The 72,089-nt window shown below is 39.7% G+C and overlaps 5 protein-coding genes across 5 annotated transcripts; 4 read left to right on the top strand and 1 right to left on the bottom strand.

Moving 5' to 3' along the window:
* Nucleotides 1–3,773: 3,773 nt before the first annotated feature.
* Nucleotides 3,774–12,369, top strand: LOC128736244 (leucine-rich repeat-containing G-protein coupled receptor 4-like). The gene is made up of 3 exons (XM_053830724.1): nucleotides 3,774–3,859; nucleotides 3,922–5,649; nucleotides 12,294–12,369. Exons 1-3 carry the CDS (start codon nucleotides 3,846–3,848, stop codon nucleotides 12,367–12,369), a joined length of 1,818 nt encoding a protein of 605 aa, XP_053686699.1. The 5' UTR covers nucleotides 3,774–3,845.
* A 4,094-nt stretch (nucleotides 12,370–16,463) lies between these two features.
* On the top strand, nucleotides 16,464–29,703 carry LOC128734692 (BTB/POZ domain-containing protein Tiwaz). Its single transcript, XM_053829000.1, has 4 exons — nucleotides 16,464–16,515; nucleotides 16,582–16,915; nucleotides 28,989–29,194; nucleotides 29,273–29,703. Exons 1-4 carry the CDS (start codon nucleotides 16,464–16,466, stop codon nucleotides 29,701–29,703), a joined length of 1,023 nt encoding a protein of 340 aa, XP_053684975.1.
* On the bottom strand, nucleotides 29,478–32,016 carry LOC128734691 (polyserase-2-like). Its single transcript, XM_053828999.1, has 4 exons — nucleotides 31,898–32,016; nucleotides 30,828–31,839; nucleotides 30,593–30,768; nucleotides 29,478–30,532 (listed from the first exon to the last, which is right to left on the bottom strand). Exons 1-4 carry the CDS (start codon nucleotides 31,968–31,970, stop codon nucleotides 30,060–30,062), a joined length of 1,734 nt encoding a protein of 577 aa, XP_053684974.1. The 5' UTR covers nucleotides 31,971–32,016; the 3' UTR covers nucleotides 29,478–30,059.
* Nucleotides 32,017–46,000: 13,984 nt separating this feature from the next.
* On the top strand, nucleotides 46,001–47,981 carry LOC128737573 (serine protease 53). Its single transcript, XM_053832245.1, has 3 exons — nucleotides 46,001–46,099; nucleotides 46,261–47,272; nucleotides 47,329–47,981. The coding sequence occupies exons 1-3, from the start codon at nucleotides 46,003–46,005 to the stop codon at nucleotides 47,936–47,938; spliced, it is 1,719 nt and encodes a 572-aa protein (XP_053688220.1). The 5' UTR covers nucleotides 46,001–46,002; the 3' UTR covers nucleotides 47,939–47,981.
* Nucleotides 47,982–56,084: 8,103 nt separating this feature from the next.
* LOC128736937 (acrosin-like) lies at nucleotides 56,085–58,160 on the top strand. The gene is made up of 3 exons (XM_053831450.1): nucleotides 56,085–56,224; nucleotides 56,387–57,413; nucleotides 57,468–58,160. The coding sequence occupies exons 1-3, from the start codon at nucleotides 56,125–56,127 to the stop codon at nucleotides 58,075–58,077; spliced, it is 1,737 nt and encodes a 578-aa protein (XP_053687425.1). The 5' UTR covers nucleotides 56,085–56,124; the 3' UTR covers nucleotides 58,078–58,160.
* The last annotated feature ends 13,929 nt before the right edge of the window (nucleotides 58,161–72,089 follow it).

Below are 72,089 nucleotides of genomic sequence, written 5' to 3'. Positions count from 1 at the left end.
AATTGGTCCATAGTGCTCACTTTATATTCGCTCTGCTTGACCAGCATGTACGACCATATATAAAAGTCCAGGAGATTAAGATCAGGGGAGCTGGGAGGTTACAAAGTCTTATCGAGAAAATCAATCAAATTCTCCCGACACCACACTTGGACAATATTCGCCGTGTGGGCCGATGCGCCGTCCTGCTGAAAGACGTAATGATCTTTTCCGTAGAGGTCAGACAAGTTCCGGAGCCTCAACCATCTCCAGAACCTCGGGCTTACAGTACGCGGCGTTGATTTTCACGTTTTTCTCGATAAGCACCAGTGGAAGCTTCCCACGCTTGAAAACGGCCACCCAAACCTCATCAGAAAACTCGAACTCCTGACCACCGTACCGCGAAAGTATCAGTTTTGCTCTGTCCAGCCTCTTCTTCGCTGTAGCCTCCGTTACCCTGTGAACCTTGCGTTTCTTGTACGGCTTGCATCCCAGGTCCTTCTCCATGATGGTATGGGCAGTCTCGATCAACACATCCAGGTCAACAGCGGTCATCCGGATCGAGCAGTTCATTTTTCGACGAACCCGCTCCTTCACCGCCTTGATGGCTGCTAGCGTCCTCGCCAAACGCGGCCGCCCGGATCTAGCATGGTCCTTGGCCGAGTCCGTCTCCCGGTACCGACGGATGGTGTTATAGATGAAATTCCGATACACCCAGGTGGATTTCAACCGCCGAAATAAGTCGCCGGGTCGCTCACCTCTTGCAAACAACTTTACTACGACGTTGCGGTACTCCTTAATCGCGCGGTAAACAAATAACAACGGACATCAAGTCGACACCTTGCGCGTCGGTTAGCCTATATATAAGGCTAAAGCTGACACCAATACCAATACACAGAATGTACCTGATGCGCGCTTACACAACGATGAAAAGTTGTATTCGAACTTATTGAACACCCTGTATATGCTGGCGGGCGGGACTGAGCGCGACAGGGCCCGCTTAGGCAGTACCGTGGTAATCGATGGGTACGAGCATGAGCTAGTTGACGATACGAACCCGTCAACTCGTCTGACGAACCCGATACGAACCCGTCAACTCACTGACAACAGAGGACAATACCAGCAGTGAGATTGAAAGGCGTATTATCAGCGGAAGTCGGGCCTACTACGGACTCTACTAACACTTGCGGTCGAACAATCTGAGCCTCCGTACAAAGTGAACTTTGTACAAAATTTAGAGCGGTTGTTCTGCTAGAAGAGGACCTGTGAGCACTTAGAGTTTTCGAGCGGTGGGTACTAAAATTCATCTTTGGTAGTGTGCAAAAGAACCGTGTATGGAGCCGACGTAAGTAAGTAAGTACACCTCCATTCGTTTATCGCCGTCCAATCCACCACGCGATCCTGCATTCTGCCCATCAGTACAAAACCTGTCTCAGGATCGTTGGTCGCTTCACCGCTATGATAAAATTGGGCTTTGCCGCCACGAATCCTCCACGCCTTTTCGACAAATCTTCTGCAGTGCCATGATTCCGATCTTTCCGGATTCTAACTGCTCGACCAGCGACCCCCCTTCGCAACCCACGAAATGCTCCGATCTGCAGTTCTAGGTACCAAGCGTCTATTCTATGTCATTATTTCGTCACCTTTGCCCATGCTGAATGTTTCGAGTCGAATTTTCTTGATTTTTATAATTGTATGAATATGTCAAATATGGCTAAAAAGTATTCCAAGAAACTTATCCGAATACATCTACGCTCAAAATCATTCTATTGGCTAATAGACGTAACATCACGTTGTGTGCCGGATTCATACTTTAAAAATTTTGGTAGGAGAAATACTTTTTCCGGCAGTCAAATCACCCAGCAAACACCAACTCGTATATCAATGTACAAAAATTATCGTTATTGACTTTTAATAAGTTCAAATCGTAAATATAACCCAATGAAATGCACACAAATTCATATTCTGTCGTATTTGACGATAACAAGTGATTGACCTACGACTTCCAGTACAAAATTGTATAGCATTATAGAACTAATCGCTTTGAGTCGGATTTTATCGCATACAAAGACTTATAAAGTTTAATTGTTAATGTATATTTTGTAGTACGTATATGGCCTCCAAATTAGTTCGCATATGCTAGTTTTGTGCATCAGATACGATTTTTCAGGGTATATATAACTCATTTGTTACTCTGATATGCATACGAAAATGTTTACTTGGCATTCATTTCTCCTTGTTTGCAAGGTTTCTTCGAAGAGATATGAATGGATATTTTCTTGTCGCTTTGCATCAATGCTATTGACGTTATGTATCAAATAGACACAATTTACACTGACCTTAAAGTAGTTTTTGACCGTGTTGATCATCAGTTATTGTTGGCTAAAATCAATCGCATGGTTGCTTCGACACATTTCGTTGGATGGTTGAAATCCTACCTAGTGGGTTATGTCAGTCGTACAGTTTTAATAATAATTCTGAAGTACCACTGGGAAGTAACCTGGGGCCGTTCCTATTCTCAATCTTTTTAATAATATCTGCTTGCTGTAAAGTAAAGTAGTAGCTTGCTCATACCAGATGCTTGTAAACATGTGTTTTCTGATCTGTATCATCGTGGTTTCACGAATCGTGGTGAAGAATGCAGGGAATTTCAACAGCTAGTAAAATTGTTTGAGGATTCGTGCGGTTAAAAGCAACTCGAGATTAGTGTACAGAAATGTTGTTTTATATCCTTCACGCGCAAAAAACTATTACTATTGAGTGGTTTTCGTGAAATCGGCGGATGCTCCCTCTAAGGAATTAAAGTGGTAAAAGACCTTGGAGTTTTGCTAGACTCACAGTCCTCGTTCAGAGATCAATACACGAGCCTCATTGCCGAAGCTAAAAGAAACGCAGTGAATTCAACAAAGGGTACCCACTTGACTTTTTAGAATCTACTACAAGTTTAAAGAAAAGAATGAAGAGTTTGAATCCGGCCAATTAGGTAGTATATATTTATAAATAGTTGTAAGATTTATTCATGTAGTCAAAATAGTCAGAGGAATTAATAAACAAATAATGATAATAAAACGTCAGGAAAGGCGAGAAAATGGTCTTGACCGTCTGTGTACAGAATAGTCCCACTGTGTATCGCACTCGAATGCTTTTATATTTGTTATATAAAACTATATATAAATATATATAGTTATATAAATTATTTCAAATATCTATTTCTATGTTATGTTTATAATTGTATTGCATAACCTGCAAAATCAAATGTATCGTACATTTAATAGTCATTAGCGTTTTGAATTATTCAAACAATTTGCCTAAAATATTTAAATATTTCTTAGAAATGTTCTGAATAAAATTCAGGGAGTATTCTGAACTGATCAGTAGGTCTCCCCAAAACTAATTTTATAGACGTCTAAAAAAGCAAGTGCCCAACCGATTAAGTCCGCCGAACAGTACAATCCCAATTCACTGTAGTAAAAAATGCACATAAATGCACATCGTAAATCAATTTATGAATTTATTCATAATTTTTCTGGACCGAATGGATATACATTTTCCAGTCGTTGTTGATTCACCACTTTTACGGAAGATCGGTTAACATCACGTGTGATTTCAGTTCCGTCGCTGGACACTCTGGGTAGTCTCTTACACAATATTTACATCGTCGAGTAGTTGCATATGATGCAAAAACCATATCAATTCGCAACAAAGGGCTAACTGATAAGCGCAGATGCAGGAGTCTAGACGATGTTTTACATTTGCTACATTTATGTTTTTACTGCAGTCAAACTTCCTACTTCAGTATTCATCGGACCGGACTAGCAGATTGTCACAACTCATTATCAGCGGAGGCGAACCAGCTTGTGATAGTAGCTATGTTTCCCACTAGGTAATTAGTAAGTTAGAGTCGATCAAGATCACATTCAAACAGATATTTTTCATCATTGCCAGATTCAGTTTGCTGGTTACCGCATTTCTATTCGCCAGTGGTACCTCAACGGTAATCCACGATTGCAATTACTTTCACAACGGTGTGTACAACATTCGATATTGTGCCTTTAGCAATGTCATCGTCATGCACGACGCAGAGGAAATCGTTTTCCGATCCGAATATCCCAGGCCGTATTTCTTCGAATTCAACAGTTCGAAATTGACGGAAATTCCTAGAATTCTATTCACATCCTTCCCGGAAATGCAGAATCTAGATGTTGTAAAAAGTCAGATCGAAAACATCAATAAATATACGTTCGAACATGCCAAAGATCTGCGATATCTGAACTTGTCCAGCAATCAACTGACTGTTCTGAATAACTTTGCATTCAAAGGCTGTGATAAGCTGGTGCGGTTGGATGTGTCCAACAATCGAATTACCGACGTTAAATCGAACGCACTGAGTGATGCCTCCAAACTAGATCACTTGGATTTGTCCGGCAACTTACTGGAAGTTCTAGATGAGAATCTGTTTTCAAAACTCAATCTTCTAACCTATCTATCCATGGCAAACAACAAGTTGAAAACGTTACCTGATCACCTTCTGGATAATTGTACAATGATTGCGTATCTCGACCTTAGAGACAATCAAATCCAGACTATAGCGGATAGTTTTATGAAAGGCCTGACCTACCTTAGAACGCTAATCGTTCATAACAACAAGCTAACGTCGCTGACAATACCGCAGCAATTAACAAAGTTACTTGCTACAAGAAACCGTCTCTCCTCAATTTACGCAGTGGAACCAGACAAATCACAACTCTACGTCCTCAGTTTGTCCAAAAATCAGCTAACCGGTATCAGCAACATCACCATGCTGGAATCGCTGGGTGTGTTGGACATTTCATTCAATCCAATTGGACCTCTTAATCTGACCACATTTTTGAAACTAAGAAAGCTGGTGGACCTAAACCTGGAAGCCACCCAGTTAAACCGCCTGGAGTATGGACTCTTCACACAGCAGTCAAAGTTACGGCGACTGGACATTTCCTACAATTTTCTACGCAAGATTGATCTCACCGTATTAACTTCTACACCCGCTTTGGAAAAACTCTTCATAGACGGAAATGGTTTGCTGGAAATCAATTTCGACCACATTCCGAAGCTGTTTCCGAACCTCACCTATCTGGGACTGTTTGCTAACGCATGGAATTGCTCCTACTTGTCTAGTTTGGTACAGTTTTGCAACCACAACGGTATCGAGGTGAGCTCAACAAAATCCTACGGCGAAATGCTCTACATGACCAATGTTCAGGGAATTTATTGCGCCGGTTCCGACCATGATCGGGTTTATTTCCAACCGAGTACGGCCGTTCAGCATGAAGATGAAAATCTAAATCAGGATAAAGACCTACAGCTGGAGTTGATTGCGGGAAACATCAGTTCGACGGACTTTGAATATAAACTAATGGTGGATGTGCTGGAGATGATTCGAACGGTGAATGCCACCAACAGTAATAAGTTGGAAGAGGTACGGAGAATTGCGTTGGGTTCCGGAGGTGGCTGTACGGCTGCAATCCATTCAACCGGCTACCAAGTGTTTATTATGCTGATACTTACGTTCATTTTGGTGATCAACGTAGGATTTTTGCTGTACGTGCACTACAATGCCAATGCGAGGCGTGCGATCGACCGGATGATCATCTTTAGACGAGGGGAAACGGCTTCCGTTCAGACGCAGTTGGAAGAGTTTTGATTTTGAACATTTTTTTCCAGTGTACATTTGAGTAAACAAATAATAAAATTACTCGAAATAAAACGATTCGTTTTAAAATCATGATCTTGAAGCATATTGGCATAATTGGTTGGAATAGGTTTAGCAAAGTTGTGACACTGGCAACTGTTAGTTGTGTATCACTACCATACTGACCTCATTGGATGTTATCGCAGATCAACATCACACGCATACATTCTTTCAGATGTTTGCGATCACGAACACTTTTAAGCAGTAGTAACTCCCTTGTGATAAAAGGAGACATTATTAGCCATCTACTTAGCCCAGTCTTGAGCTCTGTCTTGAAAATTAATTTACTAGCTTCATAGTTCATTGCTTCAACTCGCTGACCTCCTTTATTCACTTAATGTCATTGAAGCAAGACTCAGGCTTGACGACCAGATGTTTAATGTTTTTATTAGTTATATGTTGTGTTTTTATAGTTTTATAGTGGCTTTATTTCTAATTTCAAACTTCCGCAAGGACAAGCTGCAGCTCCTGCTATAATCAAATTTATAGGTATGAAGTTGAGATTTGCTTTTTTTTAAACAAACTGAGCAAAAACATGTTCATACCACTATAACCATATCACCATATTGTTGCGTCATAGAATTGAAAGATGTTAATGCAAATTTACAATCGCCAAAGAAATAAAAATTCGTATAATGCAAGCTTGTACCATAAAATTTGATGCGCATATGAAATTTTGTGCAGAAACCACCCAGCTAGCATCGACTCGCATATCAATGTACGAAAACTATCGTAAATATTTCTTAACAAATTCGAAATCGTAACTAAAACTGGTTAAAGTGGGCCCAAGTTGATTTTCAATCGTATATAATGATAATAACTGACATACATGCAATTTTCAGCACTAAATCGTATAGCATTATGAAGCTTGTCGTGCTTAATCGGACATTATCGTATATAAATACTTATATAGTTGTAACGCTTATAATTATTCTTTATCACGTGTATCGCCTCCAAAATAGTACGGGCTTGTCAATTTTCCGCTTCAAATACGATTTATTAGCATGTATATATGTACGTAATGCTGACTTTTATCTTTTATATACGTATGAAAATACTAGCTGGTCAGGCACTATTTCATCTAGATTGTTATCTATTTTTTTCATTTATAATGAAATATAGTTAATTGTTGTTAAATCCACCATTACACATTTTCTTATTTTGACGTAGGACTACGTCTCTAAGGAAAGTAGCTGGTACAGAGGGTAATTCCAAAAAATAAAAAAATGCGAGCGTCACGAAAAGAGTGAAGGGTTGTGAACTCTAATAGCTCTACCAATTATGAATAGATTTTGATGGTTTGAATACCAATCGACTCATAATAGATGTGGCAATTATGTGGTTTGTATTACAATTTTCATTTTCGATCACTAAATAGTGAAAAAAAATGAAAAGTTTCAAGGTCAAATTTACCCATACAATTTCTTCGTGATTACCTTGCTTCACAGGCAGCGATGACAGTTAAGTTAAGACAGTTAATCTGTTTAGTGTGATTTTCTTTTCCTAAACAAAGTACCAAAACCCCCCGTCTCAACAGGTCGAAGATTCTTAATAACGTTTAAATCTATACCAATTTGATATCTGTGCTTGGGAAGTTCACCAGAGTGCAAAATCCACCCCTTTTCTGCAGTCAATTTTATCTTTAAACATTGAATCTAGTCCAATTTTATGTCCTGAAAGTGAAACGTTATAGGAAAGTGAGCGGCCATCCTTCCGTTTTGCCAGATTGCATCGGAACTGTTGTCTTGCACGGAAACAGGGACTGTGCATGTGACGTGACGCAGCAATTCTCAAACTGAGGAAGATCAGTGACTGTCTTATCCGAAAATAACTATGCAAGGCAGTCAACATTTTCATACGTATAATTAGATTGCAAATAAGAGTTACGTACTGATAAGTAGCCACAAAATCGTATTCGACGCGCAAAGGCCGCTTATCCGTACTATTTTGGAAGCGATATACGCACTGAAGAATAATTTTGAACGATACACTTATATAGGTATTTCAATAAGATAAGATCCGATTAAGCGCGACCACCTGCATGCAGCTATTCGACTTTGTGCTGAAAATCGTATGTTTGTCAGTTACTAGCATTATAAATGATAGAATATCAACTTGTGCGCGCTTTATTAGGCTTTATTTACGAATCCGAATTTGTTTAGAGATATTTACGATAGTTTTCGTTCATTGATATACGAGTTGGTGCTGGCTGAGAACAGCTGCAGAGAGTCGACAGTGACTAGTAAGATGCAGAGCAGTGATGTTAAAAACTCGAAATCTCAAAACTCATCGAAAATCAAAATCAACTGTGAATCATATCAACTTGATCCTATACAGAAAAAACTCACGCGTTTTCATAGCAAGAAGCACAAAACTCACACATATTTCTTCCCACTTGATCACATTCTGCTTTGCTTCAACTGCTACCCGGAGCTATACACCTATACATACAAATTCGTTGTTGAACAGCATAAGCATTCTCTCGTGCGATACGTAACTGTGACTAAGCGTAAGAGAATGAATCTCTAATAGCGTTTTTGTTTTTTAACCTGGATTAGTGCCAACTCGACCACTGAATAAACAAACATTTTCGGGAGATTAAAAAAACGTTTTCAGGTTGTCAGTGTATTGCTCATGGCAGGGCTGAAACTGTAAAAATACCCAGAGCGAGCCTGTCGTCTAAAAAGTTCAACCCAGAGCGAAACTAAGTTCAACCTGAGTGAAAAAACAAACGTTTTGACAGCCGTTCGATTGGAATTAGAGCGAACCGGAGTTGGACCTAAGAAAAAACAAAAACGCTATAAATAAATCGTAAAGTTAAACTAAAACACACGTTTAAACTACATGTTTATCTAATTCTTATTAGGCTTTTTACTTTCTAGTTAAGAAAATGTCGATTCCCGCGAAGGAAAAACGTAAATTCTGCCAATTTGTTTGCCATCTTCATTCATGAATGTGTGCCAGCTTTTTTCGCAGCTGATGTTTTCTCTGGCGGTTAATTCTCTTTCGCTCTCTGGTTCGTTGTATGAAATGCCAGCTGTGGAAGAAGTAAGCAAAATGCTCACAGTTGAATTTGGTTCACATCGCATAGCAACAGAGATACCGCATATAATAGCGAGAGAAATTCATATGTGAGTTCGGCGCTTCTGATCAAAGTTGAAATTTCTTGTGATTGAAATCTCATTGAGTTTTTTGCTGCTATGAATTTTTCAACACTGTGGCAGAGGACGTTAGTTGATTGATATTTTAGCTGGCTGTCCACATGATAGCTATAAGACAATTATACCTCAAATCAATCTATCCCAATGAATGATGCTATCAATAATTTTGGAAATTGGAAATTGACGAAAGCGAATCAGTGTTGTAAATGATAAACAAGAATAGTTAGCTTTTCGGTTTAATCGTAGTTGTGAGCAAGCTCCTTAAGTAAGCTAACTTCGTCGACTGTGTTTTCCCAAGAGAAAATGGGCAAGACAGAAAGTTTGTAAAACAGAGCTTGGGCAAGACAAATAGTTGGCAAGACAGAAAGTTGGAGAGACAGGAAGTTGGGAAAACAAAAAGTTGGTAAGATAAAACGTTTGTCAAACAGGGAATGACAGAGGTTGGAAAACTCGCAAAATGAATAGATACGCCGAGCATCGGCAAACGGTTTTATCATGATAAAACAGCTACGCGAGTGGTTCAATTCGCTTAAACAATGAGCAACATACACTCACGCTTCGTAGCATCGCTGAATATACGAATATCGTGAGTAACGCAAAAGTGCGAATTACCGCTTTCTGCTGCTTGTAAAGCCACTAACACTGCTGTAAACTATTCCCTTTTCGTGGTAATATTATTTTGAATACTTTCCGACGTCCCAGGGCATTCTATATCCGAAAAATCGAACACACTCAATGTTCAATATTCAATTTTTGAACGAATTCTGATGTTCACATTAAGGTTCTGTTCGTGATAAAATCCAAAGCTGATGCGTGCATTATCGTCGAGACAGGCGAATAGTGTATGTTCATGAGGGATGTTCATCGATTCAAACGATCACTTTTTCGCGAATTCTCCAACCACTGGGGAATGGGCAAGAAGGAGAGTTGGCACGACAGAAAGTTGGCAAGGCAGGAAGTTGGCAAAATACAAAACTGAGAAGACACAAAAGTGGCAAAACCGAAAGTTGACAAGTTGACAGTTGACAGAAAGTTTGTAAAACAGAGAATGGGCAAGTTTGTACAATAGAGTGTCCCAAAATAGCACTATGTCAAAAAACCCGGGGGCTCACCCCTCAACTGATAGCTTAGGGTGTCACAACAAAACTTTTATATGACGTCAACTTTGGTTGACGCGATTTAGGGGTCGCACATTTCAGTTTTATGAAAAAATGGCATTTTTCAGGAGTAGATCCAAAAAAATATTTTTAGAAATGTTAAAGTAGCTGAAAGAAGGTACCCTACTATTTTTTTCACAATCATTGAGATCTGATACATTCATAAAAAAGTTATGGTGGCATGTCTGGAGTCATATTTGGTTACAAAAATTTATTGAATTCGGCAAAAATTTAAAATTTTCGAAATTCTATTTAAATAAACGTCAAAACAGGGTATCGAACGGTGTCTCAGAGTAATGAGGCTACACTGTATTGATAGGAAATTTTATGACGAACAACTTTGCCGAAGAAAGTATGGACGTATGTTCAAATCTCGCTGAGGTATCCACGTTTTTCTGAACGCGGAACAAAACATATTTTCGCAATTTTTAAATTTTAGCAGTTCCACGTGAAAAAGGTAAATGATAAAACTTGAACTATTTATTCTAATCATCACTTACGTTTTTGGTAAGAGGAAATATGCACCTTCCAAAGAATTTGACACCATTTAGACTCAAGAATCACTTTAAAAAAGGGCTTATTTATTTTTTAGGTATTATGTTTGAAAAATCGTATCTCCCGAAACTGGGTTTGCTCCAAAATGATGCCTAAGAGTGAGTTGTCGAAAATTGAGTTTTAGACATGAAAAAATAAACACTGAAAAAAATTCCACTATGTTCTAAAATCAGGAATAAATGTAAAATTAAGATATACAGGAAATGGTAACTTCGAAGTTTTTTTTTGGAGAAATAGTGGTGATTTGATGCATTTTGAGACTTTTTCTGAAATGGTGTAATATTTATCAAAGGATTTTGTAGAACAACGGCTTTTATGAATATTTTGTAACCTGAGATTATTATTATATTTCTTATTATTATTCTTTTATTTCTCTTTATGCATATATGTAATTTGAATTTGAAGAACAACTTCTTATGCACCGTGTTCAAAATAATAATTAGCTTCTAAATGCAGCCGTATTTAAGATATTTAAAGAAAAGTTGAATATATTTTATTTTATTTTAAACTTTTCCTTTTCATTTGTTATCCGTGTTATATTACCAAGCTATGAAATTGTTAGCTAGAATAAGTATTACCCTTCAATTTATCCGCATTCATCTTGCTTATTCTACCATCTACTGATTGTACAAAAATGGTTAAAAAAAATTTCAGTGTTTATTTTTCTCAGGTTTAAAAATCAATTTTCTACAACTCTCGCTTAGGCATCATTTTGGAGCAACCCTAGTTTCGGGAGATACGATTTTTCAAACATAGTACCTAATAAAATAAATACGTCCTTTTTAAAAGTGATTCTTGAGCCTAAGTGGTGTTAAATTCTGTGGAAGGTGCACATTTTTTTCATTCCATCAAACACGTAAATAACGTTTAGAATAAATAGTTTTATCATTTACCTTTTTCAGGTGGAACTACTAAAATTTAAAAATTGCGAAAATATGTTTCGATCCGCCTTCAGAAAAACTTGGATACCTCATCGAGATTTGAACATACGTCCATACTTTCTTCGGCAAAGTTGTTGGTCATAAAATTTCCTATCAATACAGTGTAGCCTCATTACTTTGAGACACCATTCGATACCCAGTTTTGACGTTTATTTAAATAGAATTTCGAAAATTTTAAATTTTTGCCGAATTCAATAAATTTTTGTAACCAAATATGACTCCAGATACGCCACCATAACTTTTTTATGAATGTATCAGATCTCAATGATTGTGAAAAAAATAGTAGGGTACCTTGTTTTACCTACTGTAACATTGCTAAAAATATTTTTTTGAATCTACTCCTGAAAAATGCCATTTTTTTCATAAAACTCCAATGTGCGACCCCTAAATCGCGGCAACCAATGTTGACGTCATATAAAAGTTTTGTTGTGACACCCTAAGCTGTTATTTCAGGGGCGAGCCCCCGGGTTTTCTGACATAGTGCTATTTTTGGACACTCTATTGTACAAGTTTGTAAAACACAATTTATAAAACAGAGAACAGAGAATTGCCAAGAGTGTTTGCAAGACAGAAAATTGGCAAGACTGGAAGTTGGGAATACAGAAAGTTGGTAAGACAGAATGTATGTAAGACAGAAAGTTTGTAAAACAGAAAGTTTGTAAAACAGAAAATGGGCAAGACAGAGAGATGGTAAGACTGAAAGCTTGTAAAACAGAGAATTGGCAAGTTTGCACAAGTTTGTTGAATTTTGTAAAACAGACAACTGGTAAGACAGAGAGTTGGCAAGACAGAAAATTTTGCAAAACAGAAAGTTGGCAAAACAGAAGTTAGACAAGATAGAAAGTTTGTAAAACAGAAAATGGGCAAGTTTCTGCAAGTTTGTACAACTGAGTTTGTTCAAGTTTGTAAAACAGAGAATTGGCAGGACAGAGAGTTGGCAAGACAGGTAGATGGGAAAAAAGAAAGTTGGTAAAACAGGAGTTAGGCAAGATAGAAATTATGCAAATTATATGAAAACAATTCACATTCATAAGTATTTGTATACGATGAAATCCGACTCAACATGATTAGTTCCATAATGTTATACAATTCTGTGACGAAAATCGTATGTGAATCAGTTATTATCATTGTGTACGAATAAATGTAAAAAATAGAACGCTTTATTAAGCTTTATGTATGATTTCGAGTTTGTTTAGCGATATTTAAGATGATTTTCACACATTATTATACGATTTGTGGTTTGCTGGGCAAAACAGAAAGTTTGTAAAACAGTGAATGGGCTAGTTTGTACAAGTTTGTAAAAAAGAGTTTGTTCAAGTTTGTAAAACAGAGTTTGTAAAACAGAGAATTGACAAGGTAGAGAGTTTGCAAGACAGAAAATTGCCAAGAGTAGAAGTTGGGAAAACTGAAAGTTGGTAAGACAGAAAGTTGGTAAGACAGAAAGTTTGTAAAACAGAAAATGGGCAAGACAGAAAGATGGCAAGGCATAAAGCTTGTAAAACAGAGAAATGGCAAGTTTGCACAAGTTTGTTGAATTTTGTAAAACAGAGAACTGGTAAGACAGAGAGTTGGCAAGATGGCAAAACAGAAAGTTGATTAAACAGGAGGTTGGCTAGACAGAAAATTTGTGAAACAGAGAATTGGCAAGACAGAGAGTTGGCAAGCCAGGAAGTTGGAAAAACAGACATTTGACAAAACAGAGAGATGACACGACACAAAATTGGCAAGATAGAAACTTGCGAAAATTTGCAAGACAGAAAGGCGTAAAGCAGGAAATTGGCTAGATAGAAAGTCGGTAAAACGGAAGCGTGAATCGCCTTAAACTGCTGAACTTAATCTTGTTTTAACTTTTTCTCTTTCTGACAATGAACGGTCCTAGTCATCAAAGCGGGTTCTGGAAAGAAAATCACTTTATGGAAATCTAATTTACTGAGATGGATATTAACCATGTTGTTGTATGTTTGTTTAGTAAACTTCATTGTGTATTACAAAGCTGTCAGGGATGAATATCAGTGTCATGTCTGCTGCAGTAGGTATTCAGCATTAGCGCCAGGAAGGGACTGCAGCTAGGGCATATTGCCAGCACAGACGACAAACCCAAAATTTAGACAGCGTTATTAAATAATTCCTAACATTTTTATTCTTAATATTAAAGGAAGTAAATAGTTGTAATTGATTTTCAGCGCAAAAATTAACATATTTTCGTAGTTGATGTTAATCTTGGGAATCCCGATTGAGATGTATCTATTTGTTTTTAAGAGGGGCACATTATGCTACATTACCCAAATTTTTAAGAATTATCTTTTAACACACTAAAATCAAAGAAGCCAGAAACCTCATTGAAACAACTACATCAGTTTTCCACAATGTTGTTTATTTCCTTGATGATAAAGTATGCCAATCTGTGAAAGAATGTTTATTGATGCTTCATTGCTAGACAAGTACTGAGAAATAGTTGAGCAAATTTCTTTTTTTTTTTTTTTTGACGTAGGATTACGTCTTTCGATCCCACCGCTGTCACCACAATGTAGCTACCCCACGGACGTGCTATGGCTTTAATGTTATTTGTAACCAATGACCCTTTTAAAGGCCACAAGCAAGTTGAAGTATGATTTTTGAAACATGTCAAGCTACGCATAATCATAAAGCAAAGCAAAGCCTAGGTGCTACATTCCGTTATCGAAACTTGACCTTCTGTTTTTATACGACAGATTTCGCAGCAAGCTGTTAAAGTACAGGACAATTGCAGGGCCAGTTGCTACGATCCTATTGACTCTACCAGCCTCTCCCAGCCGAGATTCGAACATATGATGACTGGCTTATTAGACCAGCGTCATACCTCGAAGCCAACTGGGAGGCTAGACGAGAGAGGGAGGAACGCATAATCATATTTAATGCAATAATCTGTAAGCTGCTCATTCATTACTATTTCAACGTTTATTATGCCCACAAATGATTGTTAAAAGAAATCTCTATGTCTCAATGGTTACTGGCGTTGTACTTACGAACCCCCGTCCACGTATTTTCAAAGCCACCATTGCATTCAATGAAGAATTGAATCTGAATATTTCGCTCTCCTCTTTTAAATATTCACTCAAACAATGACACGCACAGATTCTTATGAACATACTTATGCCAGAAATGCAGTTTACATTAGTCTTTGATCTAATGATCTGATATAGTCCTACGCCACCCTTTCGTACAACCCTTAGGGCTGTATACCTTGTAGTTTTTTTCAATGACGGCAGAAAATTGAAAAAATATTTCGATTTCACAATTTTCTCTAAGAAAATATTGCAAATTCATAAACATTCCTTTGAAGTTCAGTGTGTCATCTCGCCAATGTTCGTTTCATTTTTTTTTTTTCATATTAAAACCCTCTGTTGTAAAATGATGTGGGGTCCTGCAGTACCGTTCCAGCAACAGTTTTGCATCAGCTTTTTTTCTCTATATCCCGTCCGAATTACGACGGTTCGCATACCCTCGTGAGAGCACCCGTCAACAGACTGTGTGGTACTTTATGCACATGCCCCCACGTCAACATCACTCGGTGTGCAAAAAAGCCTTCCCGAAACACACTCTCATTAAAACACATTTTTCGCGTCACGAGTTTGAGCCAGCTGCCCGGCGGCGATCTATTTGGTACGAGATGCCTCGAGGGGGTGCAATTAATCTTAAAAATAAAACCGAAAAAAAGGAAAAAATCATGACACCAACACAACCTTCCTGCCGCTCCGCGAACGTTCCCGCGGTCGGTCCTCCACCGATCGTCCACCGGGTCGGTCGGGGGGAAACCCAACCGCCCACAGCTTCGGGCAGCAGCGGCAGCGTCATGTATACGGTGCTTTCCACCGCCAACCGTCGTCGCGTCCGTCCGGGTGAAACATTTCGCGGACAACCGTTCTCGGCGAAGATGTTGACTGCGCTCGAGGATACCGCGAGAGTTTGTACTCCACGCTCCATCGCTGTGCCGTTTTGGTTTCCTTGCCACGTTTTCTCCGACGGTGGTTAAAAGAAAAATGCGGTGAGTCACAATTGTCCTAGTGCATTGCGTGGTTAGTTTCTTGCTTTCATGAAAATTTAACTTGTATTTTTAATTAATGACTATTGAAGTTCCAAAATAAATCTCATTGAACTTATATCGCTTATTGTTCAATTGATGTTTTCGATTTAGAATGAATATTCCATTCAAAACATTGACATACTTGGTTTCCAGGGCCAGGCATGCTTCACTTTGTAACACGAGAGTTTACACGAGAGTGTGCTCGATTTTTTTTTGTGGTTCAGATTGCTGACCCGCCACCGGCGTAAAAGCAGTGCGTACCTACACTAAGATTGTAACTCATGATGCACGGCAAAAGAGCGAGACTTTCTACACACTTTCCGGCGTAGGTATGTATGTGCCACAGAAGGATGTAAAAATATTACAAATTAGGTTGCCCAAAGTTATTTTCATAATTTAATAAAATGCAAAAGAACATATCGCCATCGCGGAGCGTGTGGCTTTTTCGTGTACGCTTAAATTTAGGTCTTTCGCTCATTTTGTTACGGTATCTTATCAGATCGTTCTCCATCAAGGTGTAAGTTCGAAGAAATGAAAAATTATTTATGCAGTCGAAAACGCGCACGATGAAGGGCAGTATAAGTGATATTAATTGCCAATTGTGACGACTTGACAACAACTACGTGACAGTCAGACAGCCGTGTGGAACAATAATAAATTCCATAAACTTATGTTGGGGACACTTTTCCCTTGGACTCTGAGTTCGAAAATAATGGTTATTGATGTTTTTTCTCGCAGATATACACATAATTGCAAATTGTTAGCTCAGTTTTCAATAAGCAACCGAATTGCAGCTCGATGCCACAGGCAGTGAATCACTTTCAACTAACAACACCTTTTAAACTTTCTTTCCGCCCACGCAGGCGAAAATGTAACAGTGATATGGAGCGAGAACGAGATCGTGATCGTGACCGGGATCGACCAGAGCGTGGCAGTGGTGGTGGTGGAGGCGCTGGTGCCGGAGGAGGAGGAGGTGGCGGTGGTGGTGGAGGAGGAGGAGGTGGTGGCGGTGGTGCTGCGGGGGACCGAGATGTGAAGCACTCGCTGGAGCCACGGGATCTGTCGGCAACGAGGCTCTTTTCCGCAACGCAAATCAAAATTAGCACTTCACCCACCACGTCGCCGACCATATCGAACTCGTCATCGCCGACGCCGACACCGCCGATACCGGCCGTCTCGCCAGCCGTGACAGGCGTGGGAAGCGGCTATCACCATTCCAATCACAAACAAATCACGGGAATTCCGTGCGTGGCGGCCGCGTCCAAGTACACTGCTCCGGTGCACATCGACGTCGGCGGCACGATCTACACTAGTTCGTTGGAGACCTTGACGAAGTAAGTAGGAAACAAATGCAGCTTAAATTCTCTAAGTATTATATCTATTACTAAATCGCCCTCATTTTAATTTTTATTATGAAAATACTAGATTAATAAGTCGTGCAACAATACAAATGTTTCTAAAATGTAATTTATTTCACTATTCAAGGGTACGAATAATGCATTTTACAATCATTTGTGAAATTGATTTATTAAAATATGTTAAAACGGGCAAAATTATAAGCTGAGCTAGTTTTGAACTGAATCAACATACATCAATCAAACATTTTAGAAGGATTACAACCTTCAATCAATTAAAACCTATGAATCTACAAAGGAAGCCTATATCTTTAATACAAACAACATCCTCCGTTTCAGTAAAACAAACGCTAACACTTCGCTCACAACTTTGCGAATGCATCCCTTGCTTCTTACAATCAAATGTTTGCAATTTGTGGCTCTCCAGACACATGTTTTTGTAAAAAAAGGCTGAATTTTGAATTTTGCTTTTAGAATTTTTTTTATCCATATAGATACAGAACGCAACAAACAATCAATCGTCTTTTGCCTGGATAACACGCTTCAAACTTTCTTAACTTTCACACCCTTGTCAATAAATACAAGAGGAAGTTTCCCTTTCTTTGAAATGCCTCCCCATACCATGACCATTGATGAATTTTGGTATCGTGATACATTCCGCTTGTGCTTTGGAACGTCCATGATCGAAACCGACCACAACCGATCATTTTGAGCATGATGCGGTGTTTGAAGAACAAATAACATCTCATCAGAATAGATCACTTCTGAAACAGCGTGCCAACAGAGCAGCAGTTTAGATCTTTCCTGCCGTTTTTGTTTTGTTGTTTCCGTTAATCCATGGATTTTACCTTTTTAGAATACTCTCATATCCAGATCCATTTTCAAAATTCGATGAAGAGTTTTCCTTTTGATATTCAGCTGAACTGCCATTTTCTGTGCGGACCGGTCGCAACTGCGACGAATTCGCTCTTGAACAATCTTTTTGATCTCTGCAGTTCTAACACTTCGTTTTCTTCCGTTTTTACGGTCTTCTACAGATCCCGTCTCGAAAAATCTTTTTAGTGTATAGTACAAAAATCCTCATTTTATGCCGTGATGTTTGAGGTCACGAAAAATAGTACCGCATGTAGCACCGTTTAGCAATTTATTTTTTTATCAACGACCGTAACTCAAACTCTGGTACGTGCACACCGAACGATACACAATACGAAAACGAAACTACGTCAATTAAGACTTAAGTGATGATGCCACACACACATGGTCTTAGTTTTATTGTATTAATTGTATATGCCGCTGCAAGCATAAAATGATTTTTGTTCGAATATATATGTGTCACACTGTACACCAAGGAGCTCAAAATCTCGTAGAAATCTTCGATTGGGCGACGGTGAGACAGATTTTGAGAAACGGGATCAAAATTTTCTTCAACATTCATTCTAGTACACATCTTGATTGATGGCCAAACCAGAGGGCTTGAACCATGGCTTAAATAAAATACCTCTCTCGGAAAAGGCAATGTTCAGCATCACTTTCTGTTCAAACTTATGTTTAAACTTATATTTTATGTTCGGAGATGCAGTAGAACTATCCATGGAATAGTATCAATCATTTCCGGAACTGTGCGTTTTCGAAAGAGGGAAGTAACTTTCATCGTCCAAAACAAAGCATTTTCCGGAATAATTTTCTATCAACCAGCGGCATTGGGATTTCAGCGTCGAAATCTGTCCCTCAGTGTATTCCGGGGCTCTTGTCTTCTTTCAGCAGTTTGTTCAATATTTTGCAGGTGTACTGGTGGGAACAGTTGAACTTTTTTGCAGCATGCCGTTGACTTACGGAATCCTTGCTGTTGACGGCACAAGAAAGCGAACGAAGTCCTTCAGCGTCCATAATTTTGGCTGGTCTTCCACTACCTTGCTTGCGAGTAGTTGTTGGGGATCTTAGGATATGGTAAATATTCGAAGCCGCAACATTTTTACCTTTGTTATATTACCTTTGTTATACTATAACAAAGGTTTAAAAATTGGTCGAAAAACACGAAATTGATCCGAGGCCAAATCGCATATACCAATCGATAGGGTTCGACAATTTGAGCAATGTGTGTGTGTGTGTGTGTGTGTGTGTGTGTGTGTGTGTGTGTGTGTGTGTGTGTGTGTGTGTGTGTGTGTGTGTGTGTGTGTGTGTGTGTGTGTGTGTGTGTGTGTGTGTGTGTGTGTGTGTGTGTGTGTGTGTGTGTGTGTGTGTGTGTGTGTGTGTGTGTGTGTGTGTGTGTGTGTGTGTGTGTGTGTGTGTGTGTGTGTGTATATGTGTGTGTATATGTGTGTGTATGTAATGATTTTTTCTATCGCCTGTTTCTCAGAGATGGCTGAACCGAATCGTTCGCTATTAGTTTTGTTTGAAAGGTATTATTATCTAGTAAATCACTATTGAGTTGTTTCGTGATACGACGTTTCGTTTAAAAGTTACTAGTAAAAATGTAAAAACTACGTGACATGGGTTTCTCCGAAACCACATGACCGATTTCAACGATCTTAGTATCAAATGAAAGCTCTTGTTAAAGCTAAATTTTTCAGCAATTTTTATTGAAAACAAACAAGCAGTTTAAAAGTTATGCTTAAAAAACCTGTTTTAACAAGGTAATAATTATCGCCTGTTTCTTAGAGATGGCCAAACCGATATATGCGCTATTAGTCACGTTTGAAAGGTAATATATCCTAATAGATCACTATTGAATGATTTTTTGGTTGGACGTTTAATTTGAAATTTATGAGCAACCGTATATACCAGACCAAAATTAACAATAATTTATAATGGTTTTAACTAAGATGATTAACCTAATTTCAATTATTTTAATATCAAACGAGAAGTTTTGACACTACGAATATATGTGCAAAACTTCATAAGCATTGGTTTTACCGGCCAAAAGATATTAACCCTCGAACACTTTAGGTTTATCGAACCTTTGGAAGAGTTTCTAGAAATTGAATACTCTATCGTCTGGTGGAATGTAAATTTTGGTTAAACCCTCTAAAAGTGAAATAAAAAAATTATTTTTCTTCAGTGTCAATATAACACATTGATGTGTTCTGCAAAGTTATAGAGCATATTATTACAAGAAATTTTGCTAAAGACAATAACCTTCTATCTCTGCAGCGAAGATAGAAAAATCTTATTTATTGTATATGAATTTGTAAAATCAGTTGTTCTATTTTTGCTCTTTTTGTAATTGTTGTATGACTTTTTCATATACTACAAAATTGTACAAATAGTAAAAATACACAACTTTGCTGAAAACAGTATACCTCTATGTTCGCTTGTTTAGGAACTGTAGAACTTTGATTATAAAAATACCTTAATTTTGACTCCGAATTACTCGACTACCAGCAGACGGATACATTTTAAACATTTTACATTTGCTGATAGTTTTGCTGCATTCAGACACTATTTTTCCATATGAAGAAACAAGAGAAAATTCTAGATGGGACCAAATTCTGGTACACCTCACGCGCTGATTGCTTCGTTTCTGTGATGGCGGTTTATGCTGATCTATTTTCCCAACAATTTAAATTATTAATGCATTGAATAATTATAACATTCTGCTCATAATAAGCCTATTGAAGAATATACGTTAGTTAAATAACGATTTGTAACTTTATAACAATATGGCGTTAGAAAACCTACACGTGTTGTACAAAATACAGCAGCATGAGTAATCGAAGGTTAATAAAAATTGCTGAAAATTATTCAAGAAACCTCTATTGATGTGAATCAAATAGAATTACATTACAGGAAATTATGTATAGTTCAAACACCTATAAACTAGACCTTTAATAAGAAATGTATATGTTAAAGAATAAGATTTCCTCTTAATTCAACATAATTTTATTTGCACTTACTCAGATTAATAACAACTTACTTATCCTTACTCAGCAATTTCATGAAAAAAGGATCTTTCAAAATTTAAAAGTGTTCCTGTTTTGTTCAAATTTTGTAAAGTTATTCAATTTTCAAAAATTTTATGTAAACCAACGCACTACGCAACGTTAACCATTAGATGAATTATGTTCCGAAGACGTGTCGATTTCTATCTCAAATAGCAAGTCAGACCGTATAACAAAGGTTCCTTTCACCGCTAGGTGGATTAAATCGGGTTTTGCTATTAAAATGTTTACCGTATACTTTATGCCGAGATTTTTGTGCAATTCGTAGGAGTGTACAACGTGCTCACGAAATGCTTCTTGTTTTGGCGCCATTTTGAACAAAAATTGACAACCATAAACAAAACAAAAAATACTGACAGAAAGAGGAGAGAAAGAGTTAACACTCTCATTTCAAAATTTCAGTTATCACCTTTTCTTTATCTTCGTACCTGAAAAAAGATCATCATTTGAAATTATTGAAGTTTATATTTCAACTAAATGAACGATGAATTCACAAGATTAATATTAGAACAAACAAATGAATGACTCAACTATTAAATAGACTGAAACATTGTACCTTGGTTTTATCTGTGAAAGTTTGGATTAACGGTGGCTAATGAAAAATTGCCATATGGCCGAAAGTTTGACCTTGCGCTTTGTTGGCGGTTTTTGCGAAGGCTTATGGAATATTGACATCTCTTGAGGATGTTCCTTGGAGAAAATTCATCTTTTTTTTGAAACGATGGTTCTACAATTGATGAAGGGACGGTAGGGGAAAGAAATGAAAATTTTTTTGGTGAAGGATGGGAAGAGCGGAAAGGAAGGGGGTGGGGGGATTTGGTAGCTATGCTTGACAAGTGTTATTTTGACTCCTACCTTTTGTCCAATGCTGGAAGGTGCATGAGTCGAACCAAGCTGTAATCTGAGATTATAACCGGATTCGAACCCACAACACCCGCCAGGGCATGTGGTTCGCTGGTAGTTGTACCTTTGAACCATAGAGGCGCTGGACTTTTCATCACCTCAATTTCACCCCGACATTAACTTACTGAATAACTCAAATATTTGTTTATTTTAACACATTTTTCGAGCAGAATGTATCTTTTCCTTAATGCATCGTAGGTACTCCGTTACGATAGTCAATTTCTATGACTTTTATTGACAGATAACAAGGGTGAGAAGCATAACATCATATAACAGAAGTGAAAGATCGAACAACGCTGTGATTAAAACTGCTAACAGAGTATCTTTCGATTTTGTCTTTCTTTTGGAAGGTTTTAGCATAGAAAAGAATAACAGCAATATAAGCAGAATAGACACTCGTGAGCGGTTGTAGCGTCTTTCTACACAGCCCGTTTACGAGACAAGCTCGTCATTAGCTCGTGAACGGGAACGACACTCTGGACTGTATGGATACAGATTTTGCTTTACTTCTTATTTTGACGTAGGACTACGTCTTTGTTTACTATACTGGGACTGGGTAGCTCTTTGTGAAAACGAAAATAGAAGTGTAACATTTGAATGAAAGATTTCAAATGGTAATAACTATTAAACTACTGAACTAAACTAAACACAAATTTCTTCAAAACTCGAGAACTAATCAAACAAATGGAACCAAATTTGGCATGTGGGTGTTTTTGGAGGCATGAATTTATTTTATGATGGTTTGAGACTCCTCACCTCCGTGGTAGGAGGATAAGCACTCTCATACAAATAAAACAGAAATTTTTGCGAATGTGCCATATATTCTGCTATGTAACAAGCGGTAAGCTGTGAAAGTAAACTAGTAAAACCTTCTCAGAGCAAGAGATAATGAATTGACGCCGCTAACATACGTGCCTGTTGCCATTCATGTTAAAGAGAAGGACTTTAACTTACTTTTAACATACTTTTAACTATTTTTAGTCAAAATTTCTGTTATATTTACTCACGCGGTAAAAAGTTACTAACTAATCAGCGTGTCCAGCTTTTTCGAATACAGTTTTCAAAATACCCACAACTCAAAAGCGAAAGGTTGGATCAATAAGGTATATACGGATACGTTGTAGGAAATTAAATGTAGTTATTAGAAGTTATTATTTTATAGGAACAGTGGAGCAACTGGAGTAACATATGAATAAGCCGTGTTCAACATAAAAAATTATAATAAATTTAACTTTTTTCTCGAAAACGGCTACATTTAGAAAAATAATTTTGATGACCAATTTTGTTGTAAATGACATAAAGAATTGTTATTTGTATTACAAATTCATATATTACTTGAAAAATTCCAAGTTGGAAAAAATCTAGAAAGCCGTTGTTCTACGAAGTCCGTCCATGAAAGTTGCTCCAACTCAGGAGAACTTTTAAAAGGTTGGAAATTACTTCTATTTTTTCCAATATTTTTTAGTGCATTTTTTTTATGTTCAGAAATGAATTTTCTACAACTTTTGTTAAGACATGATTATTGTAAAATCGATAGTTTTCGAGATACAATCTTTCAAACATAATATACATGAAAATAAATACGCCCTTTTTAAAAATGAGTCTCGAACCAAGATGGCGCCAAAACCTGTGGAAGGTGCATATTTTTTCATATTAAACACGTTCGTAAAGTTTCATCCAAATCATAGAGGTTCATTTCAGATTTCAGCTTTTTTTGGACGATGGATATCGACTGCTCTTTGTTAGAACGAGCGTGTGTAAAGGTATCCAACACCTCCAACACATCCAATGTTTGCAATCGGTAGCAGTCATCGATAGATTTCACTGCGATCTGCGACATAGATCTTTAGGTAACCGGTATATACCAGTGCGTATCTGGATCAAACAGAATAGCGATGTCTTTGAAGTACAAGGCGAACATCAAAGGTCCCAGGTTACTGCCTTGTGGGACACCAAAAGTATTACTGAATGCACGAGAAATTGTGAAATCCACTTTGAAACCTAACGTGCGGTTTGAAAGATATGAGCTCAGCCATGAAGTTAGTCTATCAGATACGCCCAGTTTAGAGAGCTTGTGCAAGAGTATTCGATGGTCTACTATATCGAAAGCAGACTTAATATCTGTGTATACCTAATATATATGTGTATCTGTATATAGCGTCAGTTTGAGCTCCAGCTTCTATCTGTGAGATGCAGGTACTAGTGAAATCCATCAAGTTAGCCACCACAGAACGACCCGTCCATTTACAATACAATTTTTGGTGCTGTTCGGTTTTCTCGGCTTTTAAAATACATGTAGGATTTTTTCCACAGCGTTGGAAGCTCCCGTTGGTCAAACGACTTGGTAAATAAACGACTGAGCGGCACGGCAAGAGCAGTAGCGCAACGACAGAAAATAATGACCGAAACATCATCGGGACCAGTAGAGTAGGAGTTCTTCAATTTCTTGGCTCCAGCAATGACCATATCGGGAGCGATGCCAAAAATTTCTAGATCAACAGCGTCATCAGGGTTACACGACGCAACTATTTCGGCATCAGACTGTATGGTACAGCCACTGGCGAACACAGAAAAAAATACATCAACAAACAATTTGCAAGATTCAGCAACGGTTGATGATTCCTTTCCGTCCAAGATCACACTAAAAGGAATGGTAGATCCTTTGCGCTTCCTCTTAGAGTTTACGAATGTCCAGAAGCTTTTTGGATTAGGACGGAAACCGAATTGTAAAGATAACTATTTAGCCCATAGAATTACTGTCACATGCCACGATGAAAGTCGTGAAGTAAAAAATCAGAGAGGTTGTGTACAAGACACGACCGCATATATAGGTTACGCAGGACTACGCAAGTCTCTTTGTGGTAATAGTAGCATGTATTCATGCTTGTAATCATTCGATTCTTCACGTATACATGCTATATGCAAAATATATACATGCTACATGCGTTGTATGTAACGTTTATCAAAGTAGTAACATTGCATACGTTCAATTCTCAAAAGATTGTGCATTTGAAAACAATTTAACAAAATCAAGAACACTAACTATTACTTTCCTGCTACCTTACTGAAATTAAAGATTGTTTTTATTATCCATGGTTTCCCACGTTGAAGGAATATTACCAATTCAATCCTATTTTATCAACAGCACATCTTTTCACTACACTTCTAATGAAACGGCAAGCATGCGTATTTATACAAAGTCGTATTATAACCGAACACTACAGCTATAGCACATTTTTCCAACACAGATATCAAATTCGCCGAGGTTTAATCGTCTCGCAGTAAAGAATTTGCGATCTGTTGGGACAATGAGCTTGTGTCATTTTTTCTGGTACACTTCCCTAACACAGACATCAGATTGGACTATGTTTAATCGTGTTCGTAAGAAATCTGTTGGCTCGAGGGGGCATTGTCACTCTCTCTGGCGTACTTCCCAAGCAAAGACATCAAAATGGTCCACGTGTAACCACGGTGTTAAGAAATGTTGTTGAAATGACGAAACTTCGTCACTTGTTTTGGCTTACTTCCCAAGCACAGATATCATATTGGTATAGGTTTAGATCATCGTAAAGAATCTTCCAACCAATCACGAAGCGAGAATTCTGGTAAAACATAGGTTTATTATTTTCAATTTTTCAATAGTTCAACATCAAGAATCTATACTTTTCTTTGTTTGGGTCAATTATTAGAAGATTTTCCGATCGATTGGTGTAAGAATATTGAAAATCGATCGGAAAACCGCTGAGCTATTAGCGCTCAAAGCCTTTCATTTTCCTGACGCTCGCATTTGTCGATTTTTTGGAATGACACCCTATCTCAAAACTTGCCGTAAGACGTAGTCCTACGTCAAAAAACACGCTCTATAAGACGCTGATTCTCGCGGTGGTACTCTACGGCCACGAAGCGTAGACATTAAAAGAGAGCGACCGGCGACGAGCTCTTGGTGTTTTTATGCGATCAATTCTAGGCAGCATATTACACGAAGGAGTGTGGCGCAGGCGCATGAATAATGAAATTTATCAAGTATACAAAGATGCGGACATTATGAAGCGACTGAAACACCACGTCACTGGCCACCACGACTGGGCACGTAGCATGGATGTCGGATGAGAGACCGCGAGCGAACATAATATTTAACAGAGAACCCAACAGAAGTCGACGACTTCGACGCAGACCCAGTACACGTTGGATGAACCTTGTTGACGTTGATGATAGAGCGGTGGGTATTAGAAGCGACTGGAGAGGGGCAGCTAAAAATCGAGAAATGTGGAGACGGCCCCTGAATTCGGCATGGATATTCGATAAGTGGATTCTCGCCCAAAAAGTAAAGTAAAGTAAGTAAGCGTCACTGGCACATTTTAAAGCGCGTTTATTCTGCGTTGTTCGTTGCTTAAGAAGTAGTCTGTTTTGCGTTTCGATGCCGTTTCAATCTGGGCAGTTCACTATTACACCAAACAGGTTTTGAAGGAGATTTAGTTGTGAGAATATTTTCGTTTACATAGCCTAATGCAGACAGTATCGCAAAATCGCAATGTCGTATCATCCCCGTCAATCTCGTTCAATAATGCAGTCCAATCCAAAGAAGAAAAGTGCTCCACAAGTCAAAATTATTACCACGGTAGTTTAGAGGTGCAGCTCCGAAATTGACAGCTGGACCTTTAACGGGACGTAGCCGTGTATGCAAGAACATATCCAGTGGAGGATGCGAAGGATCAACTGAAAGAAGCGGAGAAAAATCTCTTACGGTGACGGTGATTACGGTACGCGGTGATTAGCTTAACTATTTCAAATAATGGAATGAGAATTCTTTCGTCTACAGATCCTTTGTCACGCAACTGAGAGGATATGTTCATCGATGGATTTGGCAATTTTGCTTCTATCAGGGGGAATGTAAATTACAGCAAGCAACAACTTCATGTCTTTGATAATAGCAGAAACACAGACTTGGTCAAGATAATTCCCATGCTTTAAATTGACCAGCAAACTAGAAAAATGTTGAGCAACGGCAATCAATACACACCCAAAACTACTTTTGTCACTATTCCACCATATCACCACGATCACAACGATACACGTCAACAGCGGGTCCGAATAGTTGAAGGGAATCGATGCAGCCATCTAAACCGGTTGCAGTTAGCATGATTTTATCATACTTGCATACAATGATTTGATTGAAAGAACACTTTAGTCCTTAAACCTCGCACATTCTGATAGTACGCGCAAATACTATTCGCGTCATTGGCGTGTGCTGAAAGTTTCGAAACAGAACTCCCTACACGAGGAGATCCCAAGGTTGAAGCTGAACAATTGCACTTACCTATATCAAAGTCCCTGTCACCACACCAGCATACAGGGCATTGTGTGGCTCTACCAGGTAGCGCAGCGAGTGTATCAATTCACGTCTTACCGCCTTGGTGGCCCAGTAGGGAAAGAGGACGATTCTATGAGGGAATTTCTCTGCATGCTTTGATCCGTGGATTTTGCACCGCATGCTAAGATCCGCGGATTTTCGTGTTGGAGTTGCTGTTAACTCCGCGCATACAGTACGCACGCATTTGTTGGTGCATATATTGTTGCCTTATGTTTTCCACCTGCCACACAGGCAAAGCAAAGCAAAGCCTGAGTGCTGATTCCGTTATCGAAATTTAACCTTCTGTTTTTATACGACAGACTTCGCAACCAGCTGTTAGAATACAGGACAGTGCGGGATCAGTGCTACGATCCTATTGACTCTAACAGCCTCTCCCAGCCGAGATTCGAATATACGACGACTGGCTTATTAGACCAGCGTCTTACCTCGAGGCCAACTGGGAGGTCACACTGGCATGAACGACTGTTGGCCGCTGGCAGGAATTGTACGACTGTGACGAAGGGTTAATATTTTATAATATTATGTGAATAATATTTTATAATATTATGTGAATAATATTATATTATAATATTATGTGATATTATGTGAAGACTACCTCACAATATACGATAAAACGGTAGAAAAAAGTATTAAAATTAAATGAGTTTATGGTATCTAGCACAGTGGAAACTCCTACATAGCCGTGAAGGAGAAAGAGCGTAAAATTACGTATGGGTGGATCATTGCTGCACCGATTATTACGTTGGTATAACTATTCTCTCTGCCCAAGCTGGGGGTTGACGGATGGAACCAAGTTGGCTCCCATTATCCAAAATTTACCACACTGGATAAGGTTATAATTCGTAGCCGAAATACGCGTATTTGTAAAGATCGCGTAAAATATAGTAAAAGTTAAAGTATAGTAAAAGTAAAAGTTAATTTTGACCAATTTTTCTCGTTTTTTCGAGGGTTCTATTAAGACACTTGAAAAGAATTTAGTAGGGTTTATTTCTAATTCCCGCCGTAGTAAGTAGAGCCACTCTAATTTTCATCATTTCTTGGATGGATTTAATGAATACTCCAGAAGTTCTTGTGCTCATTTGACTCAAACACACTTACTTTTCGATACGTGCACTTTGAATTCACTAAAAAGCGATAATTAAAGCATTTTATTGAAATTACACAACTGACTTCACTCCTTAAATTCATTGTACCCTTTTAAAATCCGTCCATCAAAATTTTTCATCGTTCGAACTGAAAATCACAACAATGTTTACGAAGCTGACGCACATGTATTTGTGTAGGACGGCATGACAAATGTTATTCTGCAAAAAATTTCTGCTGGTCATGCAAGTTTTCCCGCCTGCAGAATAACGACAATGCCGTTGCGTGAGTTATTGTCATTTTATGAATGACGGAAATTGAAACAATAAGTCGACATTTTCTTCTTCGTCGCACGAAAAAACGTAATAAATTTGGGTGCAAGGAATTCTTTAATGTAAAAAGCATTGAAATAGATCTTAACTCATTTTGATTGATCGCGTATGATAGTCAAAAAACTAAAATATTAGGGAATAACTAGGATTTTTGCATTGTGTGTCAAAAAAAAAACGCTGATGTTTTTAATAATTTGTGTTGGATAGAATGGGAATGGGCAATTGCAACGAAGCAGCAATATACCCTAATTATTCTTAAATTAATGTTTACCGTATAAAATTCAATGAAATTCTTTTCGACATACCATACAGTTAAATCAGTTCTCTACTAAATGTGCATATTTATTTCAAATTTAGTCTAATCTGATTTGAAAGCATGTTCATTAGTCGTTGATCTTATTAATCGACAGTGTACACTTTTGCAGGTATCCGGACTCTCGGCTAGCCAAGCTGTTCAACGGCTGTATCCCGATCGTGTTGGATTCACTCAAGCAGCACTACTTTATCGACCGTGACGGGGGCATGTTCCGGCACATTCTCAACTTTATGCGCAACTCCAAGCTGTTGGTTGCCGAAGACTTTCCCGATCTCGAGCTCCTGCTGGAAGAAGCCAAATATTTCGATATTGTTCGTGAGTACTGCGCCTACTGCGAGGCGGTCTTTTATCGATGTGAACAACCAAAATAATTTTCCATTTTTGATTTTTTAGCTATGATCAAACAGATCGAACAGATAAAAAAGGAACGAACACGCAGTGGGAACGGATGGCCTCCGTTCGGAAGCAACCGGCTGCGCAGCAAATCGTCGACGCTGCCGGATGCAAATCACGACGTGGTGGCTCTGCACATCTCTCCAGATCTTGGTGAACGAATTTTGATCTCGGCCGAACACTCCATACTGGATGAAGTTTTCCCGGAGACGAACCAGGCTATCCTAGACGCACGAACCGGCGCTGCCTGGAATCAGTTCGATGGCAGGCAAGTTATCCGGTTCCCACTGAATGGCTACTGCAAACTTAACTCCATCCAAGTGCTGACGCGATTGCTGAACGCCGGGTTTAACGTCGAAGCCAGCACCGGCGGTGGCGTAGAATCGCAGCAGTTCTCTGAGTATCTACTAATTCGTAAAAGTTCAATGTGATAATCTAAGTGTAATTTAAAGGCAGACACTGATCAAGGCATACTCAAACATGCACACTACATTCGAAACATGTTTTAGCTAACTTAGAGCGAGCGACGCTTAGTTTTTTAATTTATTCTACTCGTAACAGTCGACAAAGACGGTGAAACAAAATGAACTATGTCCATTTTAATGCTGCGCTGATAAGGGCGCGCCAATCATGGTAATTTGATTAGAATAAACGTATTGTACTTAATGACGCATCTAATTGAAAATTAGTGTAATTAGAAAATTCAAAAAAATAATCACCATTTATGTTACCTCCTTTAAGTAAGTGACATTGGAACAAATTAATAAAAGTCTTCAACTCTACCGTGCTAGATTTTATCGACAAATAAGGCATTTTCTTCGACTGTTTTGGCAATCCATGGTCCCAACGATACGATATCGGTGTAAATATCATTCAGTTTATCCTTACAGTCGGCCGATCCGAACGATCGCAGACCGGTCAAATAGGTGTAGGTATTGTATCCGTCGTGTTTGGTGTAAAACACTGGTCCTCCGGATATCGGGAATCGACAGTCCTTCTCGTAGATCAACTCACAAGCGTAGGTTCCGTTGGCTTTCACATTTTCCGACAGTTTACAGTGCTGATAACAATTGAGAAACGAATCCGGTGATGTCACCACTCCCGCTTTACTGTATAGCGAACTGCAGGCGGTAAAGCGAACCGGTTGCAGCAACGAGGAGGACAGTTCCTTGGGATGATCATCCCGGCGGTACCATGCAGTCAGGATGTAGTACGGATTTGGTTCTAGTTTAGGTGGCAAGCATACTGGAGCGATATTGGCTGAAAATATTCTGTTGGTAGGTTTTTAATGCTTAGTTAATACTAACATGAGTTGCCCACCTTTGCTGATATCAGCAGCTCTTGTTAAATGCAGCAATCCGACATCATAGCCATATCGATTGAGCCGGAATTTCTCGTGTACAAACGAATCGCTAATGCCTATGATTAGGATGTCATTCTGGTATTCATCATACGGGTCGGGCCCTATCGAAACTTCTCCTAGCACGACGTGTAATCTGGAAGTTTAATCAATTTTAATTCCATTATTTTGATACTAACGTGTGAATTGCTTTACAACTCCCGATTTGGTTGTGTCACGATGCATCTGGCAAGAGTAAGTACAAACTCCGAATGGATTAGAATTCCATGGCAATCGCTCACGTAGAAGCGATCCCAAAACAGATAATGCAGGTGAGTTATCCACGGGTTGCTGTCAGCAGTTAGCACTTTGTTAGTTTTTTCCATCGATTCAACGTAGTTTCCCAAGCCACATTCGTGCAATGCCAAAAGATTGTGCTGCTCCGGAAGAGCGTACCTCTCTATCCACTTCTGATAGAACGGAACATCCATGAAGATCACTTCCTTACCCGGATCGCACGGATACCGAGTGTCTTGTGTTGGAGTTCCCTGGTTGACAATACCTCTCAAATACCAGGTAAAATCGATCATAAAGTACATTCCACCGCCGCTGTCGCCTCTGCAGACAGTTGTCTCCCCACGGTTACCGGCACAGTAATTTTTTCCTTTTGCTAGCAACTGCTGGAAAGATTTTGTATTCTCGGCACAGCTTTGAAAATCGATGATTGACATTTTGGCTTCCCGAAGCACCTCCGAAACCGTACTGTTCTCCGTTAATCCCCAGCCAACAACCGTACCTTGCTGCGAGGCAGCTATGCTTTCCAAATCCGGTCCATCCACCGGCCACAAACAGATTGGCGATATGAATACGTTGAACTCGATAGATTCCTCCAATTCCAGCAATGCTAGGTCATTCATCAACAGCTTGTTATCGTAGTTCGGGTATCGAATAATCTTAGATACATTCCTATAGCGAGTGTAATTTTGAGGATTCGACAAATCGTGGATACCCATCCGGACGTGCAACTCGTCCGGGTGCAGCGCAATATGTTCGTTGCGAAAGGTTACGTGAGCTGCCGTCAGTACGTAGCGTTCGCTAACGATCGTTCCGCCCGCTACGTACTTATCGCTCGCATTGTACACCGCGACGTGCCAGGGCCACACGTTTTCCGTTTCGTCGGCATTGATTACGAAACCTGCCCGACGGTTTAGTTTTCCACATTGGTATCCTGTGGCAGAATGATTCTTATAAACTTTTTTTTTTGATTATTTGTAGTATTTTCTTACCTGCCGTTACCCAATCAGAATGGATTATAATTAGAAGGAAAGCACAGAATGGGAACTTTTCTGCGAGCTGCATTGCAAGTGCAAGCTAAATTGAACTGATGTCTGATAAGAGCTGCCCTACTAGCAAGGAGCAGTTGCTTCTGATGCTACCTTCGGCTAGCGAATGACGATTCAAACGATTGAACATCGAACATGATCGAAATCGTACACTCTAAGTTTATAACAACTTTTCGATTGAGCTTCGTAAAATGAACTTTCGTATGACGCGATGGATTTGTCACAATTTGCATAATGAATAAATAATGGCTGGTGGAATAAAAAAGAATATGCAATGTAGAACCATCCACGCCTAGCAATTTGGTAGGGTCCCAAGTAACAATCCAAATTTTATCGCATTCTTACTTACAACCAGTTGACAAGTAGGGTGGATAATCTTTTTTCTCGCGCGTAGTTAAGATGCAACACTGTGGCTGTCCGCTAAGAGTTCTTAACTCTTTTGTCTGTTAAAAGTTGTCAAAAATAAAGTCTTATAACAAAAGCTCAGAATCCAATGTTTATCCAGAAATACTTGGTATTCTAAATTAACATTCTACTAACAAGGAACTGGGCTTCAAATGGTGAGTTGACAACCTAGAAGGAGCGTCAAACACAACTCTGGTCCTCACAAGCTCCCGCCTCACGCCTCCACGAGTCATATGATACCAAATGCGGCGTAGCCTGGGCAATGTTGTCAATCTGACAATAGCGAAGTGAGAAGGTGCGACGCGAATACTGGCGCGGTAACCATAGCATGGCGGTAGAGGAAATGCTTCGCCAAACACGAGCGTCTGTTCACCAAGGAGGTGCGGCTCAAACAACGTCTGTTCTCCAGGTTAGGGGCGGCTGATTATCATACTCGTCCTCGTGCCAGCGGGGACTCTAAACAGTGCTGTGCACGATGGTCCTCCGGCGAGACAGGGGGTTAGGGGCAGGCCCAACAAGCCGCCCTGGAAAATAAAAAGTTACCAACATCGAAGAAGAAAATACGGATCGGAACAATCGACCTATGCGACGAAATAAGGATTACGATTGGAAACTCGGGACATGGAATTGCAAACCGCTCGGCTTCCCGGGTTGCGATAGGATAATATATGATGAACTACATCCCCGAAACTTTGGAGTCGTAGCACTGCAGGAACTTTGCTGGACAGGACAGAAGGTATGGAAAAGCGGGCATCGAGGGGCTACTTTCTACCAGAGCTGTGGCACAACCAACGAGCTGGGAACCGGCTTTATAGTACTGGGAAAGATGCGCCAGCGTGTGATTGGTTGACAACCGATCAACGCAAGGATGTGCAAGTTGAGGATTAGGGGCCGTTTCTTCAATTACAGTATCATCAATGTGCATTGCCCACACGAAGGGAGACCCGATGACGAGAAGGAGACGTTCTACGCACAGCTGGAGCAGGTGTATGATGCCTGTCCGCGACGGGACGTGGAAATCGTCATCGGTGACATGAACGCGCAGGTAGGACGGGAAGCTATATATAGACCGGTAATCGGGCCAAACAGCCTACATGCCGCAACGAACGACAATGGCCAACGATGCGTAAATTTTGCAGCTTCCCGCGATATGATACTCCGAGATACCTTCTTCCCCCGCAAAGATATCCACAAGGCCACCTGGAGATCACCAGACCCACGACTAGACCCATATTCCAAACTTAAATTAAATTAAATTCTTCTCTGATGTTTTAAACGTTAGCACCTACCACAGTGCGAATATAGGTTCGAACCATTTCCTAGTTGCAGTCTGCATGCGCTCAAAACTCTCGACGGTGCATAACACGCGTCGAAGTCGTACGCCGCGACCCAACATCGAGCAGCTACGAGGCACCGGAGTTGCCCAGGAATACGCGTGGCAGCTGGAAGCAGCGCTACCAACGGAAGAGCAACTTGGCGCAGCAACTCTTGAAGATGGTTGGAAAGACATTAAGACCGCCATCGGTAGTACTGCTCTAGCGGCACTAGGTACAATGAATCCGAACCGAAAAAACGATTGGTTCGGCGGCGAATGTGAGCAATTAGAGCAGGAGAAGAATGCAGCACGTGCGAGAATGCTGCAATACCGTTTGAGGGCGAATGTGGAGCGATAGAAACAAGCACGGAACAGGAAAAACTTGGTCTTCCGGAGGAAAAGCGCCAACAGGAAGAACGAGATCACGAGACGATGAAAAAACTGTACTGTGCTAACGTTAAACGGAAGTTCTAGGAGAAGTTAAACCGTTCGCGCAAAGGCTATGTGCCGCAGGCCGATATGTGTCGGGACTTAGGCGGTAATCTTCTCTCGAACGAACGTGAGGTGATCGAGAGGTGGTGCAGTATTATAACGAGCACCTTAACAGCGATGTAGCTGAACATGAAGGTGACGATATGGCAATAGATCTTGGAGCACGTGCAGAAGACGACAGAATACCAGCCCCTGACCTCCAGGAGGTAGCAGAAGAGATCGGTCGGCTGAAGAACAATAAAGCGGCTGGGGCTGATCAGCTACCCGACGAGCTGCTGAAATACGGCGGGGATGCACTGGCTAGAGCGCCACACTGGGTCATTGTAAAGATTTGGGAGGAGGAGCTACTACCGGAGGAGTGAACGAAAAGCATCGTGTGTCCGATCTACAAAAAGGGCGACAAGTTGGATTCTTGTAATTACCGCGCAATCACACTGTTGAACGCCGCCTACAAGGTACACTCCCAACTTTTATGTCGTCGATTATCACCATTTGCAAAGAAGTTTGTGGGGCAATATCAAGCGAGACTCGCTTTCGAGACTTTTCGCGCTTCGGCAAGTGTTGCAGAAATGTCGCGAATACAACGAGCCCCATTTATTCATCGGCTACAAATCGGCGTATGACACGATCGATCGAGATCAGCTGTGACATATTATTCACTACTACGGATTTCCGGATAAACTAACGCGATTGGTCAATGCAACGGTAGATCGAGTAATGTGCGTTATTCGAATATCAGGGGCAGTCTCGAGTCTCTTTGAATCTCGAAGAGGGCTACGGCAAGGTGATGGGCTTTCATGTTTGCTGCTCAACATCGCTTTGGAGGGTGTGATATGAAGAGCGGGGATAGACACGAGTGGCACGATATTTACGAAGTCCGTCCAGCTTCTTGGTTTCGCTGACGACGTTGACATCATTACACGTACCTTTGAGAGGATGGCGGAAACGTACAACGGACTGAAAGCTGAAGCCAAACGGATTGGACTTGTAATTAATGTATCGAAAACAAAACACGTGAAAGGAAGAGGTTCTAGGGAACTGAATGCTGACCTCCCTCCCCAGATTCATGTAGACGGTGATGAAATCGAGGTGGTAGAAGAGTTCGTGTATCTGGGCTCACTGGTTACCGCAGACAACGACACCAGCAGAGAAATACAAAGACGCATTATGGCTGGAAATCGTGTCTACTTTGAACTCCGTAGGACGGTGCGATCGAACAAAATTCGCCACCGCACGAAGTTAACAATCTACAAGACGCTGATAAGACCGGTAGTCCTTTACAGCTATGAGGCATGGACTATGCTCGTGGAGGACCAACGCGCCCGTAGTGTTTTCGAACGGAAGGTGTTGCGCACCATCTACGGCGGAGTTCAGATGGAAAACGGAACGTGGAGGAGGCGAACAAACCATGAATTGCATCAGCTGCTTAGGGAACCACTCATCGTGCACACCGCAAAATCCAGTCGCCTGCGATGGGCTGGGCACGTTGGGAGGATGTCGGACGACAGCCCGATTAAAAAAGTTCCCAATAATGATTCTACTGGACCGAGACGGCGCACAGTGGCGCTCCTCCATACAAGGCTTGGCCAAAAGTCGAAAGTTGCTTCAAATTGACTAAAAATAACATTTTTAACTAATTTTGGGTCACTGATTACAAATTATAAAAATGATCGCTCATTAGGGTGGTTCACAAAATTTAAAAAAATAGTTTTGCTTTTTACTTGTTTTATTGTAGTTTGTTGTTTTCTTGAGAAGGCAAATTTTGTAGTTGCCCTTAAAAGCATAAAAAACGTGTATCGCAATGCATTAGGGTGGTTCACAAACCATATAAAAAACTTAATTGAAAAAAAAACTTTAGTGAAAATTGTAAGTCACTAATTTCAATATTGTGACATAAAATTAAAAAAAAACCCTTTTGAACCCTGGGCTGGTTCAAAACATAATAAAATTGAAATAATTTTTGAAATGTTATGTGAAAAATCATAACTTGAGCTTCAGGCGATTACGCATTGACACATTTCAGCGTTACGGGATAATATCCGCACTATGTGAATTAGTTCCGATGTCACCAAATCGCTGGCTTACAACGTACAACTAGGCCACCTTTAGTTACGATTATTTTCAGTTAGTTACCAATAATTTGGTAGAACTGAAACCAGTTCACACAGCAAAAGTGGTTGCTAATTGTATCCTGCAACACTGGAATGTGTCATTGAGGAATAATTATAAACGTTTCACTTATATGTATTTCTATACGATAAGATCCGATTAGGCGCGACCAGATTCATATAGCTATACAACTTGGTGAAGATCGTGTGTTTGTTTGCTACTTCATCATGAGCAATGGCATATCAACTTATGCGCGCATTGTTAGGCTGTATTTGCGAATCGGAATTTGGATTAGCGGGGCAATAATGAATTTTTAAAGAAACAAAATTTGGCAAAAATGCTGGTTTTTGGAACCACCTTAACTCAGAAAGAGGCATCCTAAGCAGCTACACAACAACTACACTAAATCTGAATAAACCCGGAGCATTTTTAAATAGGAATTCATGGAGTTGCTGAATATAGCATAGCATAGACAACCATACACACCATGGGTGGCTAATATGGTGTACCCGTAAGTACACCATACACCTGGCCATGTCATGGATATTTTGTTCTTCCATACAAAATGAATGGAAAACTAAACACCAATATTCAGCGATCAAGAAAGTATGGTGGGAAACGTCAGAAAACGATCACGTTAAATGCATCTTATACGAAATTTTCTCTACTTTTCGAAAAACTAGGTGACTTTCTGCGTTTTGCTGCGCTAAGGAAGAAATATCGATTTTTTGACGAGGATATTGAAAGTGATTTCTCCTCGTTATATGTAGAAATAATTTTCTCTTCAATAGGAATGGGAAATTCTCGTCAATAGGAATGAAATCACTATGAAAATAATCTTTTCAACACAATTATCAAAAAGGTTAGTATTATGCATCATTTAACTTCTCCGATAAACCGATTATTTTGTGTACTCGTACTTGTATGTTAGTGTGCATATGTGTTTTATGAGTATATAATATATCTTCGGCAAAGTTGTTCATCATAAAATTTCCCATCTATACAGTATAGCTACGTTACTCTGACTACTACGTTACTGTTCGACACCCTGTTTTGACGTTTATTTAAATGAAATTTCGAAAGTTGTGAAAAAAATAGTTAAGTACGTTTTTTTCACCTACTTTAACATTTCTAAAAATATTTTTTTGAATTTACTCCTTAAAAATGGCATTTTTTCATAAAACTCAAATGTGCGACCCCTAAATCGCGGCAACCAATGTTGACGTCATATAAAAGTTTTGTTGTGACACTCTAAGCTATCATTTGAGGGGGGGGGGGGGTTTCTGACAATGTGCTATTTTGGGACACTCTAGTATATATACATATTTAGCAACTCCATGAATTCCTGGGTATGAAATGGGGAAGGCAAACAAGAAAGCGACCAACATAGCTCTTGCCATCTCAAGTCCCTACCTAGCGCATCCACGCGGCCATACCCGGTAAAGCTCTATTGAGTAGCTAAGCTATGAGGTGCGATGCTGTGTGGTTCCCGGCTACCTGATTTCAAAACTGCGATTTTGGGCAGACGGCTGAGCCACACGGCCAGGTAAGCCTGATATAGCATTCTAATAATTTGTTCTGTTTTAGCTCATCAGGCACCTTCTACTGTACAGTGAAAACTCTGGCCGTGACTAGTTTAAATAATGCATATGGATATCAGAATGAAGAATTGAATTAATTATTGGATATTACATGCACTGATGGAACTCAAATGACGCAATTATAATTCATTCAACGGATTACTGGTGAGATTGTTCTATTTTTGCCCATGAGTTGCATGAGATGCATATGTTTTTGTAGTTTCTTCTTTTCCATCCTAAGACAAAGCCTGTCGAACAAGGTTTCTCCAGTTAACTCGGTTGTGGGTTATCGCTCTCCAATTACACTCCCTCCACAATTATGGATCACCCACAATTATGGATCATTTTTGTTTTTCAAGTTGAATAACTCAGTTAAACAAACTGTTTGAAGGTATGAAACATTTTTGCAACAAAATATACCATGCTAACTAGCATTTGACACATAAAACATTCTTTATATCCCGACATTGATGTTTTTTTAATGAGCGTACATTGTTGCTATCCCAGTTGACCACGATCCTGAGGAGAAAAAAGAGCCAAAACGAGGACAGAGATCGTGAAGAATTAGAGCAACTATTCCGAGCTAATGACACGCGCAAGTTTTATGAGAAGGTTTTTTATGAGAACCAAACTCGGAAGGGCTACACACCGAAACCTGACATGTGTAGGGACGGGAATCTAATTACAAACGAACGCGAGGTGGTCGACAGGTGGAAGCAGTTCTTCGATGAACACCTCAATGGCGAAGTCGCAGAAGGAGGCGGAACGGAAATTAACCTAGGAGCGCCCAGGGAAGATAGTGATGTCCTAGCACTTGATCTCCAAGAAGTCGAACGAGAAATCAGGCTGCTGAAGACCAATAAAGCCGCTGGGAAGGACCGCCTACCGGCAGAGCTTTATAAACATGGCGGAGAAACGCTAGCAAAGGCTCTACACTGGGTTATTTCGAGGATTTGGGAGGAGGAAAAGCTACCGGAGGAATGGATGGAAGGAATGGTTTGTTCCATCTACAAAAAGGGTAATCGGCTAGACTGCTGCAACTATCGCGGTATTACGCTAGTAAACGCCGCCTACAAGGTACTCTCCCAGATCCTGTTACGCTGGTTGTCACCAATAGCACAAGGTTTCGTAGGGAATTATCAGGCGGGTTTCATGGGGGCTCGCGCAACTACGGACCAGATTTTTACTATCCGACAGATCTTGCAGAAATGTCGGGAGTCCAACGTGCCCACGCATCACATCTTTATTGATTTCAAAGCAGCATACGATACAGTCGATCGAGACAAGCTATGGCAGATAATGCACGAATACGGTTTTCTGGACAAACTGACGCGACTGATCAGAGCTACATTGGATCGAGTGATGTGTTTCGTACGCATCTCTGGGACACTCTCGAGTCCCTTCGAGACGCGGCAAGGGCTGAGACAAGGTGACGGTTTATCCTGCATGCTGTTCAACATCGCTCTTGAGGGGGTGATCCGACGAGCGGGCATCGAAACGAGAGGCACGATTTTTACCAAGAGTAGCCAACTTCTAGGCTTTGCAGATAACTTCGATATCATTGCCAGGAACTTTGCGACGGCGGAGGCAATCTACGCCAGACTGAAAGCGGAGTCTAGGAGAATTGGGCTAAAAATAAATGCATCGAAGACCAAATACATGTAAGGAAGAGGCTCAAAGGAAACAAACGCGCGCCTCCCACGGACGGTAACCGTTGACGGCGACGAACTAGAAGTGATAGAGGAGTTCGTGTATTTGGGATCGCTGGTGACCGCGGACAACAACACTAGTAAGGAGATCCAGCGGCGCATCCAAGCGGGAAATCGGGCCTACTTTGCCCTTCGTAAAACGCTACGATCAGGAAGCATACGCCGCCGCACGAAGCTAACAATGTACAAAACCATTATTAGACCGGTAGTTCTTTATGGACTTGAAGCCGTGACGCTGCTTACGGAGGACATACGCGCCCTTGCCGTGTTTGAGCGGAAAGTGCTGCGGACGATATTCGGCGGAGTACAAACTGAAAGCGGAGAGTGGCGGAGGCGTATGAATCACGAGCTACAGGCACTGCTTGGGGAGACTCCCATCGTACATCTAGCGAAAGTTAGCAGGCTACGGTGGGCCGGACACATCGTAAGGATGCCGGACGACTGTACGACGAAAATAGTCCTCTTCAACAACCCCACCGGCACCAGGAACAGGGGGGCCCAACGTGCACGATGGCTCGACCAGGTCGAAAGCGATTTGCGACTTCTGAGACGACTAGGAAATTGGCGACGAGTGGCCCAAGACCGAGTTGAATGGAGACGAGTGCTTGAAACAGCACGAGCCACCCCGGCTCTATGCTGCTGAAGAAGAAGACATTGTTGCTATCGAGAATCTATCAAAATGGCTGTCGTTTTTTTCAATTAGCATAAGTAGTACGTTCCTCACTCATAAGGTTTCTATGTGACATAAACACCAATTTTCGAGCAAAAAATGACTCGTACACAAAGATCAAGCTCAGTTCTTTACGATTCAGGGAAATGTTGGTGATTGCTAATAATTTTCCTGTAAAAATAAGCAATTTTCAAAGTGATCCATAATAGGGACCAAAACAAGGTAGTTTTTCACAATTATGGATCACTTTGATTCCAATGTGCTTTTTACAAATTCCATCAGTTTATCACCTATTACAAACATTTTTTTAAGCAGAAACGGAAGCTGTGCAGAGCTGAGTCTTTGGAAAATGCTGTTTCTGAAGTACGTAGAACGGGAAAGCAAAGCAAGGCGGTAAAACGCCATGATGGTTCATCGCAAAAGTTAATCGAATGTTAGCTCTAATGCAATTGAATTTACTGGTTCTTCGAGCGTGCGGTCGCATACGTGCAATTTCCTTCTATGTTTATTTTTAATTCTTTTGGATTATTGTCGCCTTTCCACTGTTTTAAACAAAGACGCATCATAGCAGCGATAAAATTAAACTCTTGTACCGGACATGTGTAACCATAGTTTGATACGGGCACATAGTTACTTCAGGATTTTTGATAACATGCTGGAAAAGCGCTAACGCAGATTGAATTTAAGGTTCAAACACGCGTCATACATTTGATAGATTTCGGAAGTAGTTTTTGTTATCAAAAGACAGTCAGTCCACAATCATGGGTAACACACAATTGTGGGTCATTTTGGCTTTAGCTGCTAATTTCCGTTTCAAAATCACCAAATGACTATTTAATTTATTAGTGCTACTTATGAGTAACAATTTTAGCTATTAATTAGTGTAATATTCACGCATTAATCGGCAGATAAAACTAAAATGACCCATAATTGTTTGTGACCCCCCAGCTAGCATTTTTACATGTATATAAAAGGTAAAAATCAGTAATACGTTCATATATACAATCTAATAAATCGTATTTGATGCGCGAAACTGGCATATCCGTGGTATTTTGGAAACGATATACGTGATGAGGAATAAACATAAGCATTTCATCGACATAAGTGATCATATACGACAATATCCGATTAAACCCGACCTGCTCCGTACTGCTATACGACTCTGTGCTGAATATCGTATGTATGTCAGCTATTATCAGTATATACGACTGAAAATCAACTTGGGCGGACTTTATTGAGCCTTAGTTACGATTCCGAGTTTATTATGAGTTATTTACGATAATTTTCGGTTTTTGATGTACGATTTGGTGCTAGCTGGACCATGATTGTGGACTGACTGTATAATTATTTTTATTAAACTATTCTTATTTCATTTTTTCTGCCTATCACAACCCACTGAAAATAATATTTGTCAACATAACTTTTATTTTGAACACAAAAACAGCTTTTGAAATTTCAAAAATCGATGTAGCGTGTTTGAACCTTAAATGCAAAAAAAGGAACAGTAGGGAACAGAAAATACACTCGAGAATAAACAAAACGTAGATTACGAAAGAACAAAAGCAAACTCGCATGACTATTTTAAACTCACTGAAAGGAACTAGTATTACTTTATAAAGATCTAGAGATACATATTTTGTTTCATTGCATCTTCCCCATATATTAAGATCCCAAGTAGCACACTTTTGTCATTCCTGGTTACTGTAACCTATTTCTGACTGAAATTAGTCATCAATCGGTTACTACAACTAGTTTATAACAACTGTGCTAGTAGGGATGTGTTTCCTAACTTCGAAAATCTATTTTTCGCTTTGTATTTATCATTTTTAACGATTTTTAAGACTATTCAGAAAAGTTAAAATTTCGGATGACCTAATCGGTCATCCTATACTAGTCTTTTCGGAGCCAACTCAGGCGGTGAGCCTATGTTTTCCAGCACAAAAACTACAAGGTATACAGCCCTAAGGGTTGTACGAAATGGTGACGTAGGACTGTGTCATATAATACTCATTATAAATGCCGTTGGATTCGCCACCAATAGCCGTCGATGGTAAATACTGACCGTCCGTCAGTGCGATCGTGCGATAAATGAGCAGAGCAGACGGCGAACCAAGTGTGCTATTTTATAGTCACTGGCACTGCCGCTGCTACTTTATAAGCTAGTGTAGGTGGTGGGGGAAACCAGATCGACTGCTGCTGCTGCTGCTCAAATGATTATCCGACGCTGATTGAGCAAGCATTTCCCATGTTACCATGGTATAACGCAAAATGAAACGTTAACCATTTTAGAAAGTGTAGAAAAATCTTTCCATTCTTCAATTACTATATTTCTTATAAGAACTGTTTAAGACCACAACGGCCTGCTGCTGAATTTGCTGCCCGTCAGTCGATCCGTTTCCATTTGCCTTCAGTGTCCGATAGCCGTCGATGATAAATAAAATACTGACCGTCCGTCAGTGCGTTCGTGCGATAAATGAGCAGGCGGCGAACCAAGTGTACCATTTTATAGTCACTGGCACTGCCGCTGCTACTTGTAAGCTAGTGTAGGTGGTGGAGGAAACCATATCGCCTGCTGCTGATTGAGCAAGCTATCGAACAATTTCGCATGTCTGCGATGGGGATAATGCAAAATGTAACGTAAAGTGCATCGTGTGGGATTCACGTTGGCCATTGCCCGCTGATTCCGCTTGTCTTCGGGGTCGGTGTTGCCGTCAATAGCCATCGATGTTGCCAATTGGATTGGAAAAGGGGTGTGGCTTAAAAAGTGGTCTCAAAGGTTATCATTTGGATCCAAATCCTTTGGTGTATCTAATTGTCGTCCGTGCCTGTGAAGCTAGGCGATCACAAGGGAAATGTATGGGAAAATTCGACCTTAAAACTTTACACACATTTTCACTATTTAGCGTATAAAAAATTATTATTAATATGTTACTATAAAATTGCTGGACATTTTATCTATCCAACGACATATTAACTGTTATGTTTCGTTCAGTAGTATAGTAGCTATTAGCGTTTGAAATATTTCATTCAAACGTTACACTTCTATTTTTCGTTTTTACAAAGTGCTACCCAGTCCCAGTATAGTAAACAAAGACGTAGTCCTACGTCAAAAAATCAGTCGTGAAATCGCGGAAAGCATTCCTAAAGGCTGGTCGGTAGGTGTCTCCGAAGAAGGACGGCAGAGATCTAAAGACAGACAAAAAGCCACAGAAGATCTTTCATACGATTTGAAACATGTTATTTTTATGTTATTTCATGATTTGAATAAAGTTCATTGAGTGAATTCGCTGCAAAATTTGTGTTTTTATTTTGATCCATAATATGATGAAAATTGATTCATAATTGTGACCGCTCTCGAAAGTGATCCATAATTGTGTATTTGATAAGTCATAATATAAGCATAATTTCCGTGGAAAACTTGCACTAAATGGGTTTAATAACTGAATGAACTGAAAAATTACATATTTCTGTAACTAAAAACATTTATAAACTGCTATTAAACAATAGTATGCGCTAGAAATGATTGTTTTAAATTCATACTTCTGCTTAAATGGCCCATAATTGTGGGGGAACTGTACTCGGACACCGAGTACTCTCCGCCAGATCTCACTCCACCTGGTTTAACCATCTTGCTTGCTACACTCCATGTCGTTTTGTTCCTACCGGATTTGAGGCAAACACCATTTTTGCAGCGTAGTTGTCCGGCATACTTGCAACCTGCCCTGCCCATCGTATCCGTCCAGCTTGAGCCACCTTTTGGATACTGAGTTCGCCATGGAGCTGTGCGAGTTCATGGTTCTCCTGTACGCCACCGAAGATCGTTCGTAGCACTCGTCTTTCGAAAACTCCGAGCACTCGTAGGTCCTCCTCGAGCATTTTCGTAGTTTAGTTTAGTCGGTTGGGTCCCAACCAAACGCGTCGCTATTCTTGAGAAGTGGATTTTGCGGTCTCTTTTTGTCCAGCGCCTTCATGGTTCAAAGGTACAAGTACCAGCGAACCACATGCCCTGACGGGTGTTATGGGTTCGAATCCGGTTATAATCTCAGATTACAGCTTGGTTCGACTCATGCACCTTCCAGCATTGGACAAAAGGTAGGAGTCAAAATGACTACTTGTCAAGCATAGCTACCAATACCCCCCCCCCCCTTCCTTTCCGCTCTTCCCCTCCTTCACCAAAAAATTTTCATTTCTTTCCCCTACCGTCCCTTCATCAATTGCAGAACCATCGTTTCAAAAAATATTAATATATATGTATGACCTCATTTCAAGGTCAAGACTAAAAACTTGAGATTAGTCAATTAGCTTTTCAGCTAAACAAGTGGAATATCATGAGTCTAGTAAGCTAGTCGTCGTCGTACGTTCGAGACTCGGCTAGGTGAGACTGTTAGGGTCAATAAGATCGTCACGTTAACCCCGTTAATTGTACACTAGATCATCGACGTGTTACAGTGCAGATGGCTATTTCTTTAACCGCGAGATTACTAATGAGGTTCTGCGCTTTGCTCAATCCAATTCCTACCCAACTTGTGAATTTGCATTTTCATTAACGACTTTCACATCGTGTTTCAAGCAATTCCATAGGTCCGTACAAGCTTGTCATAGCGCACGTCCTTGATGTCAACGTCTGTTACAGTCGGATTTCGTATATGGAAAAAAATGCGTGTCGCCTATGTTGCCAAAATCGAAACCGTGTCAAAATCGAGACAATCAATTAGTCGACTGAAGTTTTTGGAGCGTCTTAGTAGAATACGAAACCTAAAAATAAAAAATAAGAAAACTTATCCAATTTAATTCTACTATGTGTATTTTATTCACGACAGATACGTATTTCGCCTACGACTTGCAGGCTTCCTCAGTGTCTGTTTTCGAGTTCGAAAATGTTTCGAGTTCGAAAACAGACACTGAGAAAGCCTGCAAGTCGTAGGCGAAATACGTATCTGTCGTGAATAAAATACACATAGTAGAATTAAATTGGATAAGTTTTCTTATTTTTTATTTTTAGGCAATCAATTAGTGTTCTACGATTGCAACCATTTTACATTCAAAAAGCCTGACAAGAGCTCTCATGCCAATACAGGCAAGTTTTTGACATCCTGCAGTAAGACGCAGTTCTACGCCAATCAAAATATTACCTTTTGAAACATTTTACAACTACAAACTTTTTTTCATGTACGTCACTTTGAACATGTATGCAAAAATTGATTGATGGTCGGTCGGTCCGTGCCAAAATCGAAATCACACTGTATTCTGAAAAAGTATTATTTTCGTAACTTATATTGAAGTCTTAAAATTTTCAGAGCGAACAATTCTTGTTTTACTGTTAAAATGTACTAATAAATTTGTGTTAATAAATTCTAATAAAATTCCAATATTCCAATAAGAGACTACAGTTAACGCAAAATTCAACAAAAAACTTGGACTTTTTCTATTTCCTGGACTTTACAGAAACGTGAGCAGCAATAAAATGAAGCTTATGGAATTCCTGATCATTTGCTGTTATCACTATCATAATTTTTCTCAAATTTGCGACATGGTCCGGTCTGGCTTCACACCGACCGAATGAGACTAAGTCGTAACGCGTTAATCTCATGCTCTCGTCCAGTCTCATTAAAACCAGTGATAATCTAGTGGTAATTGCGAGTACCCAGTGAGTTATGTTGTTCATCTGGCGAAGCACTTTCGTCAGTCGGGGCTACGATTTACATTCGAACAGTTTGCTCACTTTGTGCGTACTGCGTCGGCAACAAGTTACCGCGAGGAAAAGGACAATGAATGCAACATTTAAGACCTGGGTAATCCCCATGCCAAGTTTGTTGCTACTGATGTTGATACTACTGATCGGAGATTACGGCTCAGCAGTGAAAGGTGGTGATGCATCTATGTTAAGTTTCTTAGTTCAATCAGCGACTTATGTATCGAAATATCATTTGTGGTGCTTCAAAACGTTATATCTTGCATTTAGACCTAACACCCCAAACATTTCATTTTCTGAACTAACGTTGTTTCGATGATTTTTATGATTTCAGCTCCTTGTGGACAACGGCAGATCACTTTTCAAGGGTACATCTTAGGTGGTAATGAGGCATCTGAAGGAGATTGGCCCTGGCATGCGGCTATTTACCAGAAACTTCAAAACGGTGAAAAATACTTATGCGGTGGAACGATCATCAGCGAAAACTTTGTACTGACGGCAGCACACTGCACCTTTCCACATCGATTAGAATTGCCAGCAGATAATTTTCTTGTAAAACTAGGTCTTCACAACCGAAGTTATCCGTTTGAGCATTCTACGGCCTATGAAGTGGTAGAAGTCATCCGCCACGATGCGTTTAATTTGAACAATTTGAATAATGATATCGCGTTGCTGAGGACCGAGGAGGACATAACGTATTCCGATTATATTCAACCAATTTGTCTTTGGCCGGTGGAAAAATCGGATCTGAATTCGGTGCTGGGTGGTTCCGGAACGGTCGTTGGATGGGGTTTAAGCGATGGCTACAAATTAGAAGACATCCTTCAGGAAGCTACGCTCATGGTAGTGGATCATGACACCTGCTTGAAAAGTAAACCAAAGCACTTCGGTAAGGTGCTTTCGAACTATAAAAGCAATTTTTGCGCTGGCAATCAAAATATGACAAACGTTTGCCATGGAGACAGCGGTGGAGGAATGTACTTTCACATTAATAATGTCTGGTATATTCGGGGTCTTGTCAGTGCCGGACAGAAGGAACTCTGTAATCCACTACAATATGTTGTTTTTAGCGATATTCCATATTACTTGCAGTGGATAGTTAAGCACCAAGAGCATGTAAATAAACGAAATTTACTCAACCTCGGTGACTGTGGCTTGGATATTCATGATAAAACTGTTCAGGAAGTGGATAAACCTGTCTTTTTGCAATATCCGTGGACAGCTATGCTCGAGTTCCAAGCTCAGGGAACTCCAATCATTCAGGCGATATGTAACGGAGCTCTAATTCATCCAAGGTTCGTTATAACAGCCGGGCATTGTGCCGAAGGATCAGCCAAAAAAGTGTTGTAAGTTGTTGTTAATAAGCTACATGATTATGAATTAAAATATGTTTCTGTTCCAGAAAAGCAGTACGATTAGGAGAATATAATCTCAAAACCAACCCGGACGACGGAATGTCATCTAATGGTGAATCAGTCTCTACCACGATTCAGTCTATCGACATCGAATCGGTATTCAGACATCCCAAGTTCAATATGCCACGGTATGACAACAATATTGCGTTACTGAAACTGAAACATCCGGCAGACACCAGCAGACCTAATGTGAAACCAATTTGTCTACCAACGTTGAAAGATTATAGTAAACTTCACACCATATCTGGCTGGCGCCGAGTTGGGTTAAACTCACATATTCTAGTGCGCGACAATGTCGTGCTGGAGAAAGCGGACAAGTGCAAATCCATCTACGAGGAAATGAAAATTAAGTTGAATCCCAATGATAGTCATCTCTGTGGAACCTTTTACCGCCAAAGTTCCAAGGATTGTTTTCACTTTATGAGTGGAGCACCTCTTCAGTATGTCAAAAATGCCGATCGCAAGTATCGTTACTTCCTAATGGGACTATTTTCCGTTGGATATCCCAAATGTCAGCAGAATTTTACCGATGTGTTTACCAACATCATCTCCTACAACCAGTGGATAGCGACTACCGTTGGTGAGAACACGGCGTAGTGGCAGCTGCTAGGAATCATTCGTTAGAATTGACGAAATTAAAATTTACGTAATTAGGTATAGTAACAACAATCGAAATATAAGGACTCTGTCCTGAAATTGATAGTTAAATAACAACATTTGTGAACCAAAGTAATACTTCTAATAATGTATGAACAAAAGTGAACCATCCCAGAATGACAATCTGAGACCTCGTAATAGAGTTTCTAAAGTAATTTCATAAATTTGGTGTCTGTAGTAAAACCTATACAAAATTTGCACATATTTCTGTTGACTTGTAAGATTTCCAACAGAGTTGGTCTTCTAGACCGATTGATTAACGGGAAGCAACTGAAATTTTGAAATTTATTTTTCAGGCTATCAAAAAAAGACAAAGCTATTTGAAGAAGATCGGATTCACTGAAATTAAATATACATTGCCCATTGTTGAAAAAAAATTAATGAACATTTGAAAGCGATCCGTAATCGGCTGTTCGGCAAAGCTTCCGTTTAATGTCGGAACAGGAGCGTTGTACGGCTAGCATGTCAACTCTGCGAATGCATCTCTTGATTCTACCAGTCCACTGTTAGCAATTCGTGGCTCTTCAGTTTGTTTTGTACACCAAGGAGCTCAAAATCCCGAAGCAATACTCGATTAGCCGACACTGAGGCAAACTTGTCGGGCTGTTGTTTTTGGGTACAAATGGGATCGAATGGGTATTCACTATTCAAGAACGATAGTGTTTTTTTGGCGTAAAACACGTATTGTCCATCTGCATGATATTGTTGTAGAAACGGGATCAAAATTTTCTTCAAACATTCGCTCTGATACACTCTGAGATACACATCTAGATTGATAGCCAAACCAATGGGCTTGAACCATAGCTTAGAAATGCCTCTCTCGGAAATGGCAATGTCCGCATTACTTTCTGTTCAAACTTATGTTTAAACTTGTATTTTATGTTTGTAGATGTAGTAGAACTGTCCATGAAATGGTATCGATAATTTCCGGAAATGAGCGTGTTCGAAAGAGGGAAGTAATATTCGTCGTCGAAAATAAAGCATTTTCCGGAATAATTTTTTATCAACCAGCGGAATTGGGACTTCAGCGTCGAAATCTGTCCCTCAGTGTATTCCGGTGCTTTTATTTTCTTTCGGCACTGTGTTCCAACTGTTTTTAATGTTTTGCAGATGTACTCGTGGTGACAGTTAAACTTTTTTGCGGCATCTCGCTGGCTTACGGAATCTTTATTTTTGAAGGCACGAGAAAGAGAACAAAGTCTTTCTGCGTCCATAATTTTGCCTGGTCTTCCACTACCTTGCTTGCGAGTAGTTCTTGTGGATCTAAGGATATGGTAAATAGTCGAAACCGCAACGTTTTCGCTTTTAAAATGTTGTACCGTATACTTTTTGCCGAGATCTTTGTGCAATTCGTAGACGTGTACAAGGTGCTCGCGGAATGCTTCTTGTTTTGACGCCATTTTAAACAAAACTTGGCAAGCATGATAAAAATGGGCCTCGAAACAATTCCAAAATTTTAGTACCCACCCGTTGTTTATTGAACTAAAGTTTTCCTATTGACTTCGTTTTTCTTGAAATCAGATTTTTGTCAATAGGACACCACACGAACCATTGTTTTTCAAGAGATGGCACTTTTCTAATGGTAGTAAAATCAAAATTTCTCACTGATCTATTTTTACCTACCTGAAAAATAATCACTAATCACATTTTATTTGTGGTACAGTTACTCTGTTATACTTAATTTTTATGATTTCTCACTTATCTATTTTTACCTACCTGAAAAATAATCACTAATCACATTTTATTTGTGGTACAGTTACTCTGTTATACTTAATTTTTATGATTTCTGCCCAATTTTGATAAAAAAAAAAACAAACTATTCCGATACCTCTCCATAGCATCTTACTACCACTCGTCCGTGAGCCTGGAAAAGTAATTTGATACCGCACGAGAGCCGGGAGCTGAATATGTTTGCGACATTTCATTTCGAAAAAAATTAAATTTCCCAACATGAACGCAATAAATAAAAACAATGTTTACCAACTATTTATTGGTTCAGATGTCAAACGTTATATTGCGATAAGCGATAAACACAAAAGAAACTGAGATGCATGAGAGAATAATGTTGGTGCGCTGAGTAAATTTATTGTCGCGCAAAATTGGGCTATTTCCAATATCTACAATATGCTTTACAAAGCTTTGTTTTTGTGTCGCCTACTCATTTCACACAAGTGTTAGCGACAGATGGTCGGTGTTAAGTCAGACTGAACCAATAGGATACCGCCTCTAGTTTCTGATAATAAAGAACAGAAGTTAGCGGTAGTGTCTCATCATGCGCCATGCGTGAGGGTATGCTTGAAACTATCAATGTTTCCCTGTTGAATACAACCGATGTGTTACTTTAAAGTAAAGGCGGTGTCCTATTGATTCGGTCTGACTTAACACCGACCATCTGTCGCTAACGCTTGTGTGAAATAAGTAGGCGATACAAAAACAATGATAGTCTAGTAAACCCTGCCGCAAGTAGATAGTACTGGTGATATACTTTTTATCCGTGTATAAGAGAAATCAAAGACTAGTATATCTAGTTCCTTTAATAATCTAAGCCATTACCTTGCACCAGATCTGCTATTTAACGTCAATATTCGAAAGCAATAATGCACCTTCGAAACACCAGCGACCGCCCTAACTGGCCCTCTCTGTGTGAGCTACGGAACTAGCATCATACTTAGAAAGCTTTATTCATGCAAACCGTTGTTATTGCTAAAATATGCTGTTTCGTAGTTAAACAGCATACAGTTTTCCATATTCGTATTACACAAGAGCTTTCAAGAGTTTGCAACATTAACCCATTATGACCCAGGTATACCTAAATTTGGACCAAACGCAGTGGAACTGTGCTCGAATGTGCCGGGAAACTCCAAATCGCCATTTGGAATGGTTTCAAGATTAACATATTAAGGGGGTCTCTGTAGCCGCAAAGTTACCGAGTCTGCTTTGACACGCAAATGGTCGTGGGTTCGAATCTTAGTAGAATCAGGCCATTCGATGTCAAAGCGACTTTGGCATGGGTTTATTCTCAGGCCCCTCATCACCACCCTTCCTTCATGCTGAGTTCTACATTATCCCGAAGACGCTTCTTATGGTTAGTAACTAGTATGAGGACCTATTGAGGTAATGGTTTTGAACCTCATGAGGACTCACCAGTTCTAACTATAACGAGGCGAAACAGGTTTGGTATAGTAGGACATGCATCGAAGCAAGGGTAAAACCCTCATACACATAAGTACGCATAAAAAATATAAGCTTATCGCTTATTCAATAACGACAAAGCACAGAAATGCAGTGCAGAATACAGCAAACAGAGAAAACAGAGAAACTTGAGAAATCAGAAAACAAAAAAAAGGGGAGGTAGAAAACAGAGAAAACCGGGAAGCCAGAAAACAGAGAAAACTGAGAAATCAGAAAACAGGGAAGTCAGAAAACAGAGAAAGCAAGGAAGTCAGAGAACAGGGAAGTCAGAAAACAGAAAAAATAGGGAAGTTAGCAAACCGAGAAAACAGGGAAGTCAGAAAGCTGTGAAAACAGAGAAAACTGTCCAGCAAACCACAAATCGTATAATAATGTGTGAAAATCATCTTAAATATCGCTAAACAAACTCGAAATCGTACATAAAGCCTAATAAAGCGCACCCTAGTTTACATTTATTTGTACAAAATGATAGTAACTGATTCACATACGATTTTCGTCACAGAATTGTATAGCATCATGGAACTAATCATGCTGAGTCATCGTATTTCATCGAGTTGCATTTCATCGTATACAAATACTTATTAATGTAAATTGTTTTCATATAATTTGCAGTACGTATATCGCCTCCAAAACAGTACGCATTTGCTGGTTTCGTGCATCGAATGCGATTTTTCTAGATATATATCGGTACGTATATCATATTTGTTACTTTGATATACGTACGAAAATGTTTGCTGGGTGAGAAGTCAGAAACAGATAAAAGTCAGAAAACAGAGAAAACAGGAAAATCAGAAAACAGAAAAAACAGGGAAGTCAGAAAACAGATGAGAGTCAGAAAACAGAGAATATAGGAAAATAAGAAAACCGAGAAAACTGATAAATCAGAAAACAAAGAAAACAGGGCAGTGAGATAATAGAGAACACAGGGAAGTCAGAAAGCAGAGAAATATGAGAAATCAGAACACAAAGAAAACAGGGAAGTCAGAAATCTGTGAAAACAGAGAAAACTGGGAAGTCAGAAAACTGAGATATTAAAAAACAGGGAAGTCATCGAACAGAGAAAACAGGAAAATCAAAAAACAGAGAAAAGTCTTAAAACATAGAAAGCAGAGAGAGCAAGCTAGTCAGAAAACAGATAAAAGTCAGAACACAGGGAAGTCAGAAAACAGAAAAAACAGGGAAGTCGGAGAACAGAGAAAGCTGACTGTTCGATAGCTAAGCGGAGGGCGAATGAGGACTGTATGATGACCGAAGCGAATTATCCTTCCACCTTTGATAGAGAGGATCATTTGATGATTGTTTTATGGCTTGGTAGCTGCAGGCAATCAGGGCCTGCGTAGTATTCCTGTCACACTTCAATATTTTGTGCACTATGCACCGGGTTATCCATTTCGGAGTTGTAGCGAAGCAACACGAACGTTTGAGCTTATTAATTGCATTTAATTTCTTACATAAATTACAGCCTAAAAGCAAAGTCGTGGGCTTAAACCGTCATTAGACATTACCCTTCTTCATCGACAGACTTCGCAGTCGGCTGTTTAGAGTACAGGAAAATTACGCAGCCAGTGTAACGATCCTACTGACTCTATCAAGCAAGCACCGTCTAGCTGAGATTCGAACATGCGACGACTGGCTTGTTAGACCAGCACCGTACCTCGAAGCTAAGTAGGCGGCTAATACAGCCTAATATGCACAAAATAATTTACATACATATACTAAGGATCGTTAAACGCTTCCATCAGGCTTGCCATTTCCTCACTCATTATGCATCTTTTTTTGTTCAATACAATGAGCAGAACTGCTGCCACAAATGAGAAATCCATCCACGCAAAGCGAAACAGGCCAGAAATAAAGAGAAATATAAACAAGCTTTTTGTAGTTTCTAAATTCCAATGTTGCCATATCTATCATCCACCATCGTCATATGCAACATTTTTTGCTCTGTTGCCACTGCGAGAAATCTAAACAGTTTTTTTGTGTCCCATTCGCGTTGACGATGTTGCCGATATTGTTCAGGTTTTTGCGTGAGAAAAAAAGAGAGGGAAGTATTTTTGCTTTTGTCATCACCCACACGTTGACAGTTCGGCTTTCGGCACGCGATTTCCCGTAAGTGTGAGCAGCCAACGAAATCTCTTCTATTGCTATTAATTATTTATTGCTCAGTTCACCCCTCAAAGAGTAGAAGCTAGAACATCAATGATGTGCAGACTGCTGAGCAATCGCAGTTAGTAACAAAGAGAAAAGCTAAAACAAAACAGAACACAATAATTCGCGACTGAGCAAAGTGCGATTTTTTCTCTTCTCTTTTTTTATTCTGAGGAGGAATCATCCCTGGCTTACATGCCGACTTCCTTATCCGTTGGTGACATGGGTTTTTATAATCTTGCAAGACCATGCATGCAATTGTTATGCGATTAGCTCGCGCGTTGGTGTCGATTATGCAGCTGGACACTCACTGCGCTTACAGTAAGTCCTTCGTTGGTCGTGGTTGCAGGGCAACCGAACACTGAGAAATCAGAAAACAGAGAAGTCAGAAAACAAAGCAAACCTTGGAGATTCAGAGGCGTATTTACAGCGGAAGTCGTGCTTTCTATTAACTTCCCACGACGCTCATTATGGCAGATTTCTCCTGACCCACTTGGTGTTAAACTAGGTAAAGCGAGATCTGTCGGCGAGTACACGGTGTCCAAGAATTCGAAGTGCAACAGCTCACTACCGAGCTAATTCGCGAAATTTTGTTCATTACGCTATCTTAAGATGGGTCTTAAGACAAAACGGATCAAATTTTCACACTCGGACAAATCCTCCAGAAATGTCGGGAGTACAACGTATGATGATGATGATGATGATGATGATGATGATGATGATGATGATGATGATGATGATGATGATGATGATGATGATGATGATGATGATGATGATGATGATGATGATGATGATGATGATGATGATGATGATGATGATGATGATGATGATGATGATGATGATGATGATGATGATGATGATGATGATGATGATGATGATGATGATGATGATGATGATGATGATGATGATGATGATGATGATGATGATGATGATGATGATGATGATGATGATGATGATGATGATGATGATGATGATGATGATGATGATGATGATGATGATGATGATGATGATGATGATGATGATGATGATGATGATGATGATGATGATGATGATGATGATGATGATGATGATGATGATGATGATGATGATGATGATGACGTATGACGTATGATGATGATGATGATGATGATGATGATGATGATGATGATGATGATGATGATGATGATGATGATGATGATGATGATGATGATGATGATGATGATGATGATGATGATGATGATGATGATGATGATGATGATGATGATGATGATGATGATGATGATGATGATGATGATGATGATGATGATGATGATGATGATGATGATGATGATGATGATGATGATGATGATGATGATGATGATGATGATGATGATGATGATGATGATGATGATGATGATGATGATGATGATGATGATGATGATGATGATGATGATGATGATGATGATGATGATGATGATGATGATGATGATGATGATGATGATGATGATGATGATGATGATGATGATGATGATGATGATGATGATGATGATGATGATGATGATGATGATGATGATGATGATGATGATGATGATGATGATGATGATGATGATGATGATGATGATGATGATGATGATGATGATGATGATGATGATGATGATGATGATGATGATGATGATGATGATGATGATGATGATGATGATGATGATGATGATGATGATGATGATGATGATGATGATGATGATGATGATGATGATGATGATGATGATGATGATGATGATGATGATGATGATGATGATGATGATGATGATGATGATGATGATGATGATGATGATGATGATGATGATGATGATGATGATGATGATGATGATGATGATGATGATGATGATGATGATGATGATGATGATGATGATGATGATGATGATGATGATGATGATGATGATGATGATGATGATGATGATGATGATGATGATGATGATGATGATGATGATGATGATGATGATGATGATGATGATGATGATAATGATGATGATGATGACGTTGATGATGACGTTGATGATGATGATGATGATGATGATGATGATGATGATGATGATGATGATGATGATGATGATGATGATGATGAATACGACTATCGTTGATCGTGATCGGTATGTGGAAGTTTCTTTCTGCAGGTTACCTTACCTAGCTATATTTCGCTGATATAGCTGCCACCCTAGGCCAATCTGACGGGATTACCTTATGCATCCGCTTCCTCGAAGAAATATGCTGCTTGCAGCATCGATAGGCTTGCCTACAGACGTTTAACTATACATATTTTATTTGGCATTAGCAGGATGCACCACGAAGAAAATTGTCATTAAACCACCATCTGAACCTACTGCACTGCAGTGGTTGAATAAATTTTAACCATTAACAAATCATTGAATATATAAGTTGTACATCATCTTTGTAACACAATCTCCGTGAAAATTGTTAATATGATTTGAAACTGAAGAAATGTTATTTTGTGCAAATTTTAAATTTCTGTTTTTCGTAACTCTCCGTGCCACCGAACAATGATTTGCTAAAGTCTCTCGCACAATTAATTCCTTCAAGTATCTAGACTAGAACCTGTATAACAATTGAGACTTATCCGTCATTCAGTAACGCGCGTTGATCTCATGCTCTCATCCACTCTCATCGCTACTAGTGATAATCTTCAGTAATTGCAAGTAGCGAGTGATGATGTTCATTTCGCGGACCAGTTTCTTCAGTCAGAGCCACGGTTTGCACTCGGACGGTTCGTTCACGTTGCGCATATTGCAGAACAAGTTAGCACGAGGAAAAGGACAATGAATCCCAGATTTAAGATGTGGGTAACCCCCGTACGAAGTTTGTTGTTGTTGTTGTTCTTGATACTACTGATAGGAGATTACGGCTCAGCAGTGAAAGGTAGTGTATCAATATGGTTTTGAATGTGTCAGTCGCACAATCTAAGTATCATTTGTGATGTTTTGAATCATTATAAATTGAATTTAGAGCTTAAAATTTCAGTTCTTTGTATTTACAATGTTTCAATACTAATTCAAAATCTTGCGATTCTTACAATTTCAGTACCTTGCGGACAAAGACAGATCAGTTTTCAGGGTTACATTTTCAGCGGTAACGCGGCTTTGGAAGCGGATTGGCCCTGGCATGCAGCTATTTTTAAGAAACTTCAAAATGGTGAAGAATACATATGCGGTGGAACGATCATCAGTGAAAACTTTGTACTGACGGCAGCGCACTGCACCTTTTCGTTTCAATCAGCATTGGATGCAAATAACTTTCTTGTAAAGCTTGGTCTTCACAACCGAACCTATCCCTCTGAGCATTCTATGAACTATGAAGTGGTAGAAGTCATCCGTCACGATGCGTTTAATAGAAACAATTTTCAGAATGACATCGCTTTGCTAAGGACCGAGGAGGACATAACGTATTCCGATTATATTCAACCAATTTGTCTTTGGCCGGTGGAAAAATCGGATCTGAATTCGGTGCTCAGTGGTTCCGGAACGGTCGTCGGGTGGGGTTTAAGCGATGGCTACAAATTAGAAGACATCCTTCAGGAAGCTACGCTCATGGTAGTGGATCATGACACCTGCTTGAAAAGTAAACCGGAGCACTTCGGTAGGCTACTTTCCAAAGATAAAAGCAATTTTTGTGCCGGCAATCAAAATATGACAAACGTTTGCGATGGGGACAGTGGTGGTGGAATATACTTTAAAATTGGTAATAGCTGGTACATTCGCGGTCTCGTCAGTGCAGGGGCCCGTTCAGAAACAAAAGGACGTTGCGATCCGCTGCAATTTGTTACTTTTAGCGATATTCCATATTACTTGCAGTGGTTAGCTAAACACCAGGAGCATGTAAAGAAACGAAATTTACTCAACCTCGGTAACTGCGGCTTGGATGTTCACAATAGCACGATTCGGGAAGTGGATAAACCTGTCTTTTTGCAATATCCCTGGACGGCGATGCTCGAGTTCCAAGTTCAGGGAACTCCAACCATTCAGACGATATGTAACGGAGCTCTAATCCATCCAAGATTCGTTATAACAGCAGGGCACTGCGTCGAAGGATCAGTGAGAAGACTAAAGCTGTAAGTTATTATTTACGAGTTAGATAACGAAACTGAAAAGTGTTTCTATTTCAGAAAAGCAGTACGATTAGGAGAATACAATCTCAAAACCACCCCGGATAAAGGGAAATCTTCCGATGGCCAATCGGTTTCTACCACGATTCAGTCTATCGATATCGAAGCGGTATTCAAACATCCCAAGTACAACATGCCACGATACGACAACAATATTGCTTTGCTGAAACTGAAACATCCTGCCGATACCAGCAGACCCAATGTAAAACCAATTTGCCTACCAGCCTTGGAAGACTATAACGAACTTTACACCATATCTGGCTGGCGCCGAGTTGGATTGCAATCGCACGTTCTAGTACGCGACATTACCGTTCTGGAGGAAGCGGAAAAGTGCAAATCCATCTACGAGAAAATGAAAATTAAGTTAAATCCCGAAGGTAGTCATCTCTGTGGAACCTATTATCATAAAAGTGACAACGATTGTTTCCACTTTATGAGTGGAGCACCCCTTCAGTATGTCAAAGATGCCGATCGCAAGTATCGTTACTTCCTGAAGGGGATATTTTCGATCGGATATCCCAAGTGTCAGCAAAACTTTACCGATGTGTTTACCAACATTAACGCATACACCCAGTGGATAGCGACTACCGTTGGTGAGGATGTAGCGTAGTATTCATTTGCTGCGAGGCATCATTCGTTTGAAATGATGAAAATGAAGTTTGTTTAATTAATCGTAATAATCAACATTCAAAGATTCTGTCATAAAATTACAAATTTAATAAAAAAATATATACAAAAGCAACAGTTTTACACCTCTTACAATGCCAATTCACAACGTCGAAATAAAATACATCAAACGATGAATATTTGCGCTGAAAGCTTTAATAAATTGAATATTTTACTACTTCTGTTTCCCCATTAAATGTTGGCAATATTTCTAGCGGAATTTATTATTTCAATTCATTAGTTACATTTATTACATTACATTACGTTACATTAAACTGAACTTTTTCTCTTAGTAAGAAATCTGCAGTTTTAATGTAGGCATGCACCTTCGAAACATCGACGACCTTCTCGATTGGCCCTCTCTATCTGAGTTAAGGAAGTAGACCTATGCTCGAAAGCATTATTCATGCGAATCGTTACCTACCGGTAATACATTATGCTGTCTCATAGCTTCACGATACATTTTTCGATGTTGCGTTTCGCAAGCTTTCGAAAGCTTGCATTAATCTGTATAGTTATTTCGTTGCAACTGTGCAACATTTTCAGTGTTGCACTACTTTCGCAACCAGTTGGAGCCGGGTTGGTTGAGAGTTTTTCAGCAAAATAATATTTTAAATGCGCTTAAAAGTAAGCAAACTAGACGAACTTTGTAACATTTAGACGATTTCTTTCAGATATATCTCAAGAAACACGCTTCCACCACATTTAGTTGAAATAACTGATATATGACTTGAATTAGCGCCAAATCAGCCACTTCAAGTTCTCTATAACAACTGTGCTACTGGGGATTTGCAGTAAAAATATGTTTAAATAATGAATTACATCTTAACTTAAAAACTTAAAATCGATTTTCCAAAAAATGCCATCTCAAAAATTGATGAAATTATAAAACTTTTTCTCTTAAATTTGACCATTTTGCAATGTATAGAAGACTTGTAGGCCACATAATTTACTAACTTCAAAAAATCAGCGGGGTTGTGTACACTATGAGCGATAGTAGCATGTATCCATGCATGTAAAAATACGATTCTTCATGAATACATGCTACATGCAGCACATATAGGGTTTGTTTGTATAGTATAACCGGCTGAGAAAATTCGATTATTTTTAAATGAATTTTAAATAAATCAATTTTAACTCTTCGAACACTATTTACATATATATATGAATCTTGTTGATATCACAAAATTGTTATGTTAAAATGGCTTGACCGTGCGCCAGGTTGAGAAATCTAATTATTTGCAAATCGATAATTTTTTTAGATCATTTTATTCATTTTCATGATTGAGAGCTACTATATATGTAAGATAAAGTTATTTGCAAAATGTTTTGAACTTTAGTGCCTTATACTGAGTTGTCAAATAAACATTAGCATCAGTATGGGTCTCTTCTGCCTTGTCTTGTCCATCATTTTCGAAAGAAATTAATCTAAATGTAATGCCTGACTATGGAAATTATGTAAAAAATTACCAGCAACTAACTGATGCAAAGCAGCAAATGAAACGTTCAAAACTATTCTCGGATAAGAGAGTCGCTGATTTTCCTCGCTTTGAGAATTCTGCGTCACGTCACATGCACGAGGGCAAGACAACAGTTTCGAACAAATTCTTGCAGTACCTATATGGCTACAATCTGGCAAAAGGAAAGGATGGCCGCTCACTTTTCGATGACGTTTCACCTTCAGGACATCAATTTGGACTAATTTCAATCTTAAATGTTAAAGGCCTGCCACAAACGACGATCACTAAGACTGTCGCAGTGGCCTTTTAACCCAAAGCCCTTCTGGCATACAAAAAAATGTTAAAGGCGTTTGAATGAAAGGGGTGGTTTAATACTTTAAGAAAATTGTTTACCTTCAGGACATCACATTGGGCTAGGTTTAATGCTGAACGGATTACATCGGTTGAAGAAGAGGAGTGGTTTTGCACTCTGAGGTACTTCCCAAGCAGAGATATCAAATTTGTATAGGTATAAGCTTATTGGGGAAAGGAGGGGGGAGGTAATTGGTAGCTACGCTTAACAAGTTGTTGTGACTCCTACCTTTTGTCCAATGCTGAAAGGTGCATGGGTCGAACCAAGCTATAATCAGAGATTATTACCGGATTTGAACCCACAGCACCCGCCAGGGCGTGTGGCTCGCTGGTACCCCCCTTCGTTCCACTTTTCCCCTCCTTTCCCAAATAATTTTCGTTACCTTCCCCTACCGTCCCTCCATCAATTGTAGAACCATTGTTTAAAAAAAAATAATGCCTGACCGCATTTCAAGGTCAAAGACTAAAACACGAGTTTGGTCAATATGTATAAGCGCCGCAAAGAATCTTCGTCCCATCGGAACGAGGGGTTTCTGTCACTTTTAACGTAGGATTACGGCAAGTTTTGAGATAGGGTGTCATTCCAAAAAATCGAAAAATGCGAGCGTCACGAAAAATGATAGGTTTTGAGCGCTAATAGCTCAGCGGTTTTCCGATCGATTTTCAATATTCATGCACCAATCGATTGGAAAATCTTCTAAGAATTGGCCATAGACTGATCTCAAGTTTTTAGTCTTGACCTTGAAATGCGGTCAAACATATATATTAATATTTTTTGAAACGATGGTTTTACAATTGATGAAGGGACGGTAGGGGAAAGAAATGAAAACTCCTTTCCTTTCCGCTCTTCTCCTCCTTCACCAAAAAATTTTCATTTCTTTAACCTACCGTCCCTTCATCAATTGTAGAACCATCGTTTCAAAAAATATTCTAAGAATTGGCCCAAATGAAGAAAAATATAGATTCTTGTTGTTGAACTATTGAGAAATTGAAAATAATGAACCTATGTTTTCCCAGAATTCTCGCTACGTGATTGGTTGGAAGATTCTTTACGAATATCTAGACCTATTGAGAACCTTGGGAAGTAAGCCAAAACAAGTGACTAAGTTTCCTCATTTCAACAAAATCCCTTAACACCACGATTAAACCTAGACCATTTTGATGTCCTTGCTTGGGAAGTACGCTAGAAAGAGTGCCAAAGCACCCTTGTGCCAACAGATTTCTTATGAACGCGATTAAACCTAATCCAATTTGATGTCTGTGTTAGGGAAGTGTGCCAGAAAAATTGACACAAGTTCGTCGTCCCAACAGATCGCAAATTCTTTACTGCGAGACGATTAAACCTCGGCGAATTGGATATCTGTGTTGGAAAAATGTGCTACAGCTGTAGTGTTCGGGCTAATACGACTCTGTATGAATACGCATGCTTGCCGTTTCATTAGAAGTGTAGTGAAAAGATGTGCTGTTGATAAAATAGGATTGAATTGGTAAAATCCCTTCAACGTGGAAAACCATGGATAATAAAAACAATCTTTAATTTCAGTAAGGTAGCAGGAAAGCAATAATTTGTGTTCTTGATTTTGTTAAATTGTTTTCAAATGCACAATCTTTTGAGAATTGAACGTATGCAATGTTACTACTTTGATAAATGTTACATACAACGCATGTAGCATGTATATATATTGCATATAGCATGTATACATGAAGAATCGAATGATTACAAGCATGAATACATGCTACTATCACTACAAAGAGACTTACGTAGTCCTGCGTCACTTATATATGCGGTCGTGTCTTGTACATAACGCCTCTGATTTTTAGTTTTTCAATAGTGTACTCTAACGAAATAATAGCGTTCTTCATTTGAGCCAATTCATAAAAGCTGTTCCGATCGATTGGTGTAGAAATATTGAGCTAATAATGATTAAACCGAAAAAATAAATGACTATTCTGTGTTATCATTTGCAATACACGAATTCATCAATTTCTAGTTGATAGATAGTTGTTGATGTTGATAGAACCATTCATTGCGAAAGATTGATTTGATGTATAGTTGTCTTACAGCTAACTTGTGGACAGCTAGAAGAAATATCAATTAGCTAACGTCCTATGCATCTTACTAGTTCCCTTCGACACTCTACTTCACAGCTATTTGCATACTTGACAGAAATACAATTGAAACTATGCGAAGAATTGCAAGCAGTTAACTGACGCAATGCAGCGAACGAAACGCTCAAAAACTATTCTCGGATAAGACTGTCGTAGATTTTCATCGCTTTGGGAATTGCTGCGTCATGTCAGCATGCCCAAATATCCCTTCAGCTATGTTTCCGTGCATATATATGCAGTATATGGATGCAATCTAGCAAAAGGAAACGATTACCGCTCACTTTTCTACGAAGTTTCACTTTCAGGACATCAAATTGGACTAAATCCAATGTTTAAAGATAAAATCGGTACAAGAAGATGGGTAGTTTTACACTTTAACAAAATTGTTTACATTCAGGACATCAAATTGTACTAGGTTAAATGTTTAAACGGTAAAATCTGTTGAAGAAAAGGGATGGGTGCACTTTAGCGTACTTCTCAAGCACAGATATCAAATTGGTACCGGTTTAAACCGAGGTCTATTTTCGTTTTCACTAAGTGCTACCCAATGTAGTAAACAAACAACCAACAGCCCTACGTCAAAACTTTAAAAATAAATATAATACTATCTGGAAAAATGCAATTTTTCGCAGAAACAGGTGACCTGTACTTTATGTATAAAATATATTATAACATTTTACAAAGAGAGTACAGAAAATAAATTCTTGAGATCGGCCAACTTCATCTGTGGCTGCACCATCTCTAGCTGCTCGTTTGGAAAGAAATTTACCTGGTTTGCTAAAGCAGCAGCCGTTGCCAGTGCGGGAACACGCTTAATCGCCACCCCTTGCCTATCATCGGACCGGCCCATCCGTGGCAGTTTCATTCTCTTCTCTGCTATATGCTGTACGCATTTCTCTAAGGAACCAAATATTTTCTGATGCTTTAGAAGTTCCATTTATTGTCACCAACTAAATTGCATAATCCTCCAGTGCTTTTGCATGTGATACTCGTCAATCTCGTGCTGTGCCAGGCCCAGCCAACCGATTGCGTCATTTACAATTTCACCTCATGAAAACGCTTAGGAGCTATGCTGGACGGTTCGACACACTGTGTATAACTAATTCAAAGGTCCATAAATTCGGGTTGGAAAATAACATGGCGGATCTGGATGATCAGCAGACGAAAAGAAGTTCGTAGTTCAGTAGGACAACGACCCGAAGCATACTGCCAAGAAAATCAAGCCTTAATTTTTGCCTTTTCGGATCAAACCGCTGGAACGACCACCACAAAGCCCGTATCTGAAAAAACTGATGTAACCAACAAAAATAACTTTAGTTACTATTTTGGCGTGTGACTACGTTTCACGGCAAGGTTTGGGAAAGGGTTTCATTCCAAAAAGTTAAAAAACGCGAGCATCACCAAAAAATGAAAGATTTTGAGCGTTAATAGCTTAGCGGTTTCCCGCGTTTCGGTTTTCAATACTTTTGCGTCAATCGATCGGAAAATCTACGCATCAACCGTAATGAAGGAACCTATTGATTTCAAAGTGCGCACTATTTAAAAATTGAAAAAAATGAAGCGAGGATTTCCAGTTGGACACTGGAAATCATCGCTTCGTGTTTGGTTGAAAAAGATGCCATCATATTTTTAACGTGTTTTTAGAAAAAAATGAAAATCTCCCCGTCCCAACAGGTCGAAGATTCTTTGCGACGACTGAACATAGATCAACTTGATATCTGTGCTTGAGAAGTAAGCCAGAGCAAATGACAGTCTTCTCGTCTCAACAAGATTTCTTACCATCGCGATAAAACCCAGAACATTTTGATGTCTTTGCTTGAGAACTATGCCAGAAAGAGTGACAAAGCCCCTCGTTTCAACAAAAAGTTTTAGGAACGTGATTAAACCTAGTCTAACTTGATGTCTGTGTTAGGGAAGTGTGCCAAAAAATGGCAAAAGTACCTTGTCCAAACAGATTACAAACTCTTTACGGCCAGATGATAAAACCTAGGCGAATTTGATATCTGTGTTGGAAAAATGCGCTACAACTGTAGTGTTCGGTTATAATATGACTCTGTATGAATACACATGCTTGCCGTTTCATTAGAAGTGTAGTGAAAAGATGTGCTGTTGATAAAATAAGATTGAATTGGTAAAATCCCTTCAACGTGGGGAACCATGGGTACTTACTTACCCACCAGATTTCTTCCAGAAATCAATTAAGGCAAAATGGCAACATCATACACAAAAAATGCAAGAAAATAATTTAAAACTAATATGTAACTGATCTAAGGTTAAAAAATAATGTAAAAAATAGGGTACGCAGGACATATACTACTTGTAGTGGTTTCCTTTCGGTTTGAATTCTCAACATCCTTAAGAACACTGTTGCTTCTGCATACCACCTGTAGTCCACGAGCAGTTTACTGAATTCGTAAAAATTATTGAAACCGAATAGATTTTGGTCTTCTATTCCACTCTATGTAGCAAGACAATGACAAAATCTTGCAACCAAGTCCAAAACAAAGCTCGGTTCCATCCAGTGTTCTATCCAGTGGAAATATTTTACCAGCAGGAATCGGCCCTTCGGTGCGTAAAGCAAAATCTTTGCGATGTTGATTGGATTTGAAAGAATACTTCTTTGGTTGTACACTAGGTCTGGCCGATTTTGCATCTCTTCTTCATTCTCTGACAGACCGTTGGACTGCACCGAATAATTAGATCTGTTGGAGGATGACGCTGTTGAGCTTGCAGATGAAGTTGAATCCATTTTGGTATGTGGAAAAATTGCTCGAATAACTAAAAGGCTTGATAAAATGGCAATTATGCTTGCAAGCTCGAGTTGAGTTTCTAGTGACATTGATTGAACATTATTGAACATTGAACAATATTATAAACTTCAAATATAAATATAATCTATACTTGTTTCATAATTAATACATTTTGCAAAACCTTTGTTGATTAGTGCAGTGTCTAGCAGAAGATTTGACAGTGGCCATAGATTCGAAAGAAAACTTTTACTAGTCGAAAACGTACAATTGATGGTCAGCTTGGATGTTTTGAAAAGATATGTATTAAGATGTTTGTAACCTGACGCGAAATTATGAAAATTTAAGTGTTGTCACTCCATTAACGTTGCCCCAATTTGATTTAACTCGATTAAACCCTTCTGAAAATATTTTAGAATAAAAAACCTTAATGAACCAACCAAAAATAGTGTGAAATTATTTCTGTTAAATTTTGGGCATTTTTTCATTTTCAGAACCTAACCTTTGATACGATTTTATTGCTTTCAACCGAGATTCGAACACATGACGACTGGTTTGTTAAGCAATATCGTACTTCGAGGCCAACTGAGGCATATTTTTTTACGTTATAATATATTCAAAACTTGACCTGATTAGGTGAACTTTACGGTGCTTTATTGTTGTTGTTATCGCATACGTGCAAAATATGCAGTCACGAACTCATGCAGTACTAAACTCATGCAGATACTAAAATAGTGAAATATTCGTGTACCATTTTAACTGTCGAAAATGCTGGTGAAAGCTCTCTTGGCTCGTGGTATTTTTCACGAACAGCTCACGGCTTCTATTTATGTAGCGCAAACTTGGAAGCTCGTCGTTGTTTTTATATGAACGAAAAAAAAACACACACACCTGCTCGTCTAAGAAGTCTAGAGTCTAGACTCCATCGACCATCACAACGATATTGAGCGGTTTGTCTTCGTTACGCCACCGAGCGGCTGCATCATAATCACACTAACAAAGCACGCAAAAGCCTATCTAAAGACAGTCGGTGCAAACGAAACAGGACACGGCACCCAAATAGCATGGTTGCTTTTTTCCTATCATCGTTCGGCCTTTTAGTACATAAAAACATTCAGCTCGCCGACATGCCACCCAAACCAACCCCACAGTGGGAAGAAAACTGAAAAGCGCTCCTTTCGCATACAGACCAGCAGCAGCCTGCGCCTTATTCTTGAGGGGGTGCTTTTTGCCTTTTTCCGTTTTGCTTGTGTGCCTTCTTGTTGTTGTTACTTCTGCTGGATGCCACCACGGCACAGAGAACGAGAGTTTCATTCACCATCATTACATCGCACCGCTGGCTGGCTGCTGCCGAATGTCGCGACGTCCTTTGGTCCTCTCCTCGTCGACGCTATCATGCCGCCGCGTATTGTTGAGGGGGGTTCGGGTGCGCATGTTGAATTTGGCGCACGGAAGCAGAATCCGAATTGCAACTTTTTACCGAAAGCACCAAACTGGAGAGAGAGCGAAGTGTCTCCAGACTCCGAGCCAGAGCCAGACGGTGAGAGAATATTTTAACGACCAAAGTTCCGTCTGGTTGGGATTGCGTCTCGGTTGCTCTCCCCGGAACCAGCGGAACAGCGTGCCGGTCCGATGTTTTACTAATGTGGAGGCAAGTTTATCCTCAGCTGATTGGTTCGGATGAAAAGCTCGCGTTGGTTAGTCGAGTTGCCAGTTTTGGGGATTAGATGGAGTATTTGAATTTATAAATTATTTTCTGCAAATTGCAATCATTCCGGCGTGAGGCATAAAACAATTATGACTATACTAAAAGTATACAGGTGTACAAAAAAATTGAAGGCGATTTTAAAAATGTGTTGCTTATCACATAAGTTTTCTGATTCACGGTTTCTCAAATTACGAAACCGTCACTTTTCAGTCCGCAGCAACAGTTTACCCTCCAAACAAGGTACTTTTTAGTTATTTTGGTTTTAGTGATGGCGTTTTGGTCATCGGGTTACTAGTAAACTAGTTTATTTGCTGTCTAGGCCAACGTTTCAAGGACTTTATTTCCTCTTCATCAGGGCAAAAACATATTAAACTAATTCTTGTCAAGTTTGTTGGGATGGGTTTTTTCTGCTATTGCCGTATCAAGAATTCCTCTCCATTGTACTTGGTTCTGGGCTATTCGTCGCCAATTCGTTGCGTGTCTCGACACACGCGAGTCAGCTTCAACCTGGTCGAGTTATCTAGCACATTGGGCCCCTCTATTCCTGGTACCGGTACCTGATACCTAAAGAGAAAGGATTTCACTGCACAGACGTCCGGCATCCTTGCGACGTGGCCGGCCTACCGTAGTCTCCCAACTTTCACCAGGTGTACGATAGGAATCGCTCCAAGCAGTGCCTGCAGCTCGTGATTCATACGTCTCCGCCACTCTCCGCTTTCCGTTTTTACTCCGCCAAAAAAGTCCACAACACCTTTCGTCCAATTATGGCAAGTGAACGTGTGTCTTCCGTAGGTAAAGTTTCAAGTCCGTATAGGACTACCGGTCTGATTAGCGTTTTGTACATCGTCAGCTTTGTGCGGCGGCGTATGCTCCTTGATCGAAGCGTCTTGCGTAGGGATAAGTGGGCTCGATTTCCAGCTTGAATGCGTCGATAGATCTCCTTACTCGTATTATTGTAGGCGGTGACCATCAACCACTTCCAGTTCATCGCCGTCAATAGTCGCTGTCCATGGTAGGCAAACGTTGCTTTCTCTGGAGACTCTTCCTACCATATACCTGGTTTTTGACGCATTGATTTGTAATCCTATCCTCCTAGCCTCCGTTTTTAGTCTGGCCTTCCTAAGGTTTATAGTAATGATGTCGAGGTCGTTTGCGAAGGCTAGGAGTTGGCTGCTCTTGCTAAAGATCCTTCCTCTCGTTTCGGTGCTCGTTCGCCACACACACGATCACACCTTCAACAGTGATATTGAATAACATATAGGACAGTCCATCTCCTTGCCGCAACCCTCTGCGCGATTTGAATGGACTGGAGAGTGTCCCCGAAACGCGCACGTAGCACATCACTCGCTCTAGAGTAGCTTTGATCATCCGGCCAGTTTGTCCGGAAAACCGTATCTGCCATCATGCATTATCTGCCATAGCTTTCTGCGTTCAACTGTATCGTATGCTGCTCTGAAATCTACGAAAATATGATGCGTGGGCACGTTGTACTCTCGACATTTATGGTGGATTTGATGGAGAGTGAAAATTTGATCTGTAGTAGCACGGGCCCCCATAAAGCCCACCTGATACTGCCCTACGAATTCTCTTGCTATTGGGAATAGACGACGCAACAAAATCTGGGAGAGCACCTTGTAGGCGGTGTTGACCAACGTGATGCCGCGATAATTACAGCAACCTACCCGGTCACCCGTTTTGTAGATGGGACAGACTACATCTTCCATCCACTCCTCCTGTAGTTTCGCTTCCTCACAAATCCGAGAAATTATCCAATGAAGTGCCGTCGCTAGCGGTTCTTGGCCATTTTTGTTGAGCTCTTCCGGCAGTCGGTCCTTCACGGCGGCACTTTTATTCTTCAGCTGATGAATTTCTCACCGGATCTCTTCGAGATTGGGAGCCGGCACGCTGTCGTCGTTTGTAGACACTCCGAGGTTAACTTTCATTGCGTCTGCTTCTGCTATATCATCGTTGAGGTGCTTATTGAAATACTGCTTGCACCTGTCAACTACCTCGCGCTCGTTTGTTATTAGATCCCCTCCCTCGTAACTACACATGTCAGGTTTAGGTGTGTAGCCCTTACGATTTTGGTTAACCTTCTCGTAAAACTTGCGCGAGTCTTTAGCCCGGAATAGTTGTTCTAGCTCCTCACGATCTCTGTCCTCCTTCTGGCGCTTTTTCCTCTTCAGGATCGTGGTCAATTCATTCCAGGCTCGTACTTACTTAGCCAAATTCTCTCTTGTGGATATGCTTAGATAGTTTTTCCAAGCTCTAACGCTTGTTGGCATTCCCCGTCAAGCCAATCATTTCCTGCACTCGAGGTTTCTCGAGCATATCATACCTCATCCGTTTTCAAGGGTCGAAACATCTAGCTCCACAGAGGAAAGCAAAGCTTCATCCAGTATGCGTGCGTAGTTTTCGGCAACTGGCAGGGTTTTCGGCAACTGGCAACTGGGAGGTCAGCTTGGTCACGAGGTATAAACCATCGATAACTTTGAGCGCACATGTACTGCTACTAGCACTAGGTAATGGTCCGAGTCGATATCCGCACCCCGTAGGGTGCGTACGTTGGTGATGTTCAAGAAAAACCGGCCCTCGATGAGAATATGGTCGATTTAGCTCGAAGTTCGTTGGTCAGGTGATCTTCAGGCGACTTTGTGGATATCTTTGTGGGGAAAGAAAGTGCTTCTGATCACCAAGCCTCGGGAAGCTGCAAAGTTGATGCAGCGCTGGCCGTTATCGTTCGTGTCGGTGTGCAGGTCATGGGATCCGATCACTGGTCTATTCATTGCTTCCCTGCCGACTGTGACCAGCCGTAGTTCGTTGCCTCCAGTTGCGCATACAACGCTTCCTTCTTGTCGTCGGGTCTACTTTCGTATGGATAATGCACGTTTATGATGGTGTAGTTAAAGAGACGGCCTTTTATCCTCAACACGCACGTCTTCTCGTTGATCGCTTTCCAGTCCATTTGGCGATCCTGCATTTTGCCCAACACTATGAAACCTGTTCTCAGATCACTGGTAGCCCCACCGCTCTGGTCGCCTTTGTCCATGTCGAATATTCCGAGTAGAATTTTCTTGACTCTTTTTAGTTTCAGTTTAGCGAGTTTAGATAGGTAGCCATACTAGGGCTTCCGCTACCGAGTTTCGTGTTGGGGCTGCTATCTTACAGTGTCGAGACAACACTGTGTCTCTTCCCCCGTTGGTATACGACATTACCCAGTAAACATTTTTATATGCATATCAGGGTAACAAATGAGCTATATGTACCTATATATTCCCTAAAAAATCGTATCTGATGCACAAAACTAGCATATGCGTACTAATTTGGAGGCCTTATACGTACTACGAAATATACTTTAACAATTTAACTTTATAAGTCGTTGTTCAAATTCATTATTTTCAATTTTTCAATAGTTCAACATCATAAATCCATACTTTTCTTCATTTGGGCCAATTCTTAGAAGATTTTCCAATCGATTGGTGTAAGAATATTGAAAATCGATTGAGAAACTACTAAGCTATTAGCGTTCAAAACTTGACCACTTTTCGAGAAAGATTTTTTGGAATGACACCCTATACCAGCTTTCAGGGATGGTTCGATCACTTTGACTCAATTTTAATTCATTTGACAGTACCGTCTCAGTCGAACAAAATTTGACAAAGTGATGTATAGGACAAATGTAGAACTAGTTATTAGCTACAATTTTTCGAAAAGTGGTCAAGTTTTGAACGCTAAGAGCTTAGTAGTTTCCCAATCGATTTTCAATATTCTTACACCAATCGATTGGAAAATCTTCTAAGAATTGGCCCAAATGAAGAAAAGTATGGATTTATAATGTTGAACTATTGAAAAATTGAAAATAATGAACATAGGTTTGAACATTTACCAGAATTTTCGCTTCGTGATTGTTTGTTGGAAATGACGTCATCAAAATGGAAATGCGTTTTCACGCATCGGCTTGTAATTCAATCAATTTTCAATAGATTTCCAAGATATTTACACCAATTGATCGGAACATCGATTTAGAAAATATTGAAAATATAGAAAACTATTGATTTTCAATGCACGTCATTGAAAAATTGAATTATTTTCATATTCTTGCTTTCCCACGTCAGTGCTTCCCTAGCACGGATGACAGATATATATATACGATATGAGCTATGGGTCAAGCCTCCTTATGATTGTATTTAATTTCCGCCCTATGGACTCCGATCGAAAATTGTTGAGCTTCAGCTGTTGCTGTCTCCCCGGATAAGGCAACGTAGACATCCAAATTCACCAAGCGAGACGCCAACAAACCGACGAATCCATCCGAACTCATCCGCCAGTGAACGATATGGTTTTGGCTGCTATGCCTTTTACTGCGCATCGTCAGTCGAACAGCGGCTTTCGGTGGCGACACACCGGCAAGCAGTTAACTTGCGACACAACGGACAGGCAGCTTTCGAGTCACATCCGTGGCATAATTTCAAAGGTTGTATTTGAAACATTGTTTGCTTTACGGTGCACATCGTCTGCACAGCGGTGCACAATAGCTAGCTTGCGACACATCGGGCAGGCAGCTTTTTGAAAACTCGCGCGTATCGTCTACCGATTACCAGAGGAAAAGCACTATGCAACGTTCAACGGTCATGAAAATTTATTTACTGTTTGGTTTAGTGTGACTTTGATTCGTTTTAATAAAATAGATTCAATCAATTCATGGATATAACTTCAAAATCGGTTGAGGATGGAACGTATACAATGTTACCAGTTTGATAAACGTTGCGTATGTAGATTGTATACATGAAGAATCGTATTATTACATACATGCATATATCCTACTATCGATACAAAGAGACTGACGTAGTTCTACGTCACCTATGCGGTCGTGTCTTGTGCACAACCCCTCCAATTGTTATGTTTTAATTCTTCTCTATGTCCACTGTATCCTCTATTCTTTGATTTTCGGTATAATTTGTTGTCTAAATTTTACGATTCTTCTGGAATTCTCTTTTTTTGTTATGTTTGCTATACTCAATTATCTGTATATTCTTTTCTGGTATATCCCTGCTCTACTGCTTAAGTTTTACTCTTTTCTGGGTTTTTTCATTTTCGATACTTCAGAATTTGAATGTTTTGGTCTCTTGTTTGATTTCACTGTTTCCTATGTTTTCTCTATTATTCGTTAACCGATTTCTCTATTATTTCTGTTAGCTCAGATCTTTGTGTCTTACCGTTTCTCTTTTTTCTATATATAGTATGACTAATCTATTTTCTTTACTCTTGTTGTTGCTTAGTTTTTCTTGTTCCGTTTGGTTCCTTATTCGCTTTGTTTTCTGAGAGTGAAAATCTAATGAGCTTTGAAAAAGTCAACAAACTAGCATTTACGAAATAATTTTCAAAAAATTTTATTAAAATTTGTCTCTTCGAACACCCAAAGGAAAAGCCCATTGAAATACAACCGGCAACGATGCAAAATTTCATAAATAAACAAATCCAAAAGCTTCACGGCACACGTGTCAAAGCGGGACGACTATCCCTTTCAACGCGCGGCACCATTCGCTTAGGGGGTGAGTGGGTGGATGGTCGAAAGCTTCTA

The sequence above is a fragment of the Sabethes cyaneus genome, chromosome 2 (genome assembly GCF_943734655.1).
Source record: "Sabethes cyaneus chromosome 2, idSabCyanKW18_F2, whole genome shotgun sequence".
Classification (NCBI taxonomy): domain Eukaryota; kingdom Metazoa; phylum Arthropoda; class Insecta; order Diptera; family Culicidae; genus Sabethes; species Sabethes cyaneus.
This window is presented reverse-complemented; position numbering and strand designations above follow the sequence as displayed.

Excerpts from the sequence above, each read along its gene's own strand:
- LOC128734692 (XM_053829000.1), top strand. The coding sequence starts at position 16,464 with ATGGAGCGAGAACGAGATCGTGATCGTGACCGGGATCGACCAGAGCGT. Across the intron at positions 16,916-28,988 it reads TCGTTGGAGACCTTGACGAA|GTATCCGGACTCTCGGCTAG; the intron begins GTAAGTAGGAAA and ends ACACTTTTGCAG. Across the intron at positions 29,195-29,272 it reads CAAATATTTCGATATTGTTC|CTATGATCAAACAGATCGAA; the intron begins GTGAGTACTGCG and ends TTGATTTTTTAG.
- LOC128736937 (XM_053831450.1), top strand. The coding sequence starts at position 56,125 with ATGAATCCCAGATTTAAGATGTGGGTAACCCCCGTACGAAGTTTGTTG. Across the intron at positions 56,225-56,386 it reads TTACGGCTCAGCAGTGAAAG|TACCTTGCGGACAAAGACAG; the intron begins GTAGTGTATCAA and ends TTACAATTTCAG. Across the intron at positions 57,414-57,467 it reads TCAGTGAGAAGACTAAAGCT|AAAAGCAGTACGATTAGGAG; the intron begins GTAAGTTATTAT and ends TTTCTATTTCAG.
- LOC128737573 (XM_053832245.1), top strand. The coding sequence starts at position 46,003 with ATGAATGCAACATTTAAGACCTGGGTAATCCCCATGCCAAGTTTGTTG. Across the intron at positions 46,100-46,260 it reads TTACGGCTCAGCAGTGAAAG|CTCCTTGTGGACAACGGCAG; the intron begins GTGGTGATGCAT and ends TTATGATTTCAG. Across the intron at positions 47,273-47,328 it reads GGATCAGCCAAAAAAGTGTT|AAAAGCAGTACGATTAGGAG; the intron begins GTAAGTTGTTGT and ends TTTCTGTTCCAG.
- LOC128734691 (XM_053828999.1), bottom strand. The coding sequence starts at position 31,970 with ATGCAGCTCGCAGAAAAGTTCCCATTCTGTGCTTTCCTTCTAATTATA. Across the intron at positions 30,769-30,827 it reads ACACAACCAAATCGGGAGTT|ATTACACGTCGTGCTAGGAG; the intron begins GTAAAGCAATTC and ends TTAAACTTCCAG. Across the intron at positions 30,533-30,592 it reads AGCTGCTGATATCAGCAAAG|CCAATATCGCTCCAGTATGC; the intron begins GTGGGCAACTCA and ends GAATATTTTCAG.
- LOC128736244 (XM_053830724.1), top strand. Across the intron at positions 5,650-12,293 it reads GTTCAGACGCAGTTGGAAGA|AGAGTTGGCAAGACAGAAAA; the intron begins GTTTTGATTTTG and ends CTGGTAAGACAG.